Below are 72,089 nucleotides of genomic sequence, written 5' to 3' on the forward strand. Positions count from 1 at the left end.
ATGAGGAACCTGAGGGCACAGCCATCCTGTGATGGCAGCGCTCAGAAAGAGGAGCGGGAGCATCTGGAGTTAAAGGCCAGCCTGGGCTACATAGTGAGACTTTTTAAAAAAATAGGGAAAAAACAATCTAAGACCACAATTCATACAAACTGCAAAAGACAGGTGCACAGGTAGTCTCAAGTTTCCTATCCTGCAGGCCCACTGCACTCCTAGACAGATGGGCACCGTGTTTCTAGAATTCCACCCTCCCTCAAGGGAAGAAGCTTTAACACTGAACTCTAAAGCCGGGTTGAGGCCAAAGATTGCTTGGAGTTGTTAATTAATTAATTAAGACAGAGTCTCAAGAAGCCAAGGCTGGTCTCAAACTTACCCTGTAGCCTAGCCTGGCCTTGAACTTCTGATCCTCCTGCTTCTACCCCCCACCCCCAAGTACTGGGATTACAGATGTGCACCATCACACCCAGATGCAAGCCCCTTATATTTAAAAAAATTTTTTTTCTTTAATTTTATTTTTATTTTATGTGTATGCGTGTGTTGCCTGCATGTAGGTCAGTGCACCCGTGTTGTGCAATGTCCGCGGAGGACAGACGAGGCTATCGGATCCCCTGGAACTGGAGTTATGGACAGTTGTTAGCTGCCATGTAGGTGCTGGGATTCCAGGCTGGGTCTTCTGCAGGAACAACCAGTGCTCTTAACTGCTGAGCCATGCCTCTAGCCGGCACCTTGCATTTTTAAACAGGCACTTTTCCTTCCTCCTGTGGGCCTGATCTACATTACATTCCACCCCTCATTCCAGGGACTACTGCCTGCCTGTTTTCCTGAATCCCTTCCAGTTTCTTCTGTCTTTGGCTGTTTCCTCTATTCATCTTGTTTATCCTTCCTACTCCAGGGGGGCTGTTCTTCCCCTTGTTCTGATTCCTGAGCAGTCAAATTTCTAACCCACTTCTATTAATATTCTCACATTGTTTTACCTCCACCATTATAGAATCTTAGCAGGCAAGATGTGTGGATAAGACCTCAGAAAACTGATTCCACTGAAGAGGAAAAAAATGGTTCAGGAGAGGGAGAGGAAGTAAACAGAACCCACCCCCTCAAGTCTCCCTTCAGGGAGACGGGGAGAAGGCAAAGGAAGGCCATCTTTAGAGCCTGGCTTAATAAGTCACCAAGCTATCTTATATTTACAGGGACAATAGGAAGTGGGCCTTGCCCTCAGGGAGCTGGAAGTAGCTCCCAGAAGCGAATGATACTATGGATCCTTAGCATTTGGCTGTTGAATACACAGGGAACTGCTTTAACTGATCAGACCTAGGATGGAGATGAAGTTCAGTGGCAGAGCTCTTGCCTTACCTAGTTTACCTGGGGGCCTGGATTGGATCCAGAGAGAGGGTGTAGGAAAGAGGGAAGGAAAGAGGGAGGGAAGAAGAGAGGAAGGAAGGGAGGGAGGAAGGAAAGGGAGGAGAGGGGGAAGGGGGGGGGAGGGAGAATAACCTTAGGCTTAAAGGGCAGGATCTCTGTATTCCACATCACCTTAGGGTTGACTTTGAATAAAAGGGGGTTGGGAGGATGGAGCTGTAGCTCAGTTGGTAGAGAAAGTCTCAATGAAATGAACTGAGTTTGCTTTTCATATATGTTCTCGTATGTTATTCATGCTCTGTCTTTTAGTAGTTGGGGGATGTTGGTAATCTACTTGTATTTTTAAAAAATTTCGTGTGTAAGAGTGTTAGGCTTGCATGTGTGTAAGTGCACCAGTGTCATGCAGAGCCCTCAAAGGACAGAAGAGGGCATCAAATCCCCTGGAACTGGAGTTACATAGATGGTTGTCAGCCGCTGTGCGGGTGCTGGAATTTGAACTTGGTCTTCTGCAAGAATAGCCAGTGTTGTTAACCACTGAGCCATCTCTCCAGCCCCAGTGTTTTGTTTTGTTTTGTTTTGAGACAAGTTTCATGTAGCCTAGGCTGGCCTCAAATTCACTATGTAGCAGAGGATGACCTTGAACTGCTGACCCTCCTATCCCCACCTCCCAATTGCTGGGTTTATAGGCATATACCACCACGTCTGTCTTATCTGGTTCTGGGGATCAAACCTAGGGCCTTGTGAATGCTAGGCAAGCGCTCTACCAACTGAGCTGCACCCCCGGCTCATACTTCCATTTCTTCTTCTTCTTCTTTTTTTTTTTTTTTTTTTTTTTTTTTTTTTTTTTTTTGCCTTTTTAAAGACAGAGTCTCCCCAGTAGCCCCAGCTGGCCTGGAGTCACTATGTAGACCAGGATGACCTTGAACTCACAGAGATCCACCTACCTCTGCCTCCTGAGTGCTAGGATTAAAGGTGTGCACAACCACACCTGGCCCTATTTCTTCTTTTTAAAAAATATTTTACTTATTTTTATTTTATGTGTATGAGTGTATTGCTCTTAACTGCTGAGCTGTCTCTCCAACCCCATACTTCCACTTCTTAATTGGTGAAATAAATACGGTTATATCCACTTTACTGGATTATCAAATGGCTTGATTAAATTAGATATATCAAATTGAACTGCCTTAGTGAAGGGCCTGGCTTTTGTACATGCTATCAAAAGGGTCACTCAGTCATCCAGTCACTTCTATCACCAACTTTTTAAAAAAAAGGGGCTTGGAATTGCAACAGAGTCAACACTGGAGGGTGGCTTTATCCCAGTGTGGCATTTCAGCAAAGCATGGCAACAGGGGACAGGGACAGAGAGACCAAGAAAGGAAGGGGAAGGAGCAGGCAGGAGGAGAAGAGAGGCAGGTAGGGGGTGCTCAGTGTTCACTTCTGACAAGCCATTCAGAGCCCACACAAAGGGAAGCGAGGTGGACTAAATAATTATTTAGATAGCATCTGCTTAATCAGTTCCAAATGGTCCTCAATTACTAGAGAATTAGAAATCCTTAATTATTGGTGTGGAATTTCAAAAGGAGAGGCTAGGAAATATGCAAATGCTCCTGAGGGGTGCCCAGGTGGGACCCAGGCATGCCAGGCTGCTGCCTCATTCACCTGGGAGAGGCCCTGGTCCTGTTTTCAGAAAGCAGCTGGGACAATTAAGGGTGTGTGGGGAACAGCTGGAGACCCGGGAGACCCAAGGCCAAGCTAAGCTGTGCCTGAAGCCATATTTGAATAGTTGTATCTTATCTGTGGCAAGACCTAGGGACTGGAGAAAGAGGTAAATTTATAACGTTTCATTTGTTCAGCAAATACTATGGTTGTGATTTTGATTTCCTCCCTTCTTCCCTTTCCCCCTTCCCCACCCTCTCTTCCTCTTCCCTCCCCTTTTTCAACCATGAAGCTTTTGCTAATTTACCTCATTCATTCTCTCTCCTCTATCCACATTTCATAAAACAGAAAAAATAATATAAGTCTGAAGATGTCACTCATGATAAAGGAGCACTTTGTGCTAGGCGCTATTTTAGGTCCTGGACGTACATCATGCATTATTCCCCTCCAGGACACTGAAACATAAAGGTTATTTGCTCAAGAAAACACAGCTGAGTGGTAGAATCCAGTCCCATCAAGCAGCCTGGTTTTAGGGTCTGGGTATCTTTTTTTCTTTTTTTTTTAAGGTTTATTTTATTTTTAATTATGATTCTGTGCATGTGTATCTGTGTTTGTGAGTATAGGTGCCTTTAGAATTCAGAAGAGGGCATCAGATCTGCTGGACCTGTAGTTACAAACTTGTGAGTCACCCAACATGGGTGCTAGGTATGAAACTTGGGTCCTCTGGAAGAGCAATGTGTGCTCTTTTTGATTTATTTATTTTTATTTTATGAGTATGGGTGTTATGCCTGCATGTATGTAAGTGCATCCATGTCATGCAGTACCCACAGAGAACAGAAGAGGGTGTCGAATCCCCTGGAACTGGAATTACAGATGGTTGTTAGCCACCATGTGCTGGATTTCAACCAGGGTCCTCTGCAAGAGCAGCCAGCAGGCTTAACTGCTGAGCCATCTCTCCAGCCCAGCAGTGTGTGCTCTTATCAGCTGAGCTACCTCTCTAGCCCCTATAGTCTGGGTTTCTAACAGGTGGTTTCAACACTTTCTGCGGTTAATCTTTGAGGAATTGCTATCAATACATTTGTGAGTTGTGAAAAGGCTGTGGCAGCTAAAACGGAGAAGGTGCCACCTTTGGTGTCCATCCCTGGCAACTGGCTATGGTATAGGTTTCTGGCCTCTACTTCCCATCCCATCCTCCTCTGGCTTGTCCCCTGGAGTCTACTCCTACTCGCAAAGGAGTGGTAGCCCTTTGTAACTTTAACGTTTTGTTGTTGTTGTTGTTGTTTTGAGGTAGGGTCTTGCTGTGTAGCTGTGTAGCTCAGGCTGGCCCTCACACTCCCCGTTCTCCTGCCTCTGTCTCCCTAATGCTAACATTACAAGAGTGAGCCACCATTCCTAGCCCAGGCATAACGTCTTTAGAGAGTCATAAAATAACAACATACGTATTTTGGATATCTTCCTGGTGAGCCAAATTCTTCTCTACGACCCCTCCCCAAATTTTCAGGAAGAGTCTACTCAAGGACCAGAAAGTCCTGTTGATAGTTCAGATACACTAGCAATTCCTCTGTGGTCAGTCACATCAAAGCTACACCAGCTGGTTACCTCTTGAATGACCAAATGGAACCCTAAGAAACAACTGGAATGGCATCTGTGATGTAAGATTAAGAATTTATTACTAGAAACAGGTGATTTTCCACTGATAGTGCAACATGCAAGTGGGTGGGGGGGGTGACAGTAGATACTAAGGTCATCTTGTAAGGTATTCCTTGGGGCTCTCTTCCCACCTTGCTTCAAGCATCCCCACCCAAGCGCAAGACACACTCTGTTAGATTTTCTGTGTGTGTGTGTGTGTGTGTGTGTGTCCGCCCCCATGTGTATCTATGAATTATGTTATAACAGACAGGATTGTAAAGTGGTTTAAACAGCCAGAAGACCCAAGAGGTTCTGACCCTGCCCCCATTCAGCATTTGACTTTGGTCTGTTAGCTCTATCTCAGAGCCTCATCATATGAACTCACAAAACGCAGGAGCCAGAGATGTTTTAACCTGGGAAATTATTTCGGATCTCCTGGAGATGATAGGGAGGACCAACCCCTTAGCAGACCTTGAAAAACAGTCCTCCCAGATCCCAAGAGACTCCCTTCGTACCCCAGTTGCCACCCTGTAGCCACCCTGAGAATCACTCTGCCTCCCTGTTGATGTTTCAACACCTCTCCTTCCCCCTCACCCCGCCTTGCTGTGGGGGCCAAAGCCACAAGCAAGTAGGCATGTCCAGACCTCACTTCTCCTGGCAGCCAAGCTGGCTGTTCTCAGAGGTGAGCCTGTCCTGACCCAGACTTCCAGCCCAGGGCTTATCTGCAGATGCTTTGTCCCTCCAAGGCCAGCACGAGGGTTGGTTTCAACACAGCCAGCAGATCTCAATCTTGGTGGCCCACCCTATCCACAGGTGCTGCCTCCAGCACCTTGCTCACCCTTCTGAGACTTGGCCTATTGTCTCGAGGGAACTCCTTCCCTCCTCAGCTTTTCTGGTCCCAGGCAGTAGTGGCAGCACCATCATCGAGGGGGGTTACACAAGCCTCCTCTGGAGGGCCAGTGACAGCATCTATTTATTATTTTCCAGCTGATTTATTGGGCTGGCAGAGCCCTGCCTGTGGTGAGAAAGCCTTGGGAGTTCCTGATACCGTTGATTTCCATTCCTGAGGTTGGGTAGCAGAAGTAGGGCTGGACATGAGGATTTTTGGTCTTCAGAGATGGTTCCAGGGGTTGGGGATGCAGCCCAGTTGGTAGAGCGCTTGCCTAGCATGCACAGAGCCCCAAGTTCAGTTCCCCACAACCACATAAACAAGGTGTGTTGTGCACACCTAGCACTCAGGAGGTAGAGGCAGGAGGATCAGAAAATGAAAGTCATCCTTGACTACATAGTGAGTTCAAGGCCAGCCTGAACTACATGAGACCCTGTCTCAAGAGAAAGAGGGAGGAGAGGGAGAGAGAGAGAGAGAGAGAGAGAGAGAGAGAGAGAGAGAGAGAGGAGAGAAGAGAGGAGAGAAGAGAGAAAAGAAAAAAAATGGAGTGGTGGTGTATGTCTCCCATCCTAGCAGTCGGTGCTGACAGAGTCAGGAAGATCAGGAATTGAGAGACAGAGAATGAGAGAGATTGTGTACGGCAGTGTCAACCCTAACCACTCAGGACCTCTTTGGGGGATACTCTACCTTTGATCTTCAAAAAGGAATTCCTGGCTAGGAGACATTAGCACAGCTGCCATAAGCAAGCTCTTCTCACTGTTGTGGGCTGAGGAACTATCTCAAAGTATAAATGAGTCCACATCCAAGACACTGTAGAGTTCATATCCTGCTAACAACTGGCCTTCAGGGACAGTCTGAGTTCTTTAGAGTTTGTTGGGGGGAGGGCACCAATTTTAATAAAGGGACACTTTTCATACCAAGCATTATTTTAGGTGCTTGTAATCCTCAATAACTAACCCCATGATGCCGCGTGCATGATGGAGGTGTTATTATTATTCCCAGTTGAGCAAAACCTTAATAGAAGCTAAAATAAATTTGACTATAGCAAATGTGCTAGCTAGAACTCTGCATGTGTATTTAGTACTTTTGTCCTCTGTGAAGATTTAGGCTCAGTTCTTCCTGTTCATCTCTCTAAGCTGTTGCCTAAAGCTTTTGTTTTGTTTTGCTTTTTTGGAGGCAGTGTCTCATGTAGCCCAGGCTGGCTTCTAATTCTCTGTGTAGCAGAGGATGACCTTGAACTCCTGATTCTCCTACCTCCTCTACCTACCAAGTGCTGGAATTTATAGACATGAGTCACCATGCCTAGCTTATGTTGCCTAGACCCCCTTCATGCCCAAATCCAACATCCTCATTTCTCTGCCCTGACCACCCCAGGCTTTAAGTGGCCCCTCTTCTGCGCTTGCTCACAGAGTCGCCCACAACATTTGGCCCTCTCTCACACCATATTGTCTATTGTTCCACAAGTCCTTATCTGTGGGTGTTAACTCCCTAAAGAATCTACTCAGCTAAGAAGCCTATCTTTTATTTCTTTTGGAGCCTATCTGCCATTAATTCCTGGCACAAGAGTGATCATAAAGTTGGATTTAATAAATGTGTACTTGATTAAGAAAGATAACACATTGTCAATAGATAAAAAGAAGCCAGAGATAAGGTGCAACTATTTCAATGAGGGTGGGGCGTGGTGATACATACATTTAATCTCAGCACTCAGGAGGCAGAGGCAGGCGTATCTCTGAGTTTGTGGTCAACCTGGTCTACACAGGGAGTTCCAGGCCAGCTGAGGCTACAGGAAGACTGTCTCAAAACCAAAAACAAAGTCTCCCAATCCCACGAAGGGAAAGACTCTTACAGTAGTAGCCCTGCTTCCCTTCTGTCCCTGGTCCCCTGTTTGGGGCTCTTGGGATGCGTTCTAATTAGGGGTCTTTAGGTAGGGTCTTCAAGCCACTGAGCTTTCTGTACTTTGTTCTGTCTTCTGTTATTCCACCTGCTGATAAGACAGAGTCAACAACAGGTCAGTGTCTCCATCAGCCTGAGGCCACCACCCAGAAAAGCCAGAAACGAACAAAACTACCAGAAAGCAAAACAAAACAAAATAAACCAACAGGCAGGCAAAAAAGGACACCAGGAGCTGGGGAGACATCTCAGTTGGTAAAATGCTTGCCTGAATTCAATTCCTGGCACCCATGTAAATATCTAGGCATGTTAATGTGTGCTTACATTTCTAATGCTGGTAAGATATAGACAGGAAGATCCCTGGGACTCAATGACCAGCCAGCCTAGCCTAATTGGTGAGCTCTAGGCCAGTGCGAGACTCTCAAAGGAGGTAGTGTTCCTGAGGATGACACCCAGAGTGTCTTCAGGCCTCCACATGCATGTGCAAACACATGTAGACACACATCCATATATATGTACATTTGCATGAATACACACACGTACACACAGGCATAAAAGATAAAATTGAAAATAATATAAATAGGGGGCTGGAGAACTAGCTCAGTGGTTAGAGTACTGGCTGTTCTTACAGAGAACCAGGGATCAGTTTCCAGTACCCACATAGTGGCTAACAACCATCTATAACTCCAGTTCAGGGGATTCGATGCCCTTCTCTGACCTCTGTGGGCATTGCACATGTGGTGCATTTACATTCATGCAGGCAAAACATTCATTCACATAAAATAAAATAAATTAAAAAAATTTTTAAATAAGAAAGATAAAGGACATCAGTCAAAATACTTAGAAATACACTGTAAAATCCTTACTTACCTTGTTAAAGGGCCTGTCTTCAAATACAGTCACATTTGCAGGCACTAGAGGTTAGGACTACAACAGGTAAATTTTTTGATGACATAGTTTAGTCCACAACAATATGTAAAATCCTAGAAGTGGGGGTTTGTTTGGTATTACAATAGAGTCTAATATCACTAATACAATCTTATTCATAAACACACGCACGCACGCGTGCATGCACACACACATATACACACATAAACAATGGGTCAGTGAGATGGCTCAGCAGGTAAAGGTGCTTGCTGCCACGCCTGATGACCTGAGTTCAACTCCTGGGCCTCATATGGTAGAAGGAGAGGACCAGCTCCCCTAAGTTGGCCTCTGACCTCCACATGAGGACTGTGGCATGTACCTGCCCCCTACCATTTTTGGTCTTTCGTTTTTTGAGACAGGATTCCCCTGTAGGCCCAGCTGGCCTGGAATTCATTATGTGGACCAGGCTAGCCTCCATCTCACAGAGATCCACTTGCCTCTGCTTCCCAAGTGCTGATATTAAAGGCGGATGAGTGTTTTGCTCAAATGTATGTAAGTGCATTTGTGTTGTGCAATGTCCAAAGAGGCCAGAAGAGAGAATCTGAGCCCCTGAAACTGGAGTTGTGGATGGTTATTAGCTGCCATGTGGGTGCTGGGAACTTGAACCTGGATCTTCTGCAAGAGCAGCCAGTGATCTTAACTGCTGAGCCATCTCTCCAGCCCCAATAAATAATTTTTAAAATTTCATTTTTTTATGTGTATAATTGCATTGCCTGCATATATGTAAGTGCACTCCTGTCATGCAATGTCCACAGAGGTCAGATTCCCTGGAACTGGAGTTACAGACAGTTAGTAGCTGCCGTTGGGTTCTGGGAATCGAACCTGGATTCTCTGCAAAGAGCAGCTAGTGCTTTTAACCTCTGAGCCATCTTTCCAGACCATAATAACTAATTTTTAAAGATGGAAATAACAAAAATCTCCAGATTGGAAGCACAGAAAACAAAGAAAAATCATTTTGGTCCAGTTTAGACCCAAAGAGAGCATCTCACAGGATGTTTCTCAAAGTGTGGTTCAGGTACCACTGCATTAGAAGTTATCTGGGATGGCTAAGCATGCAGATTCTGGACCCAGGGTCAGCACTAGAGTATCTGCCTTTCTAGAATATACCCAGGTGGTTTTTAAGGACAGTTAAGTCTGAGCAGCTCTGGTTCTCCCCACTTTAAATAAGATATTATCAGATCAGCGGCTTAGAAACCTGATTAACATTGGAGTCAATGAGAAATTTTTAAAAAATGCTGATTCTCTGTCTAGGTCTTTTTTAAAATTACACTTATTTATGGGGAATGCACATGAGGCCCATGACATAAGTGGAGGCTAGAGGACTGCTTGTGGGAATCAGTTCTTTTCTTCTACCGTATCTGTCCTGGAGATCAAACACAAGTCATCAGGTTTTGTGGCAAGTCCTTTGCTGGATGAGCCATCTTGCCCACCCTCCGCCTGATTGTTAGAGAAACATTTTTAATTGTCTGAAGAAGGGCCTAGATATTTGTCTGAAGTTCCCTCTGATGAGTCTGACCCAGATTAATTTCTTGGAAGTGCCTTTAGCTTTTTTGGAGGTTCAGGGTGAAGGCATGAGTGGATGTGGCTGTAACTGGCATGGGTTCCTAATCTAAACATGGAGGATCAACAACAGAAAAGTGATGCTCAGTCCTCTGTGGCTCTCCTGCTTTCCAACAGTGCCCCAACACAGCACAAGTCAGCACCAGTGGAACCTGTGTGTGTGGTGGCTTCATCCAGATGAAGGGACAGCCTCTGGCACCAGCAATCTTATCTTCACAAAAGAGAAACCTACTTTAAAATGGCAAGCTTCTGGGCTGTGGATGAGTTCAGTTGGTGAAGTGCTTGCCTACCATGCATGAAATCCTGGGTTTGATTTCCAGCACCTCAGAAGCCCAGTGTGGTGGTGCACATCTATAATCCCAGCACTTAGCGAAGGCAGGAGGATAAGAAGTTCAAAGTCACCCTTAGCTATCTAATGAGTCGGAGGCCAGCTTGGGCTATATAAGATTTGGTCTACAAAGAAACAGAGGATGAAAAGAAGGAAAAAAGGAAAGGAGGGAGGGAGGGAGGGAGGGAGTAGGCTAGCATCCATGAAAGAATGGTTATCAGTTTCTTTGTGTATGGGGCTGGAGAGATGGCTAGCCGTTAAGAGTATACATTTCTAGAGGACCTAACTTCAATTCTCAGTTCATGTCTGGCTGCTTACAGTAGTCTGCAACTCCAGCACTGTACTCACATGCACAAACCCTCACGTAGGCACACATATATACATCTAATTTAAAAAAATAAAAATATTTTTAAAGTCAGGCATGGTGGTGCACGCCTTTAATGCCAGCACTTGGGAGGCAGAAGCAGGTGAGTCTCTGTGAGTACAAGGCCAGCCTGGTCTACAAAGTGAGCTTCAGGCAGGTAGAACTCTGTCTCAAACAGCAGCAGCAGCAGCAGCAGCAGCAGCAGCAGCAGCAGCAGCAATAACAACAACAACAAATTTCCTTGGGTGTTAAGTGATATGTCCTATCTGATAGGACTGTTGTGAGGATTAAGTAAACGAAAGTTACCTACAGATAGACACAGACACAAAGACACAGTCATTGTACACAGTTTTTACTTTTTATTTCATACAAATGAGTTGATCCTCACTATGGAGAGTTGAATTGCAGGCCCCTGACCCCAAGACATTCCATCCAGAATCTATGAATGTGAGCCTATTTGGATAAAGGGTCTTTGCAGTTAATTAAATATTTCTGGATTTAGGGATGGTCCTGAAAAAGCCAATGAGACATACGCACAACGACATTTTATGCAGCCATTAAGAAATGAAATAATGACATTTGCAGAAAAATGGATACAACTAGAAATCATTGTGTTAAGCAAAATAAGCCAGACTTAGACAAATACTGCATGTTTTTCCTCATACATAGAGCCTAGATTTTAAATCATACATATGTACGTGTACATATGTGTGTATTAATAGGTCACAAAACTAGAAAGGGAATCAAGAGAGGTAAGGGAGATATCTTAAGGGGGATAAGGAAGAGAGAGTAACAGAATATGTGTTACAGGATATGAAAACAGAAGTACTTCCCTCCCTCCCTCCCTCCCTCCTTCCTTCCTTTCTTCTTTCCTTCCTTCTATCCATCCTTCACTAGAGATATCAAGCCCAGGGCCTCACTCAATGCTAGGTAAGCACTCTATCACAGAGCTGCATCCTCAGCCCCCTAATTTTTCAACCTTAGAGACACATTTAAAGAAGTATGAGAGCTTTACTCTGGGGCAAGGGCCTCATGAGAAGCTTGGATGCTTGAATCATGAAGCATTACTATCCAACTGGTGATAATTTTCTCTAATTGAAGACAAAATACCTGAGAACCGAAAGGACTCTTGATTGCTACTTTGTAAAACCAGATCTTTAAAACACCGTGAGAAGCAGAGAAAGCATTTTCAAATTTATAAAGGGAATTAAGAGAAAAACACAGACTTCCCTTGTAAACAGAACCCATTATAAGTTAGACTTGGTAGAATTTAGTTTCTTGAAAGTAACAGATTCCACTAATTATGACTGTGCCTACATTTGCAATGAAGCCAGGAAATTTCAACAGTCCATGTGTTTGAGAAACAGAGGGTTTTGCGGGGTGGGAGGAGGGGATTCCATAGTTGTAGATACAGATGGCTCTACAGTTTTTGGTTATGAAGTTGCCTGATTATTAACTTTAAATTCAAGGAACTTTGTTATAAAGGTATGTTCCCTAGACATTTGTTATCTAAAGTATTGCGTGAGAAAGAAGGGACAGACGTCCGGAAGAGCAGGCTCCCTCTTCTTTCCTGGGAACAATCAACTTAAGGATAATGTAATCACAGAACAGGTGCAAAAGCAAGGGAGTCAAAGATTTCTCCTTCCTGTAATGGTTGACAAGGGAACAACCTAGAAGCTGTTGCAAACCTCCTGTGCATTATTGGCCAGAGATCTTGCACAGAACCACATCCAGTGCCATGGATTTACCTGAACAAATAGACGCAGGCTTTCCAAAGCTGCAGTCTAAATGCTGTTTACACTATAAATAAGAAAGACACAAACAGCTCTCAGATGAGCTACTGTCGCATCTGGGCTGCTGCGTGGGAACACAGGCATGTTGGGAGGCTTGGCTGGCTGGGAGCACTAAGATCTGCCCTCCAAGTACGACTTAGAGATGCAACAGATAAGAGATCTGGAAATGAGCATTTTCTGCACTCTCCGCAAACAACCCAGGGCTACTGTCCACACCTATTATTTCTCTAAAAACTAGTCCGATGGGCAGATGTAGCAGGAATCCAAGAGTTAGCCCACAGCTCATTTTGGTACAAAAATCCTGGTCACTCCCTGTGCTCCTTTAGGTTTGCCGTTGTCTGCAAGGTCCCAGAGTGTAGCATTCAGTCAGGGATAGTGTGTCCATGTGTGTGCACATACACATAGGGGTCAGAGTTTGACTTTGGTTTTCTTCCTCAATTGCTGTCCACCTTAGTTTCTGAGACAGGGCTTCTCACTGAACTGGAGCTTGTTAATTGGCCAGACTGGTTGACTAACAAGCCCCAGGGATCCTGGTGTCTCTGAGTCCCCAAAGCTGGGATTACAGGCAAGCATCACAGTGGCAGTCTTTTTCACGTGCGTCTAGGGGTTTGAACTCAGGGCCTCATGCTTGTGTGGCCAGCACTTTACCAAAGAGCCATCTCCACAGCCCCAGGACTTAAATTAATAAAGGTATACTTTGGGTAAAGTTCTGTGCTCCTTGCTGTGGAAGATACAGAGGTGGATAAGCAACTGATAGGCTTCCTGCTGGCTGGGTTGATAAACATTCAGGCAGCCAGAAAGTGGAAGGAGGCGAAGATAGTCCCCAGAACCCCTTGCCATAGGCGATGTAGCTGCTTTCCGTGCTGTTCTCCTCCTCAGTCTAGTATTCTGCTGCCTTCCATTGCTTCTGCACAGACACTAGCACGTTCCCATTCCTTCCTTTTCACCTACTCCAGCCAGCAAGCCCAGCCCTAATTTCTCCTCCATGAAATCTTCTGTAAACCACCTTAGTGAGAAGTGTTTTCTTCCTGCTTTGAACATTCACTGCATTTCTCAAATCATGTGTGTACTGCATATTTCAAAGACCTAGGGTGTTCCAAAGTATGTTAGATTTTCTCCAAGAAAACATTTGTCAGACAGCTTACAAATGCCTCACTTGAGAAGGTATACTTTGAACAGTAGAGATTATGTCACAGTCACATTTTTTTTTTTTTAATTCCCCTATATATCTAACACAGACCAAATTCCCACATAGAGACGGCATTCTAACTACAGAGTTAGTTAAGAACTAGGATCATTTCCCAGACCTGAAGCTGAGAATAACAGGATTCCTGGCCTCCTCCCAGCTGGAAAGTTCTTCGGAGCCACAATCCTTTTGATGACTTTTCTTTTTTTTTCCCTTTCCAATTGTGATAATAGAAAAAAAAGTTTTCCTGTGTGAAAACCAGTGTGAAACAGGAAATGAAGGTGTGTGTGATCAGCCCCATTCCACACTGTGAGGAACTATGCAGTGCCCATAAGCAAGCCATCGTAATTATTTAACAATGAAATACAAATATGTTTTCTTTCAAGCTTTTGTGTGTTAATTTTTCAAATGGCTACCAAGTTTTTAAGTCATAAATACTTATTAAGTCATTTGGACCTAATTACATAATTACTTAATAAATGAAAGTGTTGGTATTTCTTTTGCTGAGGGCTTCCGTGGAAAAATGACAGTGACAATCAGGGTTCCACAAACAGAGGAAGTTTGGAAATCTCTTGTCCAGCACATGTCTTTGACACAGAGACTGGCTATGTCAAGTCTTGTTTCTCTCCTCCAGAACAAACCTACAAAGTCAGCCAAGCTCTTTTACTTGTTTATTTTGTTTGCCCTTGGGGTAGACTTGAGAAGAAAAAGTGAAAGTTTTCTTGGAAGACCCCAAAGTTGCTGCAGGAAAGGAGAAAAACTAACCTGCAGGTGGTTCTGAAAGAAAAGGGTTGAGCTTCAGTGAAATGAAAACTAAAGCAAGGAGAAGGCCAGGAGGAATCATAAATAAAATTAAGTTTAATTACCTCAGCGCTTGGAGGCTTGTGTAGCTTTCACTCCAAGGCAAGTCGCCACGCCTCTGTAGCTAAGCATTTGAGCAACATGTTTTTTTCTTATTTCATAATGAGGGGTCTATTTTAAGTAAACTTGTTTTATTGCTATTAATAGGTGTTTTAATGTTAAATGTTAATGAGTGCATGAAAAGTTATTTCCATGTTTGTTTGTTTGTTATGTTGTTTTGTTTTCAGCGCTTTATATTTGGAGTTTTCTATGCCTAGAACATTCTACTTTACTATTTAAACAAAGCACCAGTTCATCCGCTGTTGATAGCTACATGTGAAGATGAACTTGGGAGGAATCTTCTTCCACTGGCTCTGCCAGCTTCTGGTAGGCAGGGGTGCTACCACAGCTATATTGTTTTGACTTCCCTTGAAAGACTTTCAGTGCTAAATAACTGTGGGTTTTTTTTTTTAACCATGGGGACAATCAATAAAGAAAACCCTGGGAACTTATTAAGATTATTTAGAATTTAGATCTGCCTGAGGGCTGGAGACATAGAGTGTTCACCTAGCATGTACAAAGTCCTGGGTTCAATTTCCCAGTACCTCACAGACAGGGCATGGTGAATCACTCCTGTAAGCCTAGCACTTGGGGGTAGAGGCCAGGAGGATCAGAAATTCAAGGTCAGCCTCAGATACATAGTAAGTTTGAGGCCACACTGAGATATGTGAGATCTTGAAGAGCCGGAGAGGGAGAGGGAAGAGTAGAGAGTTTGGATCACCTTATGTTAAGAGCTAAGAAAAATTTGCCAACTCTATATTAGAATTAGTGGGTAGTGACAACCATTAATATAGGCTGAATAATGTTAATGACAAGACAGTGCACAAAATAAACACTGAGATGAACTCATTTGAAATTTACAAGACAACCAAATATGTGCTTCCCTGAGACTGCCTTTTTCTTTAGTGTTTTCCTTCCTTTTCAGACTTCTTGGCTGTGAACTGAAAATTCAAGCTTTGAATACCGTTCCTTGATTTCCCTTCCAGAGCTGTGTACCTTTGATTTCTATCATCAGACTGCCCTCTGGCCACTGGTGTGCAGGCTTTTGTATAGTATGCTTGGACCCTTAGGTCTGAGCTCCTCTTGGAGTGCCCTCAGTCTGTTATGGCCACATGTGACAGCTGCTATGGTGAAGTTTGTTGGGGATGGGGAGTGATGAAGATATGACCACATCTTTAGATAAAGTTCAGACACAGGGCATCCCCCTTCCTCCCAAAAAAACCCCAAAACACGTGAATGAGGTTTTCTTTTGAATTTAGAAGTTTACCAGTATTGAAGTCTGCCCGCGGGGCAAGCACTCTACCATGAGTTATGTCCCAGCCTTCTTTCTCCTTTCTACTTTGACAGTGTCTCACAAGTTGCTCAGGCTGGTCTTGAACTCACTTTGTACCTCAGGCAGACTTTGAACCCTCGATTCTCCTGCCTTAGCCTCTTGAGTAGCTGAGATTACAGGCCTGAGTCATCAGGCCCAACTAGAGCTTAGATATTTAGAATCAAGCAGTGGTTATTTAGCCAACGCTGGTCTGACACCACTAATAGTTTTATGGTCTTAAGCAAGTTACTTAATGTCTCTGAACTGACTTCTTCATCTATAAAAAAATGGGAATGAAAATAGCATCTACTTCATAGTTATGGGGATTCAATGCCAATATATGAAATTACTTAGAAGCATGCCAGGTACAGTAGAGTTGTCATTCATCCAGAGCCTGGTTATAGTCTGAACATCATGTGTGACCATGATCAAATCCCTTAGCCTCTCTTAGCTTCAGGCTTCTTCTCTGTGTTTGATGGCACCTGCTTCCCTGCTTCACTGTACAACTAAAACTGTGTGAAGACTTCCTAGCTGGGCGTGGTAGCGCATGCCTTTAATCCAAGCACTTGAGGGGCAGAGGCAGGCGGATCTCTGTGAGTTTGAGGCCAGCATGGTCTACATAGTGAATTCCAGGACAGCTGGGGCTACAAGAAGACCCTGTCTCAAAAAGACAAAAAACAAAAACAAAAACAAAAACAAACCTCTCCAAAAACCAAAACTGTGCGACTTCCTTATATACTTGACTTGATTTGTTATTAGTACCTCTACCTCTTCTTTGATTAGAGTCAGTGGAGACCGTGGTAAGGGATTCTTTCTGACGTAGTTGCTGAATGCCAGACATGGCTGGCCAGGCAGAGCCCAGTCATCTTGGCCACTTTACTCTAGGAGTACCTGGGAGAAGGATGCCTTGGCTCCTCCCTGGGCTCATGAACAAGTCCAGAGCCTGATTTTCCATCTCTCCATTCCCCAATTAGGGAAACAGTCAGGCACTGTGAGTTCCTTTTCAGGTCCCAACAGGCCCTGGGCTGCCCTGGAGGGAGGAGAAGAGAGGAGACGGAAACTCGCCCTGTAAAACTTGGCTTTGATTAAATAGCTTCCAGTTGCCTTGAAATATAATCTTCTTTTGAACTTGAATTTGCCGCTGTCAGTTACATTCTTGGAAGGCAATGAGCTCTAGTCTCTTACTGATGGGTGGAAATGATATACCTTTCCAAGAACCCCACTCCTGGGGAGGTAGAAGCTGTCAACCCACGAACACCCCCCCCCCCCCCCCCCCCCGCTTCATGGTGACTAGAGTGGCTGGAGACTTTGGCTTGAGTGACCCACATGCACATTTGGACATAGAAGAGAAAGTGGGTCTTTTTCTCCTTAGAAAGGAATATTTTGGTACCTATTCCATATACCCTTATAGAATTCTTAAATGCCTGATGTCTATGCCAAACAACAAAACTCGACCTCATGTTAACATTCAATAACTCATGACAGAATCAAATCAACAAATATGTGCTGAGGTCTCCTGTGGGTTGTGGGCACTGGGGAAACTGTGGATGAAATGAACACAGCACCTGCTGTCTGTGATGTGCACTCAGCCCATAGATGCGTCAGGACTGAAGTCTGTCAGGGTCTGATCTGGACTGAGCAAGAGAAGGTTTGGGTTTGAGAGGGAAGGCTGGCATGTGAGAGGAATATACTGTTTGGTAAATTATTTCATTTCTGTGACCCACTTTCTCATCTGTAAAATGGGCATTGTCTTAGTGAGTTGAGGCTACTATGACAAATGACCATAGACTGGGTAGCTTAAACAACACACATTAATTTCTCACACTTCTGGAGGCTGGAAGTTTGCAATCCAGGTGCCAGCATGGCCAGGTTCTGGTGAGATGTCTCCTAGAAAGAGGCAAGAGAGCTCACTGTGTCTCTTTTCTAAGGGCACTGATCCCACTCAGCAGGACTTCATATTGTGACTTAATCATCCATCAAATTCTCAACTCCTAATATCATCACATTGGAGATTTGAACATGTGTTTTGTTCTGTTTTGTTTTGAAACAGGGACTCACTATTTAGCCGATGTTCTAGTTTGTTTCTTCATAGCTGTGACAAAACACTCTGACCAATATCAACTTGGGGAGGAAAGGGTTTATTTGGTTTACATCTCCCAGGTCATAGTTCATCAGGGAGCCCAAGGTAGGAACTCAGGACAGGAACCTGGAGGCAGGAGCTGGAGCACAGGCCATGGAGGAACACTGCTTACTGACTTGCTCCCCGGCCCCTGCTCAGCCTAATTTCTTATGCAACATAGGCCCACCTGCCCAGGGGTGGCACCATCCACAGTGGGCTGGACTCTCCCACATCACTCAGCAATCAAGAAGGTGCCCCATGGACATAGCCACAGGCTGTTCCAATGGAGGCAATTCCCCAATTGAGGCTCCCTCAACCCAGGTGTGTCAAGTTGACATTAAAGCTATCCCGCACAGCCTAGGATATCCTCACACTCAGGATCCCCTGCCTCAGCCTCCAAATGCTGGGAAAACAGATGTATGTCCCCATGCTCAGCTGAATATATGAATTTCAGAAGGATGCAAACATCCAGTCTATAGCACTCATGATGTGAACATTCATTTGCTCTTGTTGCAATGATAAAATGAAGAAAAAGAAATTATCTTGTATATGTATTCAAGTTGGCTCAACTGTTGCAAACTTTTTATTCTATTATTAAGGAACTTTTCTGTTTTGAACACTTACAATATGTGCTTGGAATGCACAGAATAGTAAGGTACAGCCTCTGCCTTCTGGAAGAGGGGCTACAGAGGTAGTTATAAAGCTAAGAGGTGAGAGCAATGAGAACCACACAGGAGAAAGAGTAGGGCAAAGGTACTGTGGGCGAAGAGTAGAGACCTGCCGCGGCACAGGTCTATGGCTCTAAGGCATCACATATTGACTGAGGAGCAGCAAGAGGATAGATGTCCAGGGTACTAGCTTGTGGAAGGTCTTGTCTCCAGAGTCATAGTGTCAAAATATATTCTTTCAGTGGTGTGGCACAGGAAGACTGAGTGAGACTGTCAAGGTAGCCCCTGATTTGTGGCTTAGCTAATGGTATTGTGTGAAGGACAAATGAATAGGAAAAGCAGAGGAAAGACTATCACCAAGAATGGAGAGGCTGTGAAGACCTGCAGGAGTACAGAGAGGTTGGGATGGCTTTTGAAATAACTAGGATGTGGCTTGAGGCTGACTGACATACAGTGAGTGGGGTTAGGAGATGAAGGGGTCCCAGGCCTTTGCCTGAGTTCCTAGGAGGAGGGTCCCATGGAGAACCAGAAAGGAGAGGTTTGGAGGGAGAGATGACAAGTGTGAGGTGCTTGTTGGACTCCCGGGTGGGGAGCTGTAGCAGCCAGTTACATACAGACAGCCTTTACTTTGAATGGTTCCAACACACGTGGATTTTAGATTTATTTTCTTTTTATTGATGTGTATATATGCATATGCACGTGTGCACACAGGTATCTGCAGAGGCCAGAAGACATTGGATCCCTGAGATCCAATGGTTACAGGTGGTTGTGAGCTGCTGGACATGGGTGCTTGGAACAGAATTCAGGCCCTCTGTGAGGGCAGCAAGTGCTCTTAACCACTGAACCATCTCTCCAGCAGCCCCCGCCCACAGGTTTTAGATACCAATCCCCCAACAACGCTGTTCAACTTTCAGTTGCCCACCGCATATTATTAAACGTGAGCAGTGACACCAAGCAGCCACTTGGCCGCTAGCTCTTTAGTCCACAAATCCTGTGTAAATAACAGCTGTGCATCACGATCCATGACCAACCTTAGCATTAAACAAAAATGACCAAGTGGGCCAAGATCAAAACAATGGGGAAGTCGAGAGTATAACCCCATGCCTTACAAACAACTGTCTCTGGTCCCTGTTGCCGGCCCCACTTCCCTTACCTGGAAGAGCTTCCCAGAAGAAATAGAAACTCAAGCCAAATCCTTAATCATGGTGTTAGAGAACTCTGTAGAGTTTCCACTGTTGAAAGTGAAAGTCAGAAACTACCAGGCCAGCTCAGCAGAGAATTTCCTGTTTTGTGCAAACAATACAATTTCTCACACACCAAACTTGTAAACAGCACCTAGAAACAAGTTACTGAAGAAAACAGATATGAATGGAAATAAATTCTGCTGTTTCTCTCTTCTCTACTTCCCAGTAGGTGTCTGGAGACTCTTCTTGGACTAAAGTAAAGGGAGAAGAGAAACAAGGGAGACTAGAATGAATGATTAGAAATAATCATGGCCTGGGATCCTCAGTTTCTTCATCTGAAAATTGGGGCAATCAATCTACTTTGTTGCTTGTTGAAAAACCTGAAAGAGATAACATATGTAAAAGAAGTTTCTGGACTGTGGAAGACTCCTCAAAGTTGGGTGACGATGAAAGTAGCACAGTAAAGGAAGGATAAGGTAAAGCCTGGTGGAGTCTGGCTCCCTGCCCACCTCAGGAACAATTATGCCAGCCACACACGAAAATTATTGGGCTCCCACTGCATAAGAGACATTGTACTGTAATTACCAGCTTCTATCCATTCTGTGCTTAGAGCAGTGACGTGAGCTTGTCAGAGGTTATTTCATTCAGTTCTACAGGATCAGCAACTCAACCACCATCAGCCATTAGCAACTTTTGTGGGAGTGAAGTTACCAGAATAGAGGGAAGTGGCCAGACTTTGCGGGCTGGGCTGCTGCTAGTAAGGCACCTACAGAACTGGGTGTGGCAGGAACTGGGGAGCCTCCAGATGCACCAAATCTGTGTCAAGGCTGGAGGTCCTGATGCACCCCCTCTATGACCTTGGGAAGGTGAGTCAGCAGACTTCTATGGCTCTTAATGTTCTGCAACACCAGGATATTAACAGTATCCTGTTACTACAGGGATGCTGTGAGGCCTCAGTCCTCTCATATGCATGTCACTTTTCCTATAGGAAGTGCCTCTAGCTGGACAGAAGGGCTGATGAGCTCTTTGTAACCATGGAGGCTTCATCAGGCAGCATGAAGGGCCTGTAATCACAGCAGTCAGGAAACTAAGGCTAGCCTGGGTTACAGGGCTGTATAGTGAGTTCCAGGCCAGTGTGAGTCCTGGGGCCCCCTGTCAGACAAGTTCAGCTGCCACAAGGACTTCCTTATTTTTATTTATTTATTTATTTATTTATTTATTTATTTATTTATTTATTTTTACACTTACTTATTTACTTTGGCAGGAGCCAGGAAAGGATGTGTATGCCTGTGGTCAGAGGACAACTTATGGGAGTCCTCTCTCTCCCTCCACCATGTGGGTCCTGGGAATAAAATTCAGGTCATCAGGCTGGGTAGCAAATGCCTTTACTCCTAAGCCATCTCATTGGCACAGGCACCAGAACTTCTGCAGGGCCTGAAAATCCATGATGCCATTGTTTGGGTATAATGTGAACTCAATATAGAATCACAAAATCCAGCCAGGGACTAATCAGACAACTGTTCAACTTCGTCCAGATTCTTTACTTTTCCCCTTCCTTCCTCCCCCTCCCATCTTTCCACCCCTGTCTTCTCTTCCTTCATTCCCTCTTCTTTTTTTCCTTCCTAAACAAATTTGTTTTGAGCAAGTATTATAAAAACTAAACATTTCTAGAACTGGGATGCAGCTATGAACAAAACACTGCCCTTTTCCTTAACAAGCTTAGGTTCCATCTGGAGAAGAGATAAAGAAGTGAAATCCCGTTCTGGACAGCTTAACCAGGATGCTAATCTTTTCAGTAAAGGGTTGTTAGGGGACTGGAGAAATGTCTCAGCAGTTAAGAGCACTGGTTGCTCTTGTAGAGGACCCGAGTTCAGTTCCCAGCACCCATATGGCCATTAACAATCATCTGTAACTCCAGAGCTAGGGGATCTGACACCCTCTTCTGGCCTCCATGGGCGTTGCATGCATGTGGTATGCTTACATGCAGGGGAAACACTGATGCACACAAAATAAAAATAAATGACTTGACACATTGGGCTTTAACACAAATAATAGAGTATATGCGTTCCAGTGGGGGCTAATGGGAGGATGCCAGTGGAGACAGGGGTATAAAGATGATTAAGATTGTTTGAGATATTCTATATAAAATACACAAAAATTCAATAAAACCAAATTAAAAAAATAAACGAATAAGCAAACAAAAGGGTGTTGTTAGGCCATTTTGTTCTTGTGCGGATGTCACAGAGTATGCTTACACAAACCTAGAAGATACAGGTCAATCAACAAATGTGGTAAACATGAGGTGTGAGAGGCTGCCTCTGGCATAGCAGGGCATCCTGTTTTATGGTAAATATGTTTTTATAAGCAGAGCTACACTTTTAAATAATGACACAAATAGTATTGTAAACACATAAGCAAGTAATGTAGTTTATTATTTTCACATATTATGCACTGTGCATAACTGAATGACTACATTTTATAGGACTAGCAGGGCCCTAAATTTGTTGACATCAGTCCCCCCACACTCCACATTGAGTAGTGGGATGCTCTGTGATATCATTGGAGGGTAAGAATTTTTCATTATAATCTTATGGGGCACAATGGTATTCCTGGACCAACGTGGAAAGAAGGGTCATTGGACAGCAGTGACCACATGTTCAGATAATGTCTATGGGAAACCACTTAAGGAGGGAAGGTGGACAGGGAAAGAAAAGGTGAGCGAAGGTGACATAGGTGTTCTGGGGAGGGACCTGTTGGTGAGGTGCTGTTTAGGCAGAAGCTTGTGGGATGGATTTTATTGGTACTAACAGCAAGCTGGCAGCTGGCAGCATCTAAACACAACCATCCGCTGTGTGTAGACATAGTGTCATGTGCCACAGACACATCTCCAAGTATGTAGCTGAATATGCAAGTGGGCCTGTTTCGGCCCCATTTGCCTCTGATGTCCTGATGTGAGCACCCCTGATTCCATACCTGTCCATCTGCTGCCTGGCAACACCCCGACCCCCAACTGCAGCTTGGGCATTTCCTCCTCTTATCTTCAGACTCACTGGGTTAACTTCCTCCCTGTTCCCCCTCACCTTGTGCTGGACTAAGGCAGAGAACTGTCAGGGTACTCAGCAGGGAGAAAGAGGAGGAAGTCATCTGTGAGGTCATTTCTGCTGCTTCTCTCATGATGTTTCATTGTCAAGGAGTGTCTACTGACACATGCATACCCATTTTATGTACATCACCTTTGGAGAGACCCACCTTTTTCTTGCTCCTAAGCCCCCTTTCCTGCTCCTGCCCTAAAGCTCTTGAGTGATGTACCGTACTGTCCCTGGTTTGCTTTCCTCTAGAGCATCACCATCACCATCATGCACTCGACTTTTCTTCACAGGGGAAGGAAGGAAAGAAGGGAACAGGGAGAGAGTAAAAAAGGAGGAAGGGGGATAGGAGGAAGAGAATATGGAAGGGGTAGGGATCTTCACTGACAAAGTACCATTTTTTAACTCTGGAAACAGTCAAAGGACCAGGCTTTGCTTCAGAAACTCACTTGAATCATCCTTTAAAGCCCCCTGCCATCTGTTATGTAGACACAGGAAAGACAACCTGTCAGCAGGAACAGGTGGTTGGAGAGGGAGGGCAGGCCTGGAGATTTGTGGGGTTAGGATTGAGAGAGAAGAGGAAGATGGTCAGAGCCAGTCTGGAGGAGATACGGGACAAAGAGGGCCTCTGTCAGCAGAAGGCTTGAATCCTAGCCTCTTGGCTCCTGCCTTGCTTGATGCCCTAGGGAGGCTCTATCAGGAGCACAGGACCCCTCAATGGCACTTGGTGAGGAGCTAGGCTGTGAGGTAGGTGATAAAACTTCAGCGAGGCCCAAGGTCTACTCACTGGGGCCAGAGTTGGGGCCCCCCAGACTTCCTCCTACACGAAGGGCGGTGTCTCCCACGAGGAGCAGAGAGAACTGCCAAACCCATTTCTGCTCTGAAGTCAAAGAAAACCTAGTATAAACACAGTGGACTCTTTGAATTATCCACATGAAATGCTTAATGTATTTAGCCTGGAGCAGATGAGGTTTAACAAGGGAACGTTTCCATGGTGATTTCATTAGAAACTTTCATATTCAGTACCACGTAGTGAGTGCCTGTATCGTATCAGCCGGTGGGCTCCAGGAAGCCTGTCACGAACTCTCCTCCCCGAGATTCCTGTCAGGACCCCCCACTCTGCATGCTTGTGGGCACCACACACACACACACGCACGCACGCACGCACGCACGCACGCACTGCTCATGTTATAGTGAGGAAACTTCTCTGAGATTCGGCAATGTTAAGTAACTGGACGCCAACGCATGCAGCTAGTAGGTGTTTGAATCCGGATTAGAATTCAGATCTGACTAACAACCCCAGTTGGCCTGGAACTCACTATGTAGACAAGGCTGGCCTGGTTCTCACAGATACCTGCCTGCCTCTGCTTCCTGAGTAGTGGGTTTAAAGGGTTGAGTCACCATGCCAGGCACAGAAAGATTAGTGGTTTTTTGTTGTTTTTCCTTTGACATCATATTGCATCTGGGTTTTGTTTGTTTGTTTGCTTGAGATAGGGTCTCACTATGTAGACCTGGCTGGCCTGGGACTTGCCATGTCTGTCAGGCTGGCCTCAGACTTGGGGAGACTGGCCTGCCTTTGCCCCCGAATGCTGAAATTAAAGCCACCATGCCTTGCTCAAAATTTCTTTTTTAAACAAAGTGTTTTGTTTCTTTAATTACGCTTTTGTTTATCTTTGTGTGTATATGGGTGTGCAGACATACCAGAGCACATGTGTGGAAGTCAGAGGACAGCTTTTGAGAGTTGGTTCTCTCCTTCTACCCTGTGGTTCCTGGGGCTCTAACTTGGTCATCAGGCTTGGCAGCCAGTGCTCTTACCCACTGAGCCATCTCATTGGTCATTAAACAGAATTTCTTGAAATGGTTAGTAGATATATATGTTTCTAACCAACTCACAGATTTTCAGGAAAACAACAATAACAAACCAGATACTACACCACCCTAACAAGGTTAGGTACATTTTCCTAAACAGTTCCAACGTCGTCATTTCAATTCTCCACACAGTCCCAACTCCGGCTATTCATTTTTTTCCTCCTATCCTTTCCTCCCACATACCCACCCTAGAAAAGCACCATCTACTCAGCTTTCCATATTGAGACTACCCTTTCTCTCTGTGCGTGCTTTTGCACTGTCAACCATGTCTTCATATTGCACCTACAGCCATCTTCTAGAAACACGTCTTAACTGCTTTTAGAAAACCCCCCACACTTTTTAAAAATTATTTTTATTTTATGTATATGTGTGTATTGTCTGCATGTAAGTGCACACATGTTGTGCAGTGCCCACAGAGGTCAGTAGAGGGCATCAGATCCCCTGGAACTGGAGTTAGGGATGGATATTAGCTTCTATGTGGGTGCTGGGATTTGAACTTGGCAGTGCTTTTAACCACTGAGCCATCTCTCTAGCCCTGTCCCCACACTTTTTTTAAATTAAAATTTTTGTTTTTATTTTATGGTGTGTTTTGCTTGCATGTATGTAAGTGCACCATGTGCATGCAATGCCAGAGGAGGTCAGAAGAGGTGTTGGATCCCCTGTAACTGGAGTTATGGATAGTTGTTAGTCACCATGTGGATGCTGGAAATCAAATCTGGGTCCTCTGTAAGAGCAACCCCTAGTAGTCTATTTTAATAAGCAGAAAGCATATTCCTCAGAAGCTCCCAATAGAATTCTTAGACCTCATGTACAGAACTGTGTTACGTGGTTCCTTCTAACTATGAAAGAGCCCGAGAAAGCAAATGTTGGCAAAGGGGAAAAGCATTGCCATGATTGACTTAGCCCAGTTATGACACATTGCTGGGGCCAGAGGGTAGGGCTTCCCTTCTCTATTTTCTACTCTAGTAGGACGGAAGTCGTGTCAGCAGTTAGAAGTAGGTGGTTCGCAGTTAGGACAGCAGCAGGACTTGCTACTCTCCGTTTCCACAGCCCATGTTTTCAGGGACACTGACCACGTCTCCAGCTCCCCTGATAGAACCCCAGTGGCTTCATGGAAACCTCATCCCCCTTGCAAGTCTGGATTCCCTATGAGTAGGTAAGATGTGGAAGGAGGTCTGGGGAGGTTCTGGGACAGTTACAGGGGAGAGCATTTATAAGTAGGCTTCTTCTATTCTTCAGAATGTGTTGCATGGAGGGAAAGCTCTGATGTCCCACATCCATCTTGTTTCCATCCTGATACAGGATGCACAGAAGAGGGATCAAGGTCCAGTGACAGAGCTCAATGGGTAGAGCCTGTGGCAGGCGGCCTCCGAGATTCCCTCTTCACCGTGGCTCTTGCTTCCTGGTATTCATGCCACTGTGTAATCTTCTTGCTTCGAAAGGGGGTGAGATTTAGGGGCAGTCACCTAACACAAAGTAAAGGACAAGACATAGTTATTAAAAGACTGAGTCTGAGGTTTCTCTCTCTGCTCTCCCACTCCCCAGAAAGCAAGCTTCCATGTTGGAATCATTTTATGGAGGATAAAGAGCTGAGGTTCTCAGTCTCAGTACCCAAAGCTGACTGATCTTGGAAGTAGTCTTCAGCCCCAGTCAAGCCTCAGGATGACCATAATGCTGGTCAGTGGTTTGCAGATGTGTCCAACCTGTAGCCGAGAAGCACAGGCTTCCAAGTTCTGGGATAAGTATGAGCCACCAAACCCAGCTTCTTACTTCTTAAACCAAGTTCAGTTTCTGTTATTTGCAGCTCCAGCTCACTAGATGATAAATGAAGTCTACATTCTGTGATCTGCCTCCCCTCCCAGCAGCATTTCAAAATGCTTTCCCCCTACCTGGAGAAGGTCCCTGACTTCCTCTGAGTTAGATCCTATCCCTTTGTTATGCAATCCCATAGTGCTGGGTGATCTGTTCTGAGGCATTAGTCAGAGTGAAGAGTCAGCTTTGTGCAGTCCTTGCTTTGTGTCTGTCACTGTTACTCAGAAGACCTGGCTCATGTCTTCCAAGACATCAGTGTATCCACCGTGCTCAGCAGAGTGTTGGAGGAGGGCACACTCTCAAGGGATAATCAATGAGTAAATGAACAAATGCATTGGAAATAGACATTAGTATCTCCAGAGCAAGAGCAGGCCTATGGATAAAGTCATCTATATAGAAGTGATCTCTGAATTCCTGGGAGCATGAGGCCTTCAAGAAAGAGAACCTGTGTGTGAAGATGAAATATAACTTGAAAATCACTGAGAAAGAGGACTCAGCAGAAGAGGTTCACAAGTGATTCTCAGGAAAGCCTGACACACCAATATCACTTGGCCATCATCAGAAGGACTCGTTAGGCAAGAGAAGGAAGTGTGAGCATGAAAAGATGGGGCTTTCAGAATGTCAACCAAGCTGCAGAGGAGATGGACCAACCAAGCCAGGCTGCAGAAGAGCAGCTCAGAGCATAGGGACCAGCAAGCCCCTTACATTTCTTGAACTCGTGTCTCTGTGTTCCTGCCTATTGGCATCAGGGGTTACACAGTAGAAATGTAGCACTTTGGAAGCAATGCCGATCATAGCCCTTTGTAACGTGAAAAGAATTTTCTCCCGATGTAGATTCTAATTGCAGCATCCATCACTGTCACCCAGAGGAGGTTGTGCCAGCTCCAGAGCAGTCATAAAATGGTGTTGCAACCTCCCAGGGAATGCTTTATGGTACCATGAAGGCCCCATGTCCACTTCTCTTGAAAGAGCTGAGTCTCAATTATCAAATTATCCCAGTATTTATTTTACCTCTACCCTTTGTTCAGCCCCCAGCCCACATGTCTAGGAAAGCCTGAAATCCTACATGTTCATTAAAACTTCAGTTATTTATCATTGCCAAATGAGGAGTAAGCCTGAACTTGAGTCGCACAGTGCCAAAACGAATGAGCCAAAAGATGAAATTTCCAGATGATAGGAATTTGTTTTTTGAGCAACAAAAGGTCTAAAGGAAATAAAGTATTACCCAACTGAACACACACACGCACACACACGCACACGCACACTGCATACATTCAGTTTGAATGCAACCTGCCACTCCACACAGCTTCCTCCCTCCCTCCCTTCTTCCCCCTTCCTTTCTCTCTCCCTCCCTCCCTCCCCCTTCCTTTCTCTCTCCCTCCCTCCCTTCCTCCCCCTTCCTTTCTCTCTCCCTCCCTCCTTCCTCCCCCTTCCTTTCTCTCTCCCTCCCTCCTTCCCCCCCTTCTTCCTTCTTTGATGATAAAGCGATGCTGGGGAAGTGGAAAGAGGACTAAGAAGCAGAAGGGGACAGTGGAGTGACTGGGAGTGGAAATTATCTAAAGCAGGGTCAACAAACTTTTGTGTGAAAAGCCAGAGAGTAAATATTTTAGACATAGTCTCTGTTACAACTGCTCACCTCTGCCATTGCTACGTAAAGGCAGCCATAGAGGATATGTACTAGAATGAGCTATATTTCAATAAAACTTCATTCATAAACATTGAAATTTGAATTTCATATAATTTTTATAAGATGTAGAATATTATTTTTCTTTGGACTTTTTTCCTCTGTAGAAAATGCAAGTACACTTTTTAGCTTACAGAGTATACAAAAGCAGACAGTGAGCCAGATTCAACTATGGGCTGAAGTTTTCTGACCTCTACAGTAAGGAGATGAGTTGCGACTACCCCAAGAAGGCTCTGTGATCCCCTTCCCTCTACCTCTTTTTCTCCTCTTCTCACACATTGCAGGATGTTCAAACTTTATTCTTCAGGAGGTGCAATTTCCACTTAGTTCCTACCTTGTTTGCACCTTAACGAATACTGATATTTGCACTACCATTTAAGTGACTGGTACTTAACTACAAGCCCACTTTTCTGTATAGGATTAAGGAATGGCCAGAGCTTTCTATAATGTATGACTTTTAAGAAATGGGGTAGGCTTGGTATGGTGGTACATGACTTTAATCTCAACACTCAGAAGGCAGAGGCAGTTGAATCTCTCTGAATTTGAGGCCAGCCTGATCTAATAGTGAGTTCCAGGCCATCCAGGGCTACATAATGAAACCTGTCTCAAAAAAAAAAAAAACAAAAAAAAAAGAGAGAGAAGGAAATATGAATCTCATGAAATTCTTTTGAGTAGATTTGTCTCTAAAATATATTTTAAAATTTAAAAATTTTTAAATTTATTTTTATTTTATGTGTATGAGTGTTATACCTGCATGTGTCTAAGTGCATCCGTGTCATGCAGTGCCAAGGACAGGAGAGGCTGTCCCTGGAACTGGCATTATGGACGGTTGTTAGCCCCATGTGGGTGCTGGGATTTGAACCTGGGTCTTCTGCAAGAACAGACAGTGCTCTTAACTGCTGAACTGTCTCTACAACCCCAATATAATGTTTTAAAAGATTTATTTAATTATATGTATGTAGGTGTGTGCCTGATTGTATATATGTACACCACATGTATGAAGGCAGGTGTGACCTTCCATGTGGGTACTAGGGACCAAACCCAGGTTCTTTGGAAGAATAGCAAATGCTCTTAACCACTGAGTCATTCATCTCTCTAGCCATATAATGTATTTTAATATAATTTTTAATTGGAAAAATTAATTTCTGTAAAGTAGAAGCCTAGGCAAATTTCCTATCACCACTGTGCGTACGTGTGTGTGTGCATGTGTGTGTGTGTGTGTGTGTGTGTGTGTGTGTGTGTTACAGGCCTGTAGAGGTTAGAGAACAACCTTGGGTGTTGTAACATAGTCATCATTCATGTGTTTTTTGTTGTTTTTTTGATACAGAGTCTCATATGTAGCTCCAGTTGGCCTGGAACTTGCTATGTAGATCCAGACTAGCCTCAAACTCACAGAGACCTGTCTGCCTCTGCCTCCCTGAGTGTTGGGACTAAAAGTGTGAACCACTATGCTTGGCCATATTATCTTTTGAGATAGGGTCACTCATAGGCCTGGAATTTGTCAAGTAAGCCAGACTGACTAGCCAGCAAGCCCAGCCTCCCTGTGCTGGGATTATAAATATGTGCAACCATATCAACCGTATCTTTTTTTTTTTTTTTTTTTTTTGAGACAGGGTCTCCTTGTAGCTCCAACTGTCCTGGAACTCACTATGTAGACCAGGCTGGCCTCGAACTCACAAAGATCCGCCTGCCTTTGCCTCCCAAGTGCTGGGATTAAAGGCGTGCGCCACCATGCCTGACCTCTTTTTTAAAAAAATATTATTTTAATTTTATGTGTATGTGTGTATTGCCTGCATATAAGTGTACGTAAGTGCATTTGTGTCATGTACTGTCCATGGAAGTCAGAAGAGGGTATCGGATCCCTCTTAATCACTGAGTCATTTCTCCAGCTCCATGCTTAGTTTTTTATATGAGTACTAGGGTCCTCATACTTGCCAGACAGGCACTATAGCTACTGAGCCATCTCTCCAGCCCATAATTTTCTTCCTGTTTCCATATTGTAAGGTGAAAACCATGTCTTGTGCTTTTTAAAAAATTTTATTTTATTTTACGGGGCTGGAGAGATGGCTCAGCAGTTAAGAGCACTGACTACTCACATGGCGGCTACGAACCGTCCTTAACTCCAGTTCCAGGGGAATCCAAAGCCCTCTTCTGACCTCCAAGGCATTGCATGACACATATATGCACTCACATATATGCAGGCAATACAGTCATACTCATAAAAATAATAATAAAAATAATGACAATAAATAAAATATTTAAAATTTTATGTGTTTGAGTGTTATGCCTGCATGTGTTTAAATGCACCTGTGTCGTGCAGTGCCCATGGAGAATAGACGAGGGAGTCAGATCCCCTGAAGCTGGAGTTATGGACAATTGTTAGCTGCCATGTGGGTGCTGGAATTTGAACCCAGGTCTTGTGCAAGAACAGCTAGTGCTCCTAACCACTGAGCAATCTCTCCAGCCCCTCTTGTGCTTTTCTTTACTAATTCAAATGTTAAGTGATTTTTCTCTAAGGCCTAAATATTTTCAGCTGTCCCAGCCTTGAGATAAGACAAAAGATTAAGTCCGGGAAGGTACAATAGAGCAAGAACTAACAGCATGTAGTTATTGTGTGCTGATGTCCTTGAATTTATATTTGCAGAAACCTCATCCTGATGAATAAAGGCAGTGGGCATCATTGGAGAACAGTGTTTAGAATCAGACAGACCTGGGTCCAAACCCACTCTGCCACTAACTGCAGAAGCAGCCCCCCCCCATGAAATGTGATCAATTGTTCTGATGTCTGAATGAGTTAACAGATGTGAGGTGCTAAGACAAAGTCAGAGTTCGTCATCCATCTCTGAAATTCCTCCCATCCCCTCTCAGCCAATCAAAACTTACTGCACATGCCTATAATCCCAGTTCTTAGGAGGCTAGGGCAGGAGGATATTGGCTAGCTTGAGACTGGTTTGGGCTATACAGTAAGACTCTGCCTCAAAACAAACAAGCAGACGTTCCCCCAAACAAAACAAAACAACACAAAAACAACAAAACGTAGAGTACAATTGCTTGGCGTTAGGAACCAATTTTCCTTTTATTTATTATTCTTTTTTCTTCTCTCTTTCATAACAGTAAAATCCTAAAGCAGAGCCAGTAACAAAAAGCCTTCAAAGTCAAACCTCCCAGACTGGAGGTAATTTTTTTCTTTTTAAGCTGTCTCAGGATTCTCAACTTAGATTCAGTTCCTCGCAGCAGCAATTAATTGCACATTAATACACGAAGCTGTCTTCTGAAGTAATGGGGCTGGAGCCGAACATGAGCTCATGGCTGCTGTTGGCTCTTAAATCTTGGCCAAGGAGGAGAAAGGGGAACCTGCCAAGGAATGTTGGGGGGAATTATCAGGCATGTGGGTTTGCCAAAGCAGCTTGGAGGATGCTGTGCAGATGGGGAGACACTGGAAGAAAGGCAGGAGCCTGGGAGAGTGCGAGGCTTCGAGGGAGGGATTGAAGGACAAGGGCCTTTAAATATAGGCTGGGGTCATGACAGGGGCTGGGAATTGTGCGCTACAGTTACTCGTGGGTCTCACACCTTGGTCCAAATTCAGAAAATCAAAGCCAGAAAAGGTCTTAACCTCACATGATTCTATCATCTTACAGTACAGATGACAACAGAGGGGCTCAGTCATGCCCTCTTGTGAGGGAAGAGCCTTGATGTTTATGGCTGCCTACCTAGAGGTCATCTTCAGAGGAGGACCTCTCCTGTCCAGTTTGGGCCAAAGTAAAAACAGCTGATTGCAAATATTGAGCCTACCTTGTCATAGCCCCAGCACAGTGCCCAGCTATTCATCTGACCTTTCGGCTGACTCATGTTGGTGCTATAGGGTTTCTTTTGGAATTTAGTGATTGTGGGAATCAAAACCAACTGTTAACAGTTTTTTTCTTTCTTTCTTTTTTTTCTTTTTTTGATCTTTTTGAGACAGGGTCTTCCTGTAGCCCCAGCTGGCCAAGAACTCACTACATAGACAAGGCTGGCCTTGAACTCACAGAGATCCTCCTGCCTCTGCCTCCCTAGTGCTGGGATTAAAGGCAGGCACCCCACACCTGGCAACATTTTTTTCTTAAACTGTTGTTTTGGCAAGAAATATTTGAAATATTTATTACAGTGAAATATTAACACTAACAGGAACCAGATAACAGTTTATGCAAATGATTTTGCTTCCTTCGTCCCCTGTCCTGAGAAAGGGACTTGCAATTGAATGCTTAGAACCAGGCAGGGCTGTCCTTGAAAACACATCTTCTGTTCATCCTACGGACTAATCTTCCAGGAAGAAGAGCCTCTCCTAGGTTTGGGAGACCCTAGAGCTCCAGGGATAGCTCCCAGTCTGGCAATCTCGCAGGAGATGGGCTTCTCCCAAGGTGAGCTTTCCCTGAGAGCACCCTCCCCCAAGAAGGCTTGGCTGCAGAGACAGAAAATGGTCGGTGGGTTTTGCTGGAAGACAGGTGCCAATTATAGCCTTTATTAGGCTCACACCCGCCGTCTCACTGCCTTGCGACTGCTAGAGACCACACACATACTTCATTTCCCTGCGCTGGGACAGGAGACCTGTGTGGTCCTGCCGACTCACTTATAATAAATCTGTGAGCTTAATAAAAGGCATCACTTCTATCTTTTGATCTCTCTTGAGTTACTCATTAGCTCTGGGTAACACACTGCTTGACTGACAGGCTCTTCCCAGGGAAAACCCAAGGCTTGGTGATTCTTCAAACAAAAAATGGTTTCAGAAAGTGTGTGTGTGTGTGTGTGTGTGTGTGTGTGTGTGTGTGTGTGTGTGTGTGTTGGGGCAAAGCTTGATTTCTGGGTAAGAGAAAGGGGGAGTGTGAACATTTCAGGAAGGCCTGGGACATGGCCTCCAGAGGGCCTGCTGTTGCAATAGAAAGTTCTAGGATCATCAAGCCTTTCTCAGGACTCCATTTCTCCATGAAGCCTCTATGTTCTCCTGTCCACTGCAAGTCTTTAATCAATCTTCATTTGTTTTGACCACAGTAAGGGCACTTTCTTGTGTGACCTCTTGCCTATCGATTCTTGGAGGTATGAGCATTCCGTGTTCTTTCCTACTTCCACAGACACTCCAGCCACCATCTGTGGATGCTAGCTCCACCCACTGTGGCCAGAACCTGGCTAAACACTGGACATACATTTTTTCCTGTGTATCTTCACAACAGCTCTGTAGAGAGAGTCAAAGTGGCTGAGGCTCAGAGATTTTAGGCCATTTGCCTGAGGTCACCCAGTTAACAGACAAGGCTCAGGGACCCCCATCCCAGCTGTCTGAATCCCCAGGCTCTGCTCATACCCACCCTGGCCTTCACCAGCTGTGGTGTTGGGCTTCTCAAGTTTTCTCAGCTGTGTGAGGTGGGCTGCTCCACACCCTTTCCACTCTCCAGTACCCAAGTCTGTCAAGATGAAGTTCCCAGTGTTCCTGACTCCCCGGGACTCATATCATGCTCAATCTCTGCCAGTGACTTCACCTTGGGCCGCAGGCTGCTCTGGGAAACCACAGCCACTGAGCTGAGACGAGGACGCCAGACTCAATATCAACTCACCATGTGTTGGCGTTTCAGCTGAGCAAACAAAATTACCAACCATGTTTGCTTCTCCTTACCACACAACACAGGCCTCTTTATAAATACCCCCACGGGAAACCACAAGAGCAGTGGCCACAGGGCCACGGGCAGCAGAGATGGCACTGCCTGGTGGTTAAGGGCTCAGCCTCAAGCCAGCTGAGGTAGGGTCAGGTCCCAGCTAAGAACCTGTTTGGCCTTGAGTAAGTCACTCAGCTCTGCTCAGTCTCCTCCCCATAAACAGGTTATAATTACAGTAGCCAACTACTTCATATATACCTTGTATGAGATGGTCCATGCTAACCAGCCTGACCTGAAGGAAAGTCTATCTGTCTCTCTCTTTTCTAAAGTTTAGATACTTTTTTGTAATGCATTTAAATACCGCCCCCAGAAGTCTCAATCCCTTGTAACCTTTTTTGCAATAGGGTTTCTACAGATGTCATTAAAGTTAAGCTGCGGTTACCTAGGAAAGCCCAATCCAATATGACCAATGTCCTTAGAAGAAAAGGAAGTTTGGGGGATAATGAGATGGCTCAGTTGGTAAGGTGAAGTGCTTGCTCTGCAAGCATGAGGACCTGAGTTCAGATCTCTGGTATCCTTGTAAAAAACTGAGCACAGTGGCCAGAAACCCCAGCACTGGGGAGGCAGAGACAGGAGGATTCACAGGGCTTGTGGGTCAACCAGTGTAGGTGAATCAGCAAGTTCTAGGTTCAGTGAGAGACCCTGTCTCAAAAAATAAGGTGGAGCTAGAGAAAGATACCTGACATAGACCTCTGTCCTACACACACACACACACACACACACACACACACACACACAAGTACACATATACACAGTTAAGAAATAAAGAAAAGAAAGAAAGAGAAGAAATCTAGAGAGAAGCATAGACAGGAGAACTACACAGTTAAGAAAGAAAGAAAAGAAAGAAAGAGAAGAAATCTAGAGAGAAGCATAGACAGGAGAACGTGATTGCAGATACAGACAGTCATGTGAAGATGGTGGTAGAGACTGGAGTCGATGTTATCAAAACCCAAGAACTTCTGGGCTACAAAAGTTTGACAAAGGGGCTAATGAGATGGCTGAATGGGTAAAGGCACTTGCCTCCAAGCCTGACAACCTGAGTCCCATATCTGGGTGTGGAAGTGGAAGGAGAGAACCAACTCCAGCAAGTTGTCCTCTGACTTCTACACAAGCAATGTGGTGCAGGCACACATACACATACACACACACACACATATACATACATTTAAATTTTTTTTCTTTTAAAGAAGTTGAACAAGGCCAGGAAGGATGACCTCCATCATGGTTTATGGGCTTAGGGTCTCTGTTTTAATTTTGACTTTGCTACTAACTAACTGTGTGACCTTGGGCAAACAAATCAGAAAACACCTTCATGTCTGGTGAAGAGATGGAGGCCCACAGAGGGAGGGACTGCTCTAGAAACCCAGTGAACCTGTTACTTCATCTGAAAACAAGAGATGATTATCCTGCCCTGCCCAATTCCCTGAGCTATGCTTGAGGTGTCAATAAAATCACTGAGGTAGGCAACTCTCATCACAGGCATGCTAACACACACCACTGTGAGTGTCTTTCCCAGGATTCTGCTTGATTCTGAAGAAGTCAGGCCCAGAGTGATCTTGTTGAAGCAAAGGAGATGAATAACAGCCCGTGGCTGGGGCAAATGAGGACCTGCTACCTGAGAGGCAGCATGGCAGTATATATGGGCATCCACCAGGGAAGGCTGGATCTCAGGGAAAACATGGTGCTGTGTCCAGACAGCAGAGCTCTGCCTGGTTGCTACTGTCCAACTCACTATGCATTCTTGCACAAGTCCTCTTTGAGCTCTTTCTTGCCTGTCTAAAAAGTACATACAGTGGACCTGTACCTGGGTCCTGAATCTCTGATTCTAGCTACCATTTTTCAGTGCCAAAAGAGATTTAAAATTTATTTTCCATTCTGGGGACATAAGTAATTCGTAAGGCACATATATATGTTTGAAAATCATAGAGCTAACAGGGGTAGAGATCACCTGGTTCAACTCTCCCCTGTGATAAGCAGATGCTTCTATGACAAAGCTTGGTGATGTCTTCCTCCTCTTGTTTCTTTGAGGCTGTCTCATTATGCAGACAGGCTAGCTTCCAACATACTCTATAGCCCACGTTGGCCTCAAACTTTTGGATCTTCTTGCCTCAGGCTCCTGAATGCTGGTGTTACAGATGTGAACCAAGATGATATGCTACTCTCTCCTCGTGTGTGTGTGTGTGGGGGGGAGGGGTAATCCTGTTGGCATGGAAACAGTTTTCCTTAGATGAGGAATAAATAAATATGAATATTAGGAATTTATAAAATCAGAAACTCCTCATTTATGGTTCTGCTATTTTTTTTTCTGGCCCATGACTTGGAGAAATAATTTTGCCTTGCTTAAATGAACATGGATACTTTGTACAGTTTTTATGGGGGAACAAAAATGCTGTGAAAGCTCTTGACAGCCCTGTGTCATGGCGAGTGTGTAGGAAACACAGTGTTCCATTCTTTTACTCTGATCTGGTATTTGAGAGATCATACCTACTCTGTGGCCCCTGCTAGCTCAGCTGCCTGAAGTCAACTTTTGAGTATTTCCTCCAACTCAGCATTCTTAGCCTGTTTCTCCTCTTCCTCAACATCCTCAGCATCAGCACCAACATCTTCCTCATCCATCTTTTATTATTATCTTCTTTGTCATTATCATCATCATACGACACATTGGCATTCATACTAGAATTTACCACGTGTCCTCGTGTATGCCAGGTGATACCCCCACAACTCAGTGAATTAATATTATTTTGATTTAACAGATAGTGAAGGTGAATCTCAGAGAACCAGAGGTCACATATTCTATAAGCACCAAAAAGGAAAGCCGGAGATCACATGGTAATGGATTAAGAATGTCTCCTTCAGTGGCATTTGCTGTTTTTAGCAGGCTTGTCAGCTGGCCAGAATGGGATGAGTGGGAACCTATGCAAGAGTTCTTCAGTGAGGTTTGATGTAATCCTTCATGGCCATGGGCAACTAATTTTCCACATCTTCAAGGAAGATTTTTACTTGTGAGGGAGAGGGTTGGGGGAGAGAGAATGAGTATATGAGGGGCAGGAAGGAAGAGGGAGAGGATACATGTATCCCTGGAAACCTCCAGCACTCTCTTTCTGCCAAATAGACTTGGGATTCAGCTCACACCTGCACGATGGGGACTTGGGACGCCTTTGTCTCTGGGAGTCTCACTGTGTCTGGTTAATCCAGCCAGAGCTTCCTGCTGCCTCCTCACAGGACGCAGTTCAGACCAGAATATTAATGGAGATTACAACATGAAGAGTTGATTTGCATGAGGGAGCAAACTGCCTGGCAAGGGACGTGCAGGTGGATGCCTCCGAGGAACACCCTGACTGAAGCACTTACAAGAAGCAGGGCAAAGTGCAGTGGATCCAGAAGTGCCAAGGGCTAGCCTGAGCTCTGCCCCTAGGACAACCTGTCCACACGGTTATTTCCTTTTTATAACTTCTTTTTATTACATTTATTTATTTAGTGTGTGTATGTGCATGTGCCATAACATACATGTGGAAGTCAGAGTTTGTAACCTGAGCAAGTCGTTTCACTCCTTCCACCATGTGGGGTCCCCAGGGATCCAACTCAAGTCTTCAGTCTTGGTGGCAGTCACTTGAACCCCTGAGACATCTCAGTGGCCCCACAGCTTTTTTTCCTAAGTAACTGCATGTATCTTTCTCTCCCCTCTGTTTATTGAAGTTTGCCTATTACAGGTAAAGTGACCATACAGCCCAATTTGACTAGGACATTGAAGTTTGCTGCTTTTGTGCTGCCAGCCCATCCAGTCAACCATTTATCACATCAAAAATGTCCCTATTTCTGGGGCTGAAGACTTGGCTCAGTCAGTAAAGTGTTTGCTTTGCATGCATAAGGATCTAAGTTTAATCCCCAGAACCCATGTGAGAAATATTGGGCATTCTGGTGCACACACTAGTAATCGTGCTGAGGAGGTAGACACAGGTGGATCCCTAGGTCTCACTAGTCGGCAAATCTCACCTACTTGATGAGTTCTAGGCCAAAAAAAAAAAAAAAAGTAGACAGTGCCTGAAGAATAATACTGTGTCCTGTGGTTCAGCATGCACATCACACACTTGAACACACAGTTGCACACACACGTGCAACATACATGTGCAACAAACATGCACAAACAAGCACACAAAAGTCTATTTGAGAATTAACTATAGAACATTCTTCTAAGGATGAGTGTCAGAGAAGGCAAGACGACAAGGCTATCAAATGAAGAGTTTGCCACTTGGCTCGATGGGAGGCTGAGCGCTGAGGTGTATGTCTCGCCGGACTACTTCCTGCTTACCCCAGGCTTGGTTACATCATCTGTAAAGTTGGTGTAATTATACCCATTTGGAGGAGTCAAATGAGAAAGACAAGGAAGGGCAGCTCTCTGCAGCCATCACCTTTAATGATCTGTTTGACTTTCCAGTGTCAGCTGAGCAAATTTTCCCAAGTGCAGAGCCCCGTCGGCCTTTGCCCAGGCTGACTCCTCCTCATGATAAGTCCTGATTCTCCCTGACATGTGAATGAGCCACCTTTCAATACCCAGTGAAAAATATTTGCCTTTTCAAACATTTCCTCAACTCTGCCTATTCTGAGCACTGGGAATTACTCCTTCACCATTGTCTGATTCTGAGCTTAAACCTCTTTGCAATGTAATCGTAATCCCAAGAGACTGTTTCTAGATGTCTCCCTTCATCCACTGTGAGCTCTGAGAGAGCAAGCACTGTTATGATCCATCCTTGAGTCCTTGGTGTCTCCAACAGTAACTTTGGTAAAGGTTACTTCTCTAGACCTTTGCCTGGACACAAGGTACTTTTGATACCAGGCTAAAATGGATACTGTTTAAAGGTACCCAGTAAACATTCCTACCCATTTCTGTGCTCTATGATGTATTGCGAAGGCTAGAAAGCTGAAAACTACATTGCTTGGATTACCTTGCAGCAAGGATATGGTTGAGATCGTGGCAGTCATTGACAGTTAGAGGCAAAAATGAGTCATCTTCCTGGTTCCAGGGACTGGGTCGCCAGCCTCTTCAGAATGGACTGTTGCAGTGCTCAGCTGCCCTCTCTTTCTTTGTGTATTTATTTTTTAAAAAGCAGTGCTGGAGAGATGGCTTAGTGATTAAGAGCACTTGATGCTTTTGTGAAGGACTGGGGTTCAGTTCCCAGCACCCGTATGGCTCTAACAACAGTCCATAACTCTAGTTCCAGGGGATCTGACACCCTCTTCTGGCCTTCACGGGCATTATATGCACGCGGTGCACATATTGACATACAGGCAAAACACCCATACACATAAATTAAAAATAAATAAAAATATTTTTTAAAGTGCACATTGCTAGAGCTTGGAGTTGAGGTCACAAACTGGCCACTGAACTCACAAGTGTAGTAGTATGCCACATGAGTGGCAAGTTTTCACTAACACTCCACTCTGGCCTGTGCAGGGAGTTTGATAGTAACCTTTGCTACAAGTGCAAACCATGCACAACAAGTTCACAGGGATGAGAACACTTTGAAAGTGGGCCTGTGCTTCAGAATGAATGTTCAAGGGTATTTTGAAACCAGAGATCAAAGGATGTGGGGCAGGGAGCTCACTCAGTGGGTCTAATGTAGTGGATGCTGGCCCAACTCGGGAAGTTCTGCGCATGCGTGGTACCATCTCCCGTGACCTCCCGCGGGAGGTCATGCCTCATCTCTACTTCTACAGAGACCCTGAAGAGATTGAGAAGGAAGAGCAAGCCGCTGCTGAAAACGCTGTGACCAAGGAGGAATTTCAGGGTGACTGGACTGCACCAGCTCCTGAGTTCACTGCAGCTCAGCCAAAGGTGGCAGCCTGGTCTGAAGGTGTGCCAGTGCCCCCTGTACCTATCCAGCAGTTCCCTACTGAAGACGAGTGCCCAGCCAGCCACTGAGGACTGGTCTGAAGCCCCCCACTGCTCAGGCCACTGAATGGGTTGGAACAACCACTGAGTGGCCGTGAGCTGTGCTGCAGTCACCTGAGCAGGAAGGAGAGAAGGTGGATGGAAAATAAAGTGTTTCTAATATATATATGGCAGGGAGAGATGGCTCAGAAGTTAACAGCGCTGGCTGTTCTTGCAGAGGACTCAGGTAAAAATCCCAGCACCCACATGGTGGCTAAGAACCATCCGTAACTCCAGTTCCAGGGCATTTGACACTCTCTCTGACCTCCGTAGGCATTGTACGACACAGGTGCACCTATATACATGCAGGCATAACACTCATACACTAAATAAATAGATAGATAGATAGATAGATAGATAGATAGATAGATAGATAGATAGAAAGAAAGAAGGAAAGAGGGGAAAATACATAAATAAATAGCAGTGTTAGAAGAGAAAATCAGGAGCTGGAGAGATGGCTCAGCGATTAAGAGCACTGATTGCTCTTGCAAAGGGCCCAGGTTCGATTTCCAGCACCCACGTGGCGGCTACAAACTGTCCTTAACTCCAGTTCCAGGGGAATCCGAAGCCCTCTTCCAACCTCCGCAGCATTGCAGGACATGGGTGCACCCACATACATGCAGGCAATACACTCATACACATAAAATAAAAATAATAAAATATTTTTAGAAAAGAAGAGAAAATCAATACTATTAAAATTGACAAAGTCCTGATTAATAAGTGAATATTTTTCATTGTTATAAAAAGGGAAAAATCAAGACCTAGATTTAAAATTTTCAATAAAATATAAATTAGAAATAGAGAAAAGTAACTATATAACTGTGCTATATAGTTATAGCACAGTTATATAGTTAAACTAATTATCTAGAAATTATATTAGTTTAATGGGATTTTTCCCCCGATATTCTCTTGGTGAAAAATATATTATTGGCATTATTTTACTTTTTAAAAATGTCTACTTACTAACCAAAAATTCAAAACACCTTCAAGCCAACATAATGATTTATCACTTGAATTTCAGGATAGAAAAATAAAAATGGCTTTAACTATTCCCTGAAGTACCAGATACATTGCCCGAAAGGAGCACTAGGACTTTCGGAGTGAAGTTAGGGCCACCACTAGGTTTTGTGGCTAGGCTGTCCCTGTGAGTTCCAGGCCAGAGGTTAGACAGCTGTAAGAATTGACTGCTGGGCCAGATGGAGTTACAGATGGTTCTTAGCCACCATGTGGGTGCTGGGATTTTTACCTGAGTCCTCTGCAAGAACAGCCAGCGCTGTTAACTTCTGAGCCATCTCTCCCTGCCATATATATATTAGAAACACTTTATTTTCCATCCACCTTCTCTCCTTCCTGCTCAGGTGACTGCAGCACAGCTCACGGCCACTCAGTGGTTGTTCCAACCCACTCAGTGGCCTGAGCAGTGGGGGGCTTCAGACCAGTCCTCAGTGGCTGGCTGGGCACTCGTCTTCAGTAGGGAACTGCTGGATAGGTACAGGGGGCACTGGCACACCTTCAGACCAGGCTGCCACCTTTGGCTGAGCTGCAGTGAACTCAGGAGCTGGTGCAGTCCAGTCACCCTGAAATTCCTCCTTGGTCACAGCGTTTTCAGCAGCGGCTTGCTCTTCCTTCTCAATCTCTTCAGGGTCTCTGTAGAAGTAGAGATGAGGCATGACCTCCCGCGGGAGGTCACGGGAGATGGTACCACGCATGCGCAGAACTTCCCGAGTTGGGCCAGCATCCACTACATTAGACCCACTGAGTGAGCTCCCTGCCCCACATCCTTTGATCTCTGGTTTCAAAATACCCTTGAACATTCATTCTGAAGCACAGGCCCACTTTCAAAGTGTTCTCATCCCTGTGAACTTGTTGTGCATGGTTTGCACTTGTAGCAAAGGTTACTATCAAACTCCCTGCACAGGCCAGAGTGGAGTGTTAGTGAAAACTTGCCACTCATGTGGCATACTACTACACTTGTGAGTTCAGTGGCCAGTTTGTGACCTCAACTCCAAGCTCTAGCAATGTGCACTTTAAAAAATATTTTTATTTATTTTTAATTTATGTGTATGGGTGTTTTGCCTGTATGTCAATATGTGCACCGCGTGCATATAATGCCCGTGAAGGCCAGAAGAGGGTGTCAGATCCCCTGGAACTAGAGTTATGGACTGTTGTTAGAGCCATACGGGTGCTGGGAACTGAACCCCAGTCCTTCACAAAAGCATCAAGTGCTCTTAATCACTAAGCCATCTCTCCAGCACTGCTTTTTAAAAAATAAATACACGAAGAATTTATTAGAAACAAATAAAAAATTACTATATCATGACAGACTTCTTTAAAACATGGGGAGAAGGGGTGAGAGGCCATAAAACACTAATTGATTATGAAGCATAGTAATTAAAAATAAAAACAGCCAGGGCTGAGGATGTGGCTCAGCTGGGAGAGTGCTTGCCTAGCTGCTCCTAGCACTGCATAAATTAGGTGAAGTGGTACTTGCCTATGATTCCAGCACTCCAGAGGTGCAGGCAGGAGGATCAGAAGTTCAAGGTCATCTTTAGCTACATAATGAATCCAGGCCCGCTTAGGTTACCAATGTCATACTTCCATTTGGAAATTTAATATAGAAATTTCATTGAACTACTATTATCAGGTGGCAGGAGCTGTCTTCAAATGAATCTTCAAATTGGAAAATGCTGCTTCACCATTGTAAGGGGCTAAGTTGCAAATGAAGTAAGTTAGTGTGGTCTATAGCTATTTTGATGGTCACCTTGCCTGGATACTTTCCCACAACCACTCTGCTGATTGCTATAATCACCATATCCACAAGAGTTACCTTCTAACGTTGTTGCTTTTTTTTTTTTTTTAACCAAACTTTTTCTAACATTGATTTTTATTTTGTTGTTTATTTCTACCAAATCTACTTTTAGTGAGATTTTATATTTTTGTATTTTGACAAGAAATTTTAACTTCTTTTTGTTGTTTTGGTTTTTGAGGCAGGGTCTCATGTAGCCCAGGCTGGCCAGGAACTCACTCCCCTTAACTATCCCGGCCAGCACTTACACTGTCACCATCACGCCACTTTGTTTCCCCTATCACTTGTGCCTGCCATTACCCAGCACACACTCTTAGTGTTGGTGGGGGAATACTCACATGTCTGTCCCTCTGTCAATGGGGACTGATGTCCACAGAGGACAGAGCAGAGGTTCTGTTTGTGAAGGCAGGAAATGACTTCCTTTCTTCTCCCATCCATTTATTTAAAAACTGATTTTTGACTACACCTTACCCACCAAGCATCTTCCTAAGTCCAAAGGTTCAGTTAGTGAACTGGGGAAACAGTATCTCAAACAGCTTTGTTCTAAGGCATGGGAGAGATCAAAATCCTCAAACACACCAAGAAGTAAGTGCAATAACTTCAGACAGTGATATGTGTCATGGAGGAAAGTGGGCAAAAGAATGGCAGGTGCTGGAGAATAGGGAGGAGGAGAGGAAGGGTGGAGATACCCAACAGTGGGGTGGTCCTTGAAGCTTCTGCTGAGAGCTGAAAGAATGACAGACAGACAGGCTTTGAGGCAAGTTTGTCTTCTTCATTAAAGCACCATCATTTAACAATAAAGGCACATTCTGAAAATGTCATTACTAGGCGATTTTGTCACTGTTCAAACATAGAGCACACTTACACAAACCTAGATGATGCAGCCCACTGCATCTCCACCTCTCCACACTCAGGATATATATTTCTATATGGTAAAGCCTACTGCTACTAGGACCACAATGACTAAGACCACATGTGCTGGATACTTTAGTGTCAACTTGACACACCTGGGTTGAGGGAGCCTCAACTGGGGAATTGCCTCCATCGAACTGGACTGTGGCCATATCTGTGGGGGCATTTTCTTGATTGTTGAGTGATGTGGGAGGGCCCAGCCCACTGTGGATAGTGCCACCCCTGGGCAGGTGGGCCTGTGTTGGATAAGAGAGCAAGCTGAGCAGGGGCCAGGGGAGAAAGACAGTAAGCAGTGTTCCTTCATGGCCTGCGCTCCAGCTCCTGACTCCAGGTTCCTGCCCTGAGTTCCTACTTTGGGCTCCCTGATGAACTGTGACCTGGGAGATGTAAGACAAATAAACCTTTTCCTCCCCAAGTTGGTAGTGGTCAGAGTGTTTTGTCACAGCAATGGAGAAATAAACTAGGACACCACACAAGACTCAATCAAACACAAGAGAAAGTATGTGAGGGTCCTGCCAGGAAAGCCAAACAGACTGTTTGGTAGCAAACTTTGTTCTGTACGTAGAAGGAATGCACTCTGAAGCAATGGTATAAAGCTAGGATAGCAACTCTGGGAAGCAAGTACATGGCTATTTGTGGTCGTTACTGAATATAGTGTACTGTGTGTAACTGTATGTGTTGTTCCAGCAGCAAGCCACTGTGCTTACACCAACATCCCCACACCATGTGAGTCATGCTTTGCACTGTTGTGCTATGGTGGTTGGTGGTTATGATGTTGCTGGAGAGTAGGATCTTTTTTTTTTTTTTTTTTTTTTTTTTTTTTTTTTTTTTTTTTTAGTTCCATTGCAGTCTTACAGAGCTACTGTCACATATAGACTGACACTGACTACGATGCCCTTGCTGGGTGCATGACTGCATACATTACATGGATTTGAGATGGTGTCTGTGCTGTTGTCGTCTATGATGTCCTTGTTGGGTACATGATGCTACATGGATTCGAGATGGTGTCTGTGCTATTGTCATTTTATTACCAGCTTTTTGATTTATCTGAAAAAGTTCTGACCCCACTCTACCTTCAGTCTGGAACAGGCACTTATCAAAAGTTTTAAGAAATGTCTAATAGAAAATATTATGAGAAAAGACTTTGAAACTTTTAAAAAGGGCATGGAACACCAAAGGTGTTCTCCACATGTTTCTTCACATGACTGGCAGCACAGGTTGAACTTGGATCCCACTGATCTTACACCAACTGTCTACCACCTCATCAAGGAGTCCTCTTGAGCAAGCTGCTGACTCATTTGCGGTACTTCTGCGACCCCTACAAATGGCATCGGGTAGACACTTCAACCCTTTGCAGTACAGGTATTTAAGAACAACAGTTATTCTTGTAATTAGAAAGTTCAGAGGGGCTGGAGAGATGCTCAGTGGTTAAGAGCACAGAGGACCCAGTTCAGCCCCCAGCATCCTTATTGGGAGACTCACAGCCACCTGTACCTCCAGTGCCATAGGATCTAACACCTTCTGGCCCCCAGAAGTGATACACATACAGGGAAGCAGGCATACAACATACACATAAATAAAAATTTTAAAAAGGAAAGTTCAAATTTTACAAAACACTTATGTAAATACCGTGTATAGCAACTATGAATCTTTCTAACATTGTTTTCACGCAGAAAATGTTATCATTGTCATTTCAAAAATTAATTTTTTATTCATGTCTGTTTGTGTGTCTGTATGTATGCCACATGTGTGCAGATACCTGTGGAGGCCAGAAGAGGGCATCTGATTCCCTGGAGCTGATATTATAGGAGCTGTCTGACATCGGTGCTGGAATCCAAACTTGGGTCCTCTGGAAGAGCAGCAAGTGCTCTTAAGTCATCTCTCCAGTCCTCCTGAACTTTCTAATCACTAATATGACTGTTGTTAATTCTTCTTAAATAATTGTATTTTTTAAAGCCCCTATTTCTGTCATTTTTATAGGAAAAAATACAGATTCACAAAAGGAAGGATGTCATAAATAATTCACCCACAGTAAATGCTTAGTTGCTGGTTCTAAATTCTATGCCCACTTCAAAGAAAACCCCAGTCTCTAGATTCTCCAGACTGAGGAAGAGGTGTCTATGAGGGCAAAGTTGTGTGGCCAGAGGCTGCCAGTGTCACATTCAAGTGGCCCTCAGAGAATATTTTATTCATGGTGAAAGTTCTGGAAGCAGCAAAATGAATTGTTGGCTAGATGAGTACTACCAGGTCAGGGGTCAAAAGTCCTGTAGGCAAGATCCTCCAACATCCCGTGCCATGTGTAATTACTCTTGTTTATAAAACAAGGCAATAAACAAACGGAAATAGATTGAAACAAAGGAAAAACAGAGATGAGCTTCTTTCCTTCCAAGTCACCCTGATGAAAAGCAGAGGATGAGGTTCTTCTTAAACTCAGATCAAGGACAAAGTCCCTATGACATGATGCTCTCTAAGCAAGTGAACAGCATGTGCTGGGGGATCAGATGTAGATATGGGGGTGGGTCCTCTCACTGTTACCCACAGTGATTCACAGCCCACATTTTGTTTCCCATAACTTTGGGCTTAAATAGTCTTCAGGTCTTAGTCTCCAAGGAAAAGACCTCCATGGGGCAAAGCAGGAGTCCTATGGGAGTAGAACTGAGATGCACAATAGTATCCCATCTGAGCCAATCAACAGGGCAAAGAGGTCTCAGTATTGTGATTGAGGTCTCTTCTCAAGGAGAAATCAGGTCTTGACTATGCCATGGAGACTAGAAGGAATGTGGGACTTCCCTGGATTGCCTCTTGGGAGTTCCATTCCCTGTGATGAAAACCATAACAGGCCAATTCAGGCACAATTGCTATAGCCCAGGCCCTTCAAGAAGAAAGACTCACCTCACCAAAAATGGAATGGGCGATAGAAGAAGATAAATTTAAACACCAGCTACTACCACAAGACCAGCTGCGAAAACAAGACAGTAATATTTGTATTACATGTTTATTTATATATTAACTAATTTTTCACCTGTCTTCTAGTCCCTTGCCACCTGATGTAAGATGTGTTAACAGTAGTTAGTTTTGTGTACAATCAGTATTTATAGTATTTATGGTACAGGATACTGAAAATGTGCATCAGTTAGAAGAAGAAAGCTTGACTGAGAAGAGAAAGGGATTCTGTATCATTTGGGGAAAGAAACTTAGTGTGTTAACAGTTGTGTATTAAATAGTTGTGTAGCACAGTTGTGTGTCACAGTTGTATATTAATCAGTTAAACATCTGATGCTGTTAGCACCTCTGTTTAATGTGGTTTTCCAAGCTATAAAAAGGTGCCAAGTCGACAAGGGCAGACTCCAGTGGCTTTATATTATGTCAGCAATTCCCCCTCCCGTGTATTTTGGTTAAGACGGATCATAAGACAGATTTTGCATATACTGAGGAGGGCAGAGGTGAAGCACCAGCTGTGAGTGGCCACTCTGTGCCACTCAACTGTTGGCAGACCAGGGGCTGCTGCACCTCTCCTACTCCTCCTGAAGCTTCTCTATCTCCAGGGCATGTTCAGGTTCACTGCAAAGAATATGTGTTGCTTTCACAGGGCACCATCACTGTGGTCATGAGCTTATTAGAAATTGAATTATGCTGCTGCAAAATTGTTCTATTGAGGTTCTATCTCCCAATTTGACTATTTTGACACAGAGCTTCTGTTATGATTTGAATCTGAAATACCCCCTGTCTTTAACACTGGACCCTAATTCCCTAGAACTGGTGTCTTGATAAGCAAGACAGCAGACAGATGCATATATACAGAGAACAGGCCACATGAGGATACAGTGGGAAGGCAGCCAAGGGGAGTAGCCTCAAAGAAAACCATACCAGCCAACACCTTGATATCTGGCTTCTAGCCTCCAGAACGATGAGAAATCAACTTGTGTTGTTAAAGTCTGTGGTATTTTGTTATGGCGGCCAGAGCAGACTAACAGGATCTGACACAGGTTCCAACTCACATGTGCAGAGCCCAGACTGCACCTGACAGTTCCCACTTTCCGTCCATCTTCCATTCCCAGGCGCCTGTCTTGTAGACATCAAACTCCAGGTAAGTAAAGGACAAACTTTCCAGAGACTGTTAAACCAGTTCCCTCAATGGTCTCAGATCTGACAACACACTCCTGGGTTCTTACTGAGCCTGGGGGGCTTCAGCACAAGCTTGTATAGTGGCCTTGTAGGATTAAAACTCTGAGTTCTATTAAAGGACGTATACTGGCCAAGGATGTAGACATGTTGGCAACATGCCCTGCATGTACTCTCCCAGCCTAGGCAGGAGGAAGCCAACCTATCACTGAGACCTAGCCCAGCCACCCCCAGGAGAGGGGAGAGGGGAAACCCAGGCAGAATTAGGTGAATGAATGGGACCAGGCGGGCATGCGCCTAGTTCACTGAGTAGATGCTTAAGCTAAGCATCACTCTCCTCTGAGAGACCACACCCACACCTAGGTGCATCCTACTCTTTCCTTGAGTGCCTCTCTGTTAACCCCTCTGCTTAAATCTATGTTAAAATCTCTTCTTCACAAACTCTAATACTGAATACTGATATATCCTGAGATTCTTTTCTGCATCAAAGTCAAGAATCCTGACTTCACTTGAGTGGAGATCTCTGAAAAGAACTCATGCTGCCACGGGTCGCAGGTTGGGGCTGGGCCTGTAACAGAAAGACCGTGCCAAGTGTAACATCAGTGGTAACATATCAGAGACATTAACTGTGCATTTCTAAGCTGGGGATGTAGCTCCGCACTTGCCTTGCATGTTTGAGGCCTGGATTCAATGCCCGAGTCCTCTGCCTCTCTCCATATGGCCACTTTTGCACCTGCGGTATTTCTGAGATGCAACAGGAAATTCCAAGTCCTTAATGACTTCATAGGAAGTTGACCTCCTGCCCAGAGGCCATCCCTTGAGGCAGAGGGTTCCCTCTAGGAAGAGGTAGTAACTATCAGTGGACTTGAATGCTGGTCTCTACCCTGCACCGTTTCCTTTCACTTTCAGTCACAAGAGGAAAACTCCCTTAAGTAACTGCAGAGTGTCTGGTCCTATCTATGGTCTCATTAACTCCTTGGAGCTGCTCCGACAGCACAGTGTTGGGTTTTCCATTATCTTGAAGCACAGCTAAAAAGTAGTGGAGTCGGCATTTGAACCCCTGTCCTCTAATGACATGAGCAGTACCTATCCTTAGGTTGCTAAAGTGGGGAGGTCTCTGAAGCTGTATTGTTGGAAGAAGGCCATCTCACGGCCCTCCAGAGGAGTCTCTGTTGGAGAATGCATGTTCTGATGGCCTAGGTTCCAGCAGTGACTTAGCACCTTTCCAGCAGTGTGTCCTTTGATAGGTCAACCAGCCTCCCTGAAATAAGGGTCACTCTTTGAGGCTTTAATCATAAGTTGAGGTTATGGAGAGAAAGCTCTGATTGCTCTGATAAATAAAATGAACAGCACTTCATTGTTTCTTCATAAGAAAGGGTTTACAGGCTGAGGATGTAGCTCAGTGATAGAGTGTTTGCCCAGCATATGCAAGGTTGAGCTGTATCCTCAGCACCACATTAAATACATAAATAAATAAGTAAATAAATAAATAATAAATAAATAATTTTTTTTTGGTAGGCTAAAACTTCGAATAGATCCCATTTGGAGGGGGATAAATAATATCATGACTCCAGATGGTGACAAGATTGGGGACAGCACCTGTCTGCAGGCACAACCAAAGCCCTGGCTCACCTTGGGCTGAGAATGGTTGACTCTCAGGGAAAAATGGGTTGATCCAAGGACTGCTGGTGCCAAGTGCTTCTGGGGGAATCTCATTCCTTCTGTGGCTTACCTGGCTCTTTCATGCACTTTCAGAGACAAGACTCCTCTCATTAGGTCAAGTCTTATAGATGCTATGGACTGCTAAAACACTCTGCAGAGCAAGTCAGGACCAGCCTCTCAGGACTTCATGCCTTTGGTCTCATTCTGGCCTCAGAGGCCATGTGCTAAGTGCAGGCTAATAGCCCTCTGAGTATTTGCACACAAGCACTGGAGTCTGTCCAGCAAAGTCTCACATTTGTTTTAAATCCATGACCCTTCCTCCCTACCCTTAGAATATGCTGGCAGAGTCTAAAAACTAACATTAATTAAATAACAGAAGGAATTTCATACCCCCAACCATGCTTAAATACCTAAGGGATAGTAGCATCATCCGTTCCCCCATCTGCACAGCACTTCACGTGCTTCAACACTCTCCTGTTCTTTATTTCATGTGCTCATCCCAGTATCCAGAGGAACAGCCCATGGGGACTAACCATCCCCATGTCACAGACAGGGAAACAGGTTGGAGCGATCAGGTTGTCCAAGGTCTCCAGCATATGAGTGGTGTGTCAGGACTTGTGACATCAGGGCCTCCTGACCCCATGGTTCTTCCTCTTTCTACTATAACTCATTATCAGAATGAACACCAGGTTTTTCTTCAAAATTTTCTGGGTGTGGGGGCAGTGCTGGGGATGTAGCTCAGTTGGTATAGTGCTTGTGTAACTTACACAAAGCCTTGGGTTCAATCCCCGGCACTGTGTGAGTAGTGGCTCATGCCTGTAATCCCGACACTTGGTAGGTAGAAAGAGGATTATAAATTCAAGGTCATCCTCAGCTACATAGCATGTTGGAGGCCAGCTTGTGCTACATGAGAACCTGTCTTAAATTCTTAAACAAATAAACAAACAAACAAATAAATAAATAATACATTTCCAAGACTGTCCTATGGGAGCTTTTATAAAAGAAGGCACAGTAGGCACAACACTGTATTGCAGTTAAAGGTTTTCTTGATTGAAAAAAAAAGCTAATACACAGATTTGTGTACAAGGTGAGCAATGCACTATGGTTTGCACTGGTTGTTTGCTGTCTGCAATCTGACAGTCCATCAATAGAGAATTGGTTAAAAATGGTGGACTTGGGACTGAAGAGATGGCTCACTAGTTGAGAGCACTGGCTGCTCTTGCAGAGGACCTGGGTTCAATTCCCAGCACTCATTTGGCAGCTAACAGCTATCTGTAACTCCAGTTCCAGGGGATCTTCTGGCCCTCTTCTGGCCTCTGCAGGCACTGAATAACACGGGTTCACTTACATACATGTAGGCAATACATTCATACACATAAAATTAAAATAATAATTTTTTTTAAATGGTGGACTAGCCACAGGAGGAGCATACACACTGGCTGATCCATGCAGAGCTCTGAAGGATTCACTTCCCAGCCCATGTGGTGGTTGGCGGAATTCAGGTCTTGGCAGGTTCAGGCAAAGGGTTTCAATATTTGTCTGGCTGTTTTTTAAAGCTGCCTTCAGTCTCTTGCTCCCTGGGGCTCTCCCTGGGCTATCTTGCAACAGAATGCCTGGCTTTGCCAAAGCTGCCAAGAGAGTCTACTAGCAAGATGGAGTTACAATCCTATGTGTTCACAAGAGCAAATGCCGTTTGCTGGATTCTGTGAGTTAGACATCACAGATTATTCTTCCACTGAAGGATGGGGTAATGCAAAGACATGACTATCAAGAGCAGGGATCATGGAGGTCCTTTCAAGTTTGTCCTCATGGGGCTCAGCTAGATCTGATGGTGTTTGTTGCAACTACTCAGTTCTGCTTTTTGGTGCAAAAACAGCTATAGATAAATGAGCAAGTTCTAATAAAACTTTATTTATGGACACTAAACTTTTGAATTTTGTACAATTTTCACATCGCAAAATATTATTCCTCTTTTGACTTTTAAAAACCAAGCATTTAGCAACATAAAAAACAGTTTTAGCTGGCCGGCCACATAAAAACAAGCAGTGAACCATATTTGGCTGCTGGCCCATAGTTTGCCAACCTCTACTCAGATTTGTCAGTTAGAAAACCTTTTTCTGTATATACATTTTCTTAATTGGAGCTGCTTCAGATTCAGAGGACTTGAACATCACCTCTGCATGCCATTACCAGCAGCTGATTGGGACTGTTCAGATGGCAGACACCTGACTGTCTTAAAGGAGGCAGGTATCCCTTAGTCTCCTCATGTTCACCATGGGAGGTGAAACTTTGAGAAAGTCCTGAGTTAACTTGTCTTGGGGCTAGAAAGCCTTCTGGAAGGTTGTGAAGATATCTAAGTCCATAAAGTGCTTATTATATAAACACTGGGGACCTGAGTTCTATCTCACAGTCCACCTTCAAAAATAAAAAAAGGCAGGCAGGGTGGTGCATGCCTATAACCCTGGCACTGGGGATGCAGAGATAGGTGGATTCCTGGGGCTCACTGGCCAGCCAGATTACCTAAACCTCTGAGTTCCAGGTCCATGAGAGACCCTCAGAAAACAAGGTTGGGGCTGGAGAAATGGTTCAGAAAGAAGGTAAAGCCACTTGCCACTAAGCCTGATGACCTAATTTCCATCCCCAGGACCCACATGGTGGGAGAAGAGAACCAACTTCCGAAGCTGTCCCCTGACCCTCACATATATACCATGACATATGCACCCAAAATAAATAAATAAGTTTAATATTTTTTAAATTAAAAAAAGATATAGATGACATTCTAAGGAACAAGAGCCGAGGTTGACCTCTGGCCTTCACATGTACATACACACAGAAACTAGAACATATGGGCCCCCAGACACTTAAGACAGTTAAGGTCAGAGAGGCAAGGTGACTGCCCCCACTAAGGATGAAGCTGGACACACAACCATCTCACCTCCAAGTCCATCAACTCCCTGTGTCTTGCACACGTGTGTGCATGTGCACGTGCCACCTAGACCCACCTCTTGTCCCTTACGCTGACCTGGAATTCCCTGGGATTTGCAGAGTATCTCCTTCTCTTCTGTCTGCTCATCCCCTTTACCTCCTCTCACCCTTGCCATTCAAGTGTTTCTCAGGTTAAGTGTGTTTCTGCAGGCAGTATTGTCATTTGTTATTATTGTGGTGGTATAAGGTGGGAAGAAGATAGTAGGTACTCACAGAATCTGTGTGAAAGCCAATGGGGTGTCTTTAAAGAAAGGCTTTGGAGAGTCCTCTTCTGTAGGAACTGATGCTTGCTGAGCCCTTGCCTCAGAGCTGCAGAGAATGAGAATGACCTGGTGTCTCCTCTCGGAGCTCCACTCACTTGGGAAAGACAAATAGTCCCGTATGGCTGGTAGCAACAGAGGTTGTTTGCGTCCAATTTTTGTTCAAGGGTTTGTGAATAAGTGACCATTTGTTTGATGAAATTATGTCCTGGGGCTTTAAACTCTCGTGTGTGTGTATGTGTGTGTGTGTGTGTGTGTGTGTGTGTGTGTGTGTGTGCATGCGCATCTGTGTGCATGCATGCACAGATCACATGTGCACATGGAGGTCAGAGGACAAGTTTCCAGAGTATCCTCTTCTTCCACCATGTGGGTCCCCGGATGGAAGGTCATCAGGCTTGGTGGCAGGTGCCTTTGCCTGTTGAGTCGTTTCTTTGGCGCTCAAAGGATCTTTTTAAAACTTGACTGGGATCATGTCTTGCCATGTTTGATATCCTTAGGATAAAATCCAGCAGACAACCCTGGTGTGGCCGGTCCTGCCTGTATTTTCCCACTCACACCCCTGCCTCACGATGGCTGTCCTGCCTCCTGTGGGTGACAGCTTTGAGTTCACCTCAGACTGTACCTGTTGCCCCCTCTTTCCTGGAGCATGCTGAAGGGTGGATTCCTCCCTAATGAGGTCTCAATTTCAGTGTTGCCTCCTCAGAGAGGCCTTTATCCACCTCCCTACTGAAGGAGTCACATGCATTTGGCCAAGTTTCTAACCTTCCTGTTTCCTCACAAACCTTATAATGTCCCCTCTTCTAAATTCATCTTCACAAATGCAGCTCCTATGGGCACCACCATAAAGTTTATTTATTTGTTTGTTTGGTTTTTGTTTTTTTTGAGAAAGAGTCTCACTGTGCATCCCTGGCTGGTCTAGACCTCACTATACAGGGCCCAGAACTTATGGAAATCCTCCTGGCTCTGTCTCCTGAGTATACTGGGATTACAGGCATGTGACACCATGCCTGGTCATAGCTATTTATTGAAACTGTCCATAAATTATTCTTTCATTTTTGTTAAAAAATTATTTTCTTCATTGATGTGTGTGTGTGTGTGTGTGTGTGTGTGTGTGTGTGTGTGTGTTGGTAACAGTGGTTTGAATGAGAATGTCCCCAATAGGCTCTAAGTATTTGAACACTTGACCCCAGTTGGTGGAGTTGATTGCAGAGTTTTAAGAGGTGTGGCCTGGCTGGAGGAAGCACATCACTAGGGGTGGGCTTTCAGAGTCCATAGCCTTGCCCCACTTCCAGTTTACCTCTTTTTGTTCCTGCATGTGCTTGGAGATGTGAGTGCTCAGATTTCTGCTCTGGCCTCCTCTGCCACCATCCTTCCCTGACATGACAGACTCTTAGCCCTTTGGAACCAAGTAACTAATACAGTGCATGTATGTATGTGAGTGAGTGTTATGTGTGTGTGGTGTGTGCACATATGTGCATGAGCATGTGTTCTTGTGCATTTGTGGAGGCCACAGAGGAGGACACATTGGGTGCCCCCTCTTTGCTCTCTACCTCACCCTTTTGAGACGGAGTCTTTCATTCAACCTGGAGTTGTGTTTTAGCTGGGCTAGTGGCCAGCAAACCCCAGTGATCCTCCTCCTGCCTCTCTCCTCCCCAAGTGCTGGGTTTTAGGTACATGCAGCCATACCTGTTTTTTTTACAGGTTCCAAACTCAAAGTGTCATGTTTGTACAGAGATGCAGGAATTTTGAGTATGATGGTTGATTTCACAACCAACTTGTGCTTGATGCAAGGATCTAAAATGACGGATATTTTTGGTCATCAAAGATCGACCTGGTACAGTGGTTCTCAGCTCATTGTTTCATTCCAGTGAAAACTAATGATGTGGACTCCCCTGGGAATACTCAAAGTAGAACAGGCCTTATTAGCATTGTTAAAGAAAAGTGAGAAACTGAGGAAATGAACAAAATTAAGTCAAAGTGAGAAGAACGCCCAAGAATGGGAGGCATTCCGAAGAGAGGGAAAGGCTGTAGAATTTCTTTTGCACAGGGGTTTTATAGGACCATGGCAACTAGACAAAGCCTGAGGCAATCTATTGAGATTGATTAGTTCTCTGGGTTGTCATGGGCTAGACCAGTGAAGGGCCCCCAGACTATGTCTGTCCCCCTTGCTCAACCAGAGAGATGATCATGAATTGTTCATGTACTGCACACCCAGTTTGGGGTGACTGAAGCCCCACTTTTCTCATCTCTGACTCTGACTTTGTTAGTTGCTGATGTTGGTTATCTGTGAGCCATTAGTGACCGGCTGGTGGTTCTCCCTCTAACCTTGCAGGCATCCCAAAGGCTACTAATTGTCTTAAACTTTCTTTGTTCTCACAGTTATGGAGAAGTACCTGCAGTGTTCTTGGATATGTCTTTGTCCACAGGATGGTCTGGGATCTCTTTCCTGAAATGAAGGCAGGAATTGTTAGAAGCCATCCTTACTTATAACTTAGTCTATTATAATCAGCTGCATTAGAAATAATGCATTAAAAGCAAGAATATATGACAAGAAACAGTGTCCAGCATGAATTTCCTTAAGGGGAAAGGTCTCGTGGAAGCTAGCCGGCAGGCTGGTCTTTTCAGAGCCTGCTGACCTCTACCAGGTCTTCTCGACTGTTTCCTACTCAGCTGCAACCATCTTTGTCTCCCACCCTTGCTGACCTGACTTTGCTGTTTCAACCTCACATTTCCTTTTTAACCTTAACATTCCTTCCCACTGTGAAATACGTGGGATTCTTGTGGGTTTCACCATGGGCTCTTTTCTCTTACTGCCTACTATGAGCTAACTGAACTCCTGCCTCAAGAGCATACCCTCTTACCCTGACTGAGTGACAGCCCAGCCTCGATTCTTTTCTTTTATAAGGCATAATTGTAACCCAAGTGTCCTACAGTGGGTGAATGGCTGCATCAACAGAGGTACAGCCATTCCATCAATATTTAACAATGAAAAAGTGCAAGCTCTTGACACACTTAGCTTGCGTGAGGTCGTAAGGAAATGAAGCTCAATAGAAAAAGTCAAATTCCAAAGAAAGTTCTTTCTCTTTTTCTTTTGTTTTTGTGTTCTCATTTATTGTTGTTAGGCGTTTTGGTTGTTGTTGTTTTAGACAGGGTCTCACTATGTAGCCCTGGCTGGCCTGGAACTCACTATGTAGACCAGGCTGGCCCAGAACTCACAGAGATCTGCTTGCTTGTAAACCACCACACCCAGCCCTATATACTATTGTTGTGGCAGGGGTCAGGGATGGGGTTGGGAAACTTGACTGTGGCATAGCTACATGTGTGATTAAATTGCATAGAACTACTCACACAAATGAAGGCTTAACATACAAAATCTGAATAAGTCCTATGGATTGTGTCAAAGTCCAAGACCTAGTCTTGATAGCGTACTAGAGTTATGGAAGGTATTAACACCAGGGTGTTGAGTAAAGGGTACATGAGACCTCCCTGAACATTTTTCCAATTTCCTGTGAATCTATAATTATTTCAAAATAAAAGTTAGGAAAATGTATATTCTGCATACTCAAAGGACAAAGTGAAAATGTTATTTATTTATTGTGTGTGATGTATGCACGTGTGTGTACTCGTAAATGTAGAGTCTAGAGGCCATCAGATGTCCTGCTCACCACTTTCTGCCTTATTCTGTTTGAGTTTTTTTCTTTTGTTTGGTTGTTTTTGCACTGCTGGGGATTGAACCTTGTGCATGCTAGGAGAGCACTCCAATTGAGCCATGTCCTTTTTGCCTAATTCCTTTGAGACAGGGTCTCTCACTGATTTTGGAGCTAAGTTGGCAGCCAGCAAGCCCCAGTGATCCTCCTGTTTCCTCCCTCCACATCTCTGGGGTTACACATGTGTGCATGGGCACACCAAGCTTTCTAAGTGGGTGCAGGGATCTGAACCCAGGTCCTCATACTTTTACAGCAAGCACCCTTACCCACTGAGTCATCTCCCCAGCCTTTTAATTTTTTTCACTTGTTTTTCTGTTATAAGAGCTCAAATAGACTAAGATCATTGTTTTTTATTCACTTTTCATTGCTTTCTGTGTCTTTTTCTCTTTTCCTTTATTGTAGCATCTAGTATCTACAGTAAAATGTTAAGTCGGAACAGTGAAGTTAGATATCATTGCTTTTTTCTCCCAAAAGTGCCAGATTTTTGCCATTACACACAATATTGGATATGGTTTACTTTTTCTGCTTCTTTCTTTAAAAGACTATTTTTAATATTACAACTATTTTTATAGATAGTATTGTTATTGCCATTGTGATAAAAGGCTTTTTTTTTTTTTTTTTTGGTCTTTTTGAGACAGGGTCTCCTGTAGCCCCAGCTGTCCTGGAACTCACTATGTAGACCAGGCTGGCCTTGAACTCGCAGAGATCTGCCTGCCTTTGCCACCCGAGTGCTGGGATTAAAGTTGTGCACCACCATGCCTGGCTGCTAAAAGGCATTTTTATTTAAAAAAATTTAAAACCTTTTCAAAAACAATTAAGCCCAGTATAGTGGCACATATGTGCAATCCTAGCACTTGAAAGGTTGATGCAGGAGGGTTCTAAGATTGAGAGCAGCCTGGACTACATAGCAAAATCTTGTCTCAAAAAACAAAAACAGGGGTCTGGAGAGATGGATCAGTAGTTAAGAACACTGACTGCTCTTGCAGAAGACCCAGGTTCAGTTCCTAGCACACACATGGTCACTCACAACTATCTGTAACTGTAGTTCTAGAAAATCTGACACCCTCTTCTGGCCTCTATGGGCACTGCATGCATGTAGTACACTTACATATATACAGGCAAACACTCATATACATAAAATAAGAATAAACAAATAAGTTCTAAAAAAAAAAACCCTAAAAACTGTGACTAATATGTTTCGTCCCTAATGCCAGTGGACAGTTCTTTCTTATTATTTTGGACCTGGCTCTTCTCCCTGACTGGAAGCATCAGGCTTACAGACTATTCAGGTTGTCACAGGCTTGGTTTCACTGGATACTTCTAGTAATGAGGCAGCACTCAGCTTGATAGCCCTGTTTTATGGAGAAGAAAGCTGCAGCTTGGTAAGAAAGAATGGTTTCCTGATTCCAAATTTCCTGTCTTCCCTCTTTTGCATCAATGCCATATGCTTGGGTAGCTCTTTAGAAACTATAAACCAAGTTAAATTTACCCTCATATTCAGATTCTGAACTCCTCATCCATTTCCCTGTCTCTGGAGCAGCCCCAGGCAACCCCAAGAGACTAATTAGCACTGCTTTAAAAAAGTCAAGGTGGGCTAAGAGAGAAAAGAGATTCTGTTGGTTGTTGCTCATTTGCGGATGTTTTCCCTGCAAAACCACATCAAAGCAGGGAAGCCCACCATGGACTTGGCTAGAAACCAAAGCTTGCTGGCCAGTCTGAGAAACAGCAAGTCCCATCAGGCAAGAAACTATTTTATCTTCTGGGCCCAGGTTCCTCACAAAGAACTTTTGGAAGCACAGCATCCTCCAAGCAGCAAATTTCTTCCTAAGCACCCAGCTGGCTCAGGGAGCCCCACTTGGGGAGCTCCTTCCTTCAGAGGCCTGGCTCCATAGAAGTGGAGTCCCAGATGGTCATTGAGTTCCTACCAGAGACATGACAGGGTGAATGTGATTCTGGGGGACCAACCCCATCAAGTACTGTACTGAAAACACTAAAATGGGTTTTTTTGTTGCTATTTGGATTTTTGTTCTGTTTGTTTTGCCTTTTTAAACTTTTTTTTGATTTATCTATTTTTATTTTATTTGTATAAATGTTTCGCTTGCATGTATGTATGTACACCCATGCATGCAATGCCCATGGAGGCCAGAAGAGAGTGTCAGATCCCCTGGAACTGGAGTTGATGAAGGCTGTTACCCAGGTCCTCTGCAAGAGCAGCCAGTGCTCTTAACCACTGAGCCATCTCTCCAGCCCATGTTTTGTCTTATTTCTTTGAGGCAAGGTCTCATCATGTAGCCCCAGCTGGCCTAGAACTCAGAGAGTCACCTGCCTCTGCCTCCCAATCGCTGAGATTAAAGGCATGTGCCACCAGGCCTAGTTTAAAATGTGTTTTTGCCTTACCAAGGGGCATCACTGAACTTGTATTGAATGCTTTAAAGAGAAATTAGAAGAGTCATCCCATGAATACTCAAGACGGTGTTATAAGAGACAAATACTAAAAGTCACCATGATCCCCTTTCCCCTGATATCTCTGCTCCCCAGAGATTTCAGCATTGGGAACTCACAGAGAAGGATCTGAGGTCTCCAGGCATAAGTTTAGATAATATTTAAAAGAAGCATAAGACACAAGAAAGGAGTGGGGAAGGGAGGGGCCGCAGTGCCGAATGGGGCACATTTCAACAACAGGGATCACGAACACACAGTTGTACGTGTTGCTGCCGGGTGACATGGTCATGACCATTATACCCAGTGCTCCTTGGAGGTGAGGTGCATGGTTTTCTTCTTTGTGGTCCAAGTGCCTGGCTCCTTGCCTGCCATGTAATAGGCACCAGTACACTTTGAGTGAGTGAATGAATGAAGGAATGAATAATGAGTGACTTTTCTGCTGTAGAGGAGATTTGTCATTGATATGAACTATGGAGGTGACTTAATTTTACATGCTCTAAAAATAACGCCCTGACTGCTTTATGTAAGCCTCTGAAGCAGGATGAATCTGGGGATTTCAGCTGGGTCTTCTAAATCCCAGAGATAAGGGAGATAAGGCAGGTCCATTCGACTCCTCTCTTAACCCCAAGTTGACCCCGAATCCTATAGCTGCCAAGCCCACTTAAGGCTTTGCGCATAGTGGGACTGAAACTCCTCAAGTTCTTCGGAGATCTGAGGTTCAGAAAGTGTGTCACTGACTTTCTCATTCATTGGACCTTACAGGGACCTGTATAAATATTTCTTGGTTGTTTTTATTGTTGTTTTGTTTTGTGTTTTTGAGACAGGATCTCATTGTGTAGTCCTGGCTGGCCTGGAACTCATTATACAGACGAGGCTGGCCTGGAACTGACAGAGATCCACCTGTTTCTGCCTCCTGAGTGCTAGGCTTAAAGGCATGCACCACTAGGCCTGGCCTCTGATAAATATTTCTTGATTTACAAGTGAAGAGGGCTGGGGACTAGCATGAGTTTGGAGATGTGGACATTCATCTGTTCTTAGCTTTGATCTCTCTTCTTACGTTGGTGAGTCTTGGTGAGAGCAGTCCACCTCACACTGAGACCAAAACCAAGGAAATTGCTTACCTACCTTGCAGCGAGGCTGGCCTGAAACACCCTATGCTAGGTAGTCACCCTTGATTCTGAACTTCTTCCTTCCAAATTGAAACACTCCCTCATGGGAGGACCAGGGAGTCCCAAAGGACTCAGGACGTAAAGAAGCACACAAAGCCCAGAAGGAAAGGGCTCATTTGATTTTCATGTCCTGACCACAGCTCAGCATTGAAGGAAGCCAGGACAGGAACTCAGGGCAGGAGCCTGGAGGCTGAAGCTGAAACGGACCATAGAGGAGTGCTGCTCCCTGGCCTGCTCCTCTGGCCCTTGCTCAGCCTGCTTTTTATACAGCCCAAGACCACCTTCCCAGGGGTAGCATCACATACAGCAGGCTTGGCCCTCCTTCATCACTCAACAATCAATAAAATGCCTCACAGACATGCCAATGTGCCAATGTGAAGTTCCCAAGTGAGGTTTCCTCTCCCTGGGTGTGTTGACAACTGAAGCCATCCAGCATAACTGACCCCTTGTCAACCTGACACACAAACAACACTGTTAAGCCATAAGCTTTCAGTTTCTTGTCCTCACGATCTTGTGTTAATGTTCACCAGAAAAAACATACGACAGCTTTAAAAGTCTCACAGTCTGGGGCAGGGGCGGGGTAGGAGGACATGATGGTGCACGCCTTTAATCCCAGCACTTGAGAAGCAGAGGCTGGTGGATCTCTGTGCGATCTAAGCCCACCCGGTCTACACAAGGAGGTGCAGGCCAGCTAGGGCTACAGGGAAACCCTGTCTCTAAACAAAACAAAATAAAAACAAAAAATAAAACCAAAAGGCCTTGAGTCCTTAAAAATTCCAATACCCCTTTTTTTTCCCTCTGATCATGCCAGTCATTTTGGGTTTTTGTCTAGGCTGACATGCAGTTCTGCAGAATCACAAAATAAAAATGGCCTCACTTTTGCTAGTCTCTTGAATTTGTTACTATAGATGAGAGTCTTGTTTCCGTACCCCACACCCATCCAGTTTTGTGCGGTGTTGGGGATCAAACCCAGGTCTTTGTGCTAGGCAAGCACTCTATCAGCTGAGCTATTACGATTCTCTCTCTCATTCTCTCTCTCTCTCTCTCTCTCTCTCTCTCTCTCTCTTTCTCTTCCCCCCCCCCCCCACATGCGCACAGGCACATGCCACAGCTCACCTCATGTGTGGCAATGAGAGGACAATTTGCAACAATCAGGTTTCCTCTTCCGCCATGTGGGTCTCAGGTATCAAACTCAGGTTATCAGGTTTGGTAGCAGATGCCTTCACCTGATAAACCATCTCCCCAGCCTTTTCTTAACTTTAATGAGACACCAATCACACTACCCAACACCTCAGCCATGAATTTCCTATAGGCAAAGGCCATCAGGTAAGGCAGGGAATGGGATCACTGCAAATGCCAATGATACCCAGTTCAGTACTCTGGATCCAAGGACTCCTCCCTCTGATGCAGGGTTGTGAGTATGAGCCTTTCTCAGCCCAAGCTGTTCATGACCCAGTGGCCTAAAGTGCCGGTCACTCAGTGGTCACCAAACGTCAATCTGAGGCAATGGCTCTGAGTTCATTATCTCACATCAATGAAAATTAAAGACATGGTCTCCTCGGAAAGTATGAAAAGTACAGGTAAGCATTATGAAGAATTATCACAGGAAAGTGAGAAATTGAGGAAAATCGAAACTCCCAAGAGTGGGAGGGGTTTCCAAGTGAGGAAAAGGCTATGGGACTCCTTTGTTTAAGGATTTTTGTAAGACCTTTTATAAGACAAAGGCTGTGGTGATTTCTGTTGAGATTGGTTAATTCTCTGGACTACCATGGCCTGACCAGTGGAGGGCCCACACACTATGCATGCCCCCCCCCGGCCCAACCAGGGGGATGATCATGCACTGCCTACCCAGTGAAGGGTTGCTGAAGCCCCCTCTGTCCATCGCTGACTCCAGCTTTGTTAGTTATTGACACTGAGTGCTTGCTCTTAGCCATTCAGCCAGCGCTACTACATACAAGAGGGTAATATCATTAACTTAGGCAAGCCAGTATTTGGCTTTAAGATCCACTAAATTGTGCGACTTTGACACCTGCACATGGTAAAATGTCAGTCTATCATAGCTGCTCATAATGGCACGGGCAAGGGAGACTATTTGAGGAGTAGGGATAGGAGACAAGAAACAGGTACAGGGTCCTTACAAGAACTGCAGAGTGCCTGTGTAGTAGGCAAGATGTGGAAGAGGGATTAAAATTACTCAGTATAGGGCTGGAGAGATGGCTCAGTGGTTAAGAGCACTGACAGCTCTTGCAGAGTACCTCGGTTCAATTCCCAGCACTCACATGGCAGCTAACAATCTTCTGTAACTCCAGTTCCATGGGATTTGACACCTTCTTCTGAACTCCAAGGGCATTACATGACACAGGTGCACTTATACACATGCAGGTAATACACTCATACACATAAAATAAAAATAATAAATATATAAAATATTTTTGAAACAGCAGAGCCCCAAGGGCAGAGGAAGCAGCAATGGGAGCTTGAAGGTGACACAGTTGGCCTCATCCGAGACTTTCTAATAACAATCTGAAGGCATGCCAGGGTTGCTCAATGGAAAATAAATCACCCATAAAGGAGGTGTTTAAGCCAAGGCTGGAGAAATGCATGGTGAGCTATTAGAGGCAGGATGAAACAGACATGAGTTTAAGCACTGAAACCTCTTTTTTACATGACATATTCTGTCAAATCCCAGTCAATGTTGAGATGCCCCAAAGGCACACTGTGTACATGCTCAGAACACCAGCTAAGCAGGGAGAGGGAGAGTGCCTCGTGAATAAACACAGTGAGCAGCAGCTTTCAATCCCTAAGCCCAGAAGACAACCTTGTTTAATTGTAAGTAAACACAAAGGGTTCACAACTTCAAGTGCAATGCTAAAAGTAAGTCACATTCAGCCTATCAAAGAGTGAAAACGGATTTTTATCACCTGCAGATAAGAGAGCACAGCTTCCAAAGACGGTGGGCTCTTCTCGAACAAAAAATAAGAGTGAGGAATTTATTAGGGAGGCCTGTCCACACTTCTATGGGGGTGCACTTAGGGAAGGTTACATTCCTGCATGTGCTCGATTTAAGGTATATTCTTTTGTGCATGCTCAGTTAGGTTCACAATTCAAGAACATACAACTGAAAGGAACTCTCCCATACATGCTGCGGCAGCGTTGTAAAGGTGGTGGGTAGGGAGGATGCTCAGTGGGAACTGGAACTTGCCAGTCACTTCAGGTTTCCATCACTGGTTGTCAACAACCGTGGTGGGCTGGGAGAGACAAAGCAAACAGGAGGAGGCAGATTTTTGGAAGAGATCAAACAGAAGGTCCAGCAGACTGGCCTTTCACCAGGCAGCCTTGACCTGCTTATACTCCATGCAATCAGAAACAGTCCTCAACTTCTTGCTCATGACCAAGGGAAAGCATACCCTTGAAGAAGACGTCAAACAGATCATCCTCAGATTCCCTATACTTTCACGGCTACTAACAATGTCAGCAGTTAGAGAGGAGTTCTGTGTGGAAACCGAGCACCACAACTTTGGCAGGCCTCAGTCTGCAGGGTTTGGAGAGTCTTCATGAGACACAGGATCCTGCAGGGCCTTTGAGGACTCCAGGAAGACACAGAGGCCTATATGAAGAACCCCAGAATGGCTTCCATCAGTAGTGAGGGGAAGTTTTTCCACCTTTACACACTGGTGCAAGTCCGAGCTTTGACACTATTTTGTTTTACTTTGTTTAGTGAAATTAGCATTTCCATTTTCTTCCATATATATTTATCTGAGTTTTACTTACAGTGTTCCAGGGGTTGGGGGGCACTGTTGAAGAATGCAGCATGTATCCTTATGTGACAGGTAAAGAAATGGGGGTAAATACAACTTCAAAAAACTTATGAAAAGTTTTATTTAGTTCAGAGGTTCAGATCCAAGATCAGGAAGTCTATTGGAAGCAGGTGGTGATGGTAAGAACACGTTAGCAAAAGGGGTCGCCAGGGCTCCCACCATGCACTGGAAAGCAGAAAATGGGGGACGGGAAAGGGGCACTCGCACTTTTTCTTTTCTTTTCTTTAAGCGGAGTCTTTCTAAAATGCAAAAATAGCCAGGTATAGTGGCACACATCTTTAATCCCAGCACTCAGGAGGCAGAAGCAAGCCAGTCTCTATGAGATGGAGGCCAACTTGTCCTACATAGCAAGTTCCAGGCCAGCTGTGGCTACAGGAAGACCTGTTTCAAAAAAGACCAAAACAAAACAAAACAATTACAACACAACAAAACAAAAAACGAGAGGTTCAGTGAGAATGCTCAGTTGGTAAAAGAGTTTGCCCCCAAGCTCTGATGATTTGTGGTCAGGACGTCCATGGCAGAAGGAAGGAAGACTCTCACAAGTTATCCTCTGATCTCCATGAGCACAGTGGCACATGTACACTCACACACGTAAAAACATAAGCAATAAATGCAATCAAAATTGCTTTTTTTTCCTAGACAGGGTCTCACTGTGTAGCCATGGATGGCCTGGAACTCAGTATGCAGTTTAGGCTAGCCTCAAATTAGCAGAGATCTGCCTACCTCTGCCTCCCAAGTACCGGGATTAAAGACATAATAAAAAAATTAATAAAAAATTTTAAAAGTATGACAAGGAGCTGGAAAGGAAGGGGGATAACAGTGGGCAACGGGGGTGAATAGAATAATACTTCGTGTGCGCACGTGCATGTGCATGCATGCGTGTGAGAAACGGTCATCATTCTTTAAAAGACACTCTTCATTACTCCAGTTTCTGAAGGTTTCAGATGTACACTAGAAATCAACAACAGAGACCAACTGTATCACTCTGTCACACAAGGGTCCATCAGAGATGCCTTCACTGCTGCCTTCCAGGGCCGACGTCTGGGCTTTACAGCTACCAGCTGACCTACCCGTGCACTAAGATAACATTCTTTTTCCCCATATCACATCATAGAGGGCACTTCCCTCACCACATAATGAGGCCTTCCTGTGAGCAGATGATGCTGTCAGGCGACAACGATCAGCCTGCAAGTCTTTCACCCCAGCCCAGTCTCCAATGTGCCACTTCCACATATAATAGATTTCTGCTGCTTCCTCTCCCCACATTTACAACTCCATTGATCTAACAGAGTCCAACCTATGACCCACTTGACTTTCTGGGGTCAGAGGCCCAGTTTCTGCAAAGCATATCATAGCCGGGCATGATGTCACACATCTTTAAGTCCAACTCAGAAGGCAGAGGGAGCCCAATCAATCTGGAAGAAATGCATGCCAGGCAAGGACTCTACCAGCCAAGCTTCATCACCATCCCCGTGGTATGAGTTTTAAGGTACAATAAGTTATTTTTTAGATATTATGACCATGCCCCCAAACCACTAACCCTTAAAACTTTCACTAGCATTGCAGGTCTTTGAACCTCTGACAGTTTTTCTACTATACTCCAGATGGCATGGGTTTTATTTTGTTTTGTTTTGTTTTAACCAAGGCATTCATATATTTGCTACATTTCTGCACATAATCTCAAATTGGAATTATTTTACCAATGCGTCATGACCACTAAGATGGTCATGATAATAGAGATTAACACACACAAAATGATAATAGAGATTAACACACACACACACACACACACACACACACACCCCTCAGAGCTGTATTAGAGAAACTTCTGATATAAAAATATATTTAAAAATTTTTATTTATCTATTTGTGTGCGTGTGTGTGTGTGTGTGTGTGTGTGTGTGTGTGTGTGTGCGGGGGAGGGGGATGTTGGTTCTCTCCTTCTACCCTGTAGGTTCCAAAGATCAAACTCTGCTTGTAAGGCTTTCCTGGAAGCACCATTACCTGTTGGTGTACTTTACTGAAGGCATTATCTGATCACAAACATGTGACATCCAATGTAGCCACCGTGTGTATGGTATGTAATCATTGTCACATGCCACATATGATTCTTCAGTAGTCACCATCAGGCTATGCCATTCGTTCAGACAAGCAAAATCCAAATGTATTTGTGATGCAATTCAATGTTTCTTGTATCCTAAAATTTCTCCTATAGCATATCAATCTTCCTGGCTCCAGAGAGAGAAGTTTTTATTTTACTTAATTTTAATTGGAAGATAAGCCATTTATGGGGTAATATGTTTACATTGTAGAATGATTAAATCAAGCTAACTAATATATCCATCACCTCACATGCTTATTTGTTGAAATATACATTACAATTAATTGTAATCACCATACTGTGCAGTAGATCTGTAAAACCCACTCCTCCTGTCAAACTGAAAATTCGTGCCCTTTATTTTCCCATCCCCATTACTATCTGGCTGCTTTCTGTCACTATGAGTTAGAATTTTGAAGATTTCACATATAACTGAGGTCATACACTATTTGTTTTTAATGTGCCTAGGTTATTCATCTTAGCATAAGTCCTCTGGATTTAGTGAAGTTGTTGCCAGTGTCAGAATTCCCTTCTTTTTAAAGGCTGACTAATATTCCATTGCACATACATACATGTATATATATCACATTTCTTTTATTCATTTATCCATTGATGGACACTAGGTTTATTTCATATCTTTTAAAAAATTTTTAATTGATGGGTTGGAGAGATGGTGCAGCAGTTAAGGGCACTGGCTGTTTTTGCAGAGGACCCAGGTTCAATTCCCAGAACCCACATGGTGGCTAACAACCATCTGTAAGTCCAGCTCCAGGGGATCTAACACAGTCTTCTGACTTCTCGAGCATTGCATGACATAGGTGCACTTACACACATGCACACAATACACTCATACACATAAAATAAAAATAATAAAATATATTAAAACATTTTAATTTAATTTTTGTGAATTTCATAGAATCTATTTTGGTGACTGGAGAGATGGCTCAATGATTAAGAACACTTGCTGTTCTTACAGAGGAGTCTGGTTCAACACCCTCTTCTTGCTTCTGTGGGCATTGCACATGTGGTACACTTGCACACATGCAGGCAATACACTCATTACACATAAAATAAAAATAATAGAGGAGAGATGGCTCAGCAGTTAAGAGCACTGAGTGTTCCTACAGAGGACCCATGTTCAATTCCCAGCACCTATGTGGCAGCTAACAATCATCTATAACTCCAGTTCCAGGGGATCGGACACACTCTTCTGACCTCCTCAGGCACTGCCCAACATGGGTTGTACTTATATACATGCAGACAATACACTTATACACATAAAATAAAAATAATAAAATACTTTTTAAAAAGGAATATATTTTGATCATACTTAGATCTCCACCTCTCTTAATGCCCCTGGCCTGATTTCATGTACTCTGTATATATATTAAGGTCTATTGAGTCAAATTTGTGTCCCCAGATGCCCTTTAGTGTGGGTCCATCTGCGGGAGCATGGCCAACCTATCTAGCGTCACATCCTTATTTGTCTGGCTTGAGCTTACATAGGTCTTGTGTATGCTGTCACCATTGATGTGAGTTCAGATGAGTAACTGCCCACATGTCTGAACACTGTTTCCTTGTGGTCTTCCACCACCCCTGGATCCTACAGTCTTTCTGTCCCTTCTTCCGAAATGATCCCTGAGCCATGGGTGGCAGAGATTTGATACAGGTGTCCTACCCAGGGACACACTCTCCATAGTCTCTTATTCTCAGCACTTTGGCCAGTTATGGTTTTCTGGCTAATCACCATCTGTTGCGTGAGGAAGTTTCACTGGTGAGAGTTGGAAGATGCATTAATATTCTCTCTGTCCCCTGTTTCACTCTGTTCCCTGAGCCTTAGGTGTAAAGGTTGCATTGTAGACGTGTCATGTAGGACTAGGCATCTCATAGACACTGTGGAACTCTGGAATAGTGTCTATCTGGCTCATGGGGGTCTCTCCAGCAGCTGGTCCAGCCAACTTCAGGAATAGGAAGATGGCAACAGAGTGCTGTTCCATATCTTGATTTCTGTGAATACTGAGGCAATGCATCTGGGAGTTATGACTTTTAACACCGATCTCAATTCTTTTGGCTTATTCCCAGAAGCAGCAGTATTGCTGGATATATGGTAGTTCTAGAGGAAGTTCTAAAATAAAAAGAGAAATCCTGGGCTCTCAAACTGGGTCTTACAGATAGAATCGAAAACTCAACCTGCTCCAAATGAAGAGAAACTCTTCAGCCTATTTTAAAATATTTATTTACTGTTATGTGTATGAGCATTTTGCCGCCATGTATGTAAGTACACCCGAGGGTGCTGGATCCTCTAGAACTGGAATTATGGTTACTAGCTGCCACGTGGGTACTGGGAACCAAATTCAGGTCCTCTGCAAGAGCTGATAGTGCTCTTAACTGCTGAGCCATTTCTCCAACCCTCCCCTTCAGCTTCTAAAACATTAGGATAAGCTGGGGATGTAGCTCAGTTGGTAAAGTGCTTTCCTTGCATACACAAAACCCTGGGTTCAATCCCCAGTACCTCATAAACTAGGTGTGGTGCACACCTTTAATACTAGAACTTGGGAGGTAGAGGCAGATGAATCAGAAGTTTAAGGTCATCCTCAGCTACACAGCAAGTTTGACACCAGCCTGGGACACATGAGACTCTGGGCTAAAAAAAATGAGTAAGGGGAAGTGGTTAGAGATAGAGTTGAACTGAGCAGTGGATCTTAGCAAGCCCAAGGCCTTTGATTCCATCCTTGGCACCATAATTTAAATAAAATAAAATGAAATTAAAAAGTTAAAACTGTTCATAATGAAACAATTAGCTGCCACTAACACAATAAAGCATTAACACAGATACTATAAAACAGCTGCTGATCTTCCCTTTGCAACATTATACTAGAGACAGAAATAAAACAGAAAAACAGAGTTGATGTTGATCCTGATAACAAAGATTGAATCAGATTTCTTTCTCTTAAAATTAGGCAAAGAGATAGGTTTAAAATAATGTCAAAAGAATTACTTTAAAGGACTGGGGAGATGACTCATTCAATAAAGTGCTTGCCCCACAAACATGAGGAACTGAGTTTGATTCTAGTACCCACATAAGAACCAGATGTGGCACATACCCATAATTGCAGAACTGGGGAGGTGGAGGCAGGATCGCTGGGGTTTGCTGGCCAACCAGTCTAGTTGAACCAGCAAAAGACCCTGCCTCAAAAAATAAGTGGAGAGTGAATCAGGCAGACACCCAGTGTTGACATCTGGCATCCACATGCAGGCACACACACACACACACACACACACATACACCTGTACACTTCCCATATCAGTACACACACACACACATACAAATTAAAATACAAAAAATTTATTTTATTTTATGATTTTTTAAAATTTTATGTGTATGAGTATATTGCCTGCATGCATGTAAGTGCACTAATGTCATGCAATGCCCATGAAGAAAGTGTCAGAGTCTCCTGGAACTGGAGTTGTGGATGGTTGTTAGCTGTCATGTGGGTGCTGCGAATCAAACCCAGGTCCTCTGCAAGAGCAGCCAGTGTTCTTAAACTCTGAGCCATCTTTCTAATCCCCCAAAATAAAATTTTAAAGGTTTGAAATAATTACTTCAAGCTGGGAAATGGGTACATGTTTACAAAGCCACCACTAAGGAAGCTAACACAGGAGGATCTTGAGATTGAGGTCAATGTGTGTGAGGGTGTGTGGTGTGAGGGTGTGTGGTGTGAGGGTGTGTGGTGTGAGGGTGTGTGGGGGGGTATACAGCATGACACTGTCTCAAAAACCAAAGGAAACAAAACAAAACCTATATCTGTGATGATTTAGATATAAAGTGGCCCTCACAGGCTAATGTATTAAAGTCTAGATCCCCAAGTGGTAGCCTAGGGTTTCTGGAGATGTTAGGATGTAGAGCCTGGTTGGACGAAGTAGGTCACTGGGGCAAGGCATGTTTCTCTGGCTTCTTCCTTTCTCTGTGCTTCTTGGTCAACAAAGTGTATGCTGCTCTTGTCCATCATGATGGATTGACATTTCTGAAACTTCCAGCCGAAATAAAAAATAATAAAAGAAAATAAAAATAAATCTTTCTTCCCTTAGGCTGTTTCTATCAGGTCCTTGACCACAGCAATAATAAAAGTAATGCATACACTTTCACTTTAAAACATTTGAGTGGGGCCTGGTGGTGCAGATCTGCCATCTCAACTACTCTGCAGGCCAAGGGAGGAGGAAGGACAGCAGGTTCAAGGCCAGCCTGGGCTATAGAGTAAGTTCAGCCAGCTTGGACAACTTAGTGAGATTTTGTCTCAAAATAAAGAAAAAAGCGAGGACTAAGAGTGCAGCTCAGTGGTACAGTGCTTGCCTAGCTTGTTGGAGGCCCTAGCTTCAGTCTCCAGTAACACACACAGACACACAGACACAGACACACACACACACACACACACAGAGAGAGAGAGAGAGAGAGAGAGAGAGAGAGAGAGAGAGAGAAAAGTTTTAAATGTATATTTTAAAATTTTGATCTATTTAGTTATTAACAAAGTACAGTTTGCTTCTAGAATTTCCCAATTTTGTTCTAAAGTAAAAATATAAGCAGTCATGGGGCTGGAGAGATGGCTCAGTGGTTAAGAGGACTCGCTGCTCTTCCAGAGGACCTAGGTTCAGTCCCCAGTCCCCACATGATGGTTCACACTCTTAACTCCAGTTCCAGGGTATCTGATGTCTGATCTGTGCTTTGGGGGTACCAGGTAAGTATGTGGTACACTTATATTCATGCAGGCAAAACATACACATAAAAATAAAGTCTTAAAAAATACTACTAGTCTGACAAGTCACACACACACACACACACACACACACACACACTTTCAAGACAGGCCATGTGTTGAGAGTTCTGCAACAGAACCTTCTTCCTCAACCCTATATGAAAGTTTTCTCACTGAGCAGCGTCACCAGGGTCCCCTTTCCTGGGGTTAGTTTGCTTTCCAGGCTTGGATGAGTATGGATAGACCCCGCCTGCTCTGATTCTTTCCACTCCCCTCCACAGGGCTGGACACCTGTAGCCACCCTTCCCTGTGCCCACCCCAGAACCCTCCCTCTGAGCTCCTCCCCCAGTCTGCTCTTCAGCAATTCTCTCTGTCTCTGTCTCTGTCTGCCTCTCTCTCTCTCTCTCTCTCTCTCTCTCTCTCTCTCTCTCTCTATATATATATATATATATATATAATATCCATATCTTGATATGTAGACCAGGCAACTCACAAAGATCTGCCTGCCTCTACCTCCCAGTGCTGGGATTAAAGGTGTGTGCCCCAGTGCCCAACAGCAATACTCTTTGAACCTATCCTCAAAACTTTTTTCCCATATGGTGAAAGAAGACAGACTCCCAGAAGAAAGAAGGAGAAAGTAAAGTCGAGAGGGGTGAGAATAATAAAACTGTGTGTGTGTGATCCCCAATCCAGCTGGCAAAGGAATTTTATCTACACTATCTTAGGAAACAGGCAAAGAGCCGCCCACTGTCAGTCTGGAAAACTACAGGTGATCTTTGTTCTGATTTTGTTCTTTTTCTTTCCTTTTCTTTTTCTTTTTTTAATTTCCTTAGAATTTTAAATTTTTATACATATTTACTCTCTGTGTATGTGTGTACACAGTGCTCAAGGAAGTCAGAGGACAACTTGTAGGAGTCAGTTCTCTCTACCATGTGAGTTTGGGGAATCGAACCCAGGTCATAAAGCACCTTTACCTGCTGAACTATCTCACCAGCCCATGCATATCGGTTGGGTTGTTTTATTTATTTACATTTATGTACTCTGCTTTCAGAACTTTAAGATTTAATTAATCCATTGCAAAAGGCCAATAATCAGGAAAAAGAAACAATAAGCTTGCTTTTATGAAGGGAGTCCTCCCTCCGTCTCGTCATCGTCCCCCCCCCACCAGCCCCAGCTTGACTGCTCCCTTCCTCCAAGCTCTCCCCCCTCCTTTCATCAGGCACCCCCCCTCACTCAGCAGCTAGGTCCTAGGGTGCCTGGAGGCAGAGGAAGCGCGGCTGGGGAGCTCCAGGAGCTCAAAGCCAGGATTTCTGGCCAAACAGATCCTCCCATTCTTCGCTTCCAGCCCCAAATCCCACACTTACTCACTTCACAGCCCCTACTTTTAACCTGCCAAATGCCACTAAATCTGCAAATTAAACCTCTGATTACAGAATTCCTTTTGATGTAAAAAAAAAAAAAAGTGGGGATTTTTAAAATGTAATTATTCATACACTGAGATTTTAATTGTGCTTTTCTCCCTCTTGCCTTTTTTT

At 44.3% G+C, this 72,089-nt stretch overlaps 2 non-coding genes across 2 annotated transcripts; one reads left to right on the forward strand and one right to left on the reverse strand.

Moving 5' to 3' along the window:
• Positions 1-39,228: 39,228 nt before the first annotated feature.
• On the forward strand, positions 39,229-39,374 carry LOC115071650. Its single transcript, XR_003850755.1, has one exon. It is a non-coding gene; the product is annotated as a small nucleolar RNA SNORA62/SNORA6 family (small nucleolar RNA).
• A 2,329-nt stretch (positions 39,375-41,703) lies between these two features.
• Positions 41,704-41,849, reverse strand: LOC115071651. The gene has a single exon (XR_003850756.1). It is a non-coding gene; the product is annotated as a small nucleolar RNA SNORA62/SNORA6 family (small nucleolar RNA).
• Positions 41,850-72,089: the final 30,240 nt, after the last annotated feature.

Source organism: Nannospalax galili, unplaced genomic scaffold (assembly GCF_000622305.1).
Source record: "Nannospalax galili isolate Female #2095 unplaced genomic scaffold, S.galili_v1.0 scaffold2681, whole genome shotgun sequence".
NCBI classification, from domain to species: domain Eukaryota; kingdom Metazoa; phylum Chordata; class Mammalia; order Rodentia; family Spalacidae; genus Nannospalax; species Nannospalax galili.